This window comes from Pholis gunnellus, assembly GCF_910591455.1.
Source record: "Pholis gunnellus genome assembly, chromosome: 16".
NCBI classification, from domain to species: Eukaryota; Metazoa; Chordata; class Actinopteri; order Perciformes; family Pholidae; genus Pholis; species Pholis gunnellus.
The window spans coordinates 182,461-249,757 of record NC_136543.1 but is presented as its reverse complement, the minus strand read 5'-3'; the positions used below and the strand labels follow the sequence as shown (position 1 = coordinate 249,757).

At 42.1% G+C, this 67,297-nt stretch overlaps 1 protein-coding gene across 1 annotated transcript; it reads left to right on the top strand.

The window, feature by feature from the left end:
* Nucleotides 1-11,356: 11,356 nt before the first annotated feature.
* On the top strand, nt 11,357-62,727 carry arhgef2a (Rho guanine nucleotide exchange factor (GEF) 2a; the record flags this gene model as incomplete). The annotated part of the gene is made up of 23 exons (XM_079176200.1): nt 11,357-11,473; nt 23,283-23,445; nt 23,921-23,988; nt 24,929-24,992; nt 25,156-25,288; nt 26,651-26,760; nt 28,294-28,437; nt 28,679-28,929; nt 29,825-29,950; nt 34,531-34,648; nt 37,241-37,317; nt 37,719-37,890; nt 40,237-40,313; nt 40,487-40,659; nt 51,620-51,687; nt 52,428-52,616; nt 56,419-56,505; nt 56,974-57,023; nt 58,064-58,099; nt 58,203-58,253; nt 58,768-59,094; nt 61,600-61,762; nt 62,699-62,727. The coding sequence occupies exons 1-23, from the start codon at nt 11,411-11,413 to the stop codon at nt 62,725-62,727; spliced, it is 2,739 nt and encodes a 912-aa protein (XP_079032326.1). The 5' UTR covers nt 11,357-11,410.
* Between the last annotated feature and the right edge of the window lie 4,570 nt (nt 62,728-67,297).

The following is a 67,297-nucleotide window of genomic DNA, read 5'->3' as shown; positions in this document are numbered from 1 at the left end:
CTGAAGAGATATATCAAGACTGTGTACAGAACAGTTTCTGTTGTTGGTTGGTTTCCTAATGCAACGTTGAGGGCCATTTTAACTGATTTTATCTCTCGTTCCCAGCTTCCACCAAAGTGTGGGGCAGATGGAGGATTGAACTGGAAGTTCACTTGTGTGTGGGCTAATTGTTGCTTTAAGTCTGGTGCCATGGCCTCAAAGGCACCTTTCAGCTCTGCTTCTCCTCTGAAATTAGTCCCACAGTCGGAGAGTAGTTCGAAGGGTTTCCCTCTGCGTGAGACAAATCCTCTGAAGGCCATGAGGAATGTATCTGTATCCATACTGTTAAGCAGCTCAAGATGAATGCAACATGCTGTTAGGCATTTGAAGAGCATGCCCCACCTTTTCTCTGTGCGGCGGTCGACTTTCACAGTGAAGGGCCCAAAACAGTCCATGCCTGTGGACCAGAAGGGGGGCTTAAACAGTCTAAGAAAGGGCTGGAGGAAGGTCTGCCATTTTGGGAATGACAGGGTTGGCTCTCCATCTCTGACAGTCTTGACATTGGTGTTGATGCTGGCGAATGGCTTGACGACCAGGCAGAATCCAGTACCTGCGTCTGATTTCTCCTAAGACACGCTCAGGGCCTGGGTGGAGAAGTTTCTCATCGTAATCCTTGATAATGAGTTTGGTTATGGGATGTTTTGGGTCCAATATAATTGGATGGATGTTATCCTGGTTAAGGGTCTCCGCTCTTCGAAGTCGACCTCCCACTCTGATGAGACCACATCCGAGTTGTAGACGACCTCGGACACCGGTGCTCGGGGGGCCGGTGGACTGGGGAGACTGGGGGTCCGGGGGACGGAACTCTAGAGACTGGGGGTCCGGGGGACGGAACTCTAGAGACTGGGGGTCCGGGGGACGGAACTCTAGAGACTGGGGACTAGACGGTGAACAGAGCTCCAAACCCGGGATCTCGGGCGGGCGACCGGACTGCAGGACTTGCTTCCGACACTGGTGCTCTGACGGACGGCCGGACTGCAGGACTGGCTTCCGACACTGGTGCTCCGGCGGACGGCCGGGCTGCAGGACTTGCTTCCGACGCGGGGGCTCCGGCGGACGGCCGGGCTGCCGGACCTGCTTCCGACGCGGGGGCTCCGGTGGACGGCCGGGCTGGACGGGCTGAGGCTCGGGGAAGCAGGACTGGACGGGCTGAGGTTCCGAATGGAGCTCGGGGGAGCCGGAATGGGCAGACTGGGACTCCGACTGGAGCTCGGGGGAGCCGGACTGGACAGGCTGGGACTCCGACTGGAGCTCGGGGGAGCCGGACTGGACAGGCTGGGACTCCGACTGGAGCTCGGGGGAGCCGGACTGGACAGGCTGGGACTCCGACTGGAGCTCGGGGGAGCCGGACTGGACAGGCTGGGACTCCGACTGGAGCTCGGGGGAGCCGGACTGGACAGGCTGGGACTCCGACTGGAGCTCGGGGGAGCCGGACTGGACAGGCTGGGACTCCGACTGGAGCTCGGGGGAGCCGGACTGGACAGGCTGGGACTCCGACTGGAGCTCGGGGGAGCCGGACTGGACAGGCTGGGACTCCGACTGGAGCTCGGGGGAGCCGGACTGGACAGGCTGGGACTCCGACTGGAGCTCGGGGGAGCCGGGCTGGACAGGCTGGGGCTCGGAGGAGCCGGGCTGGACAGTCAGGGGCTCGGAGGAGCCGGGCTGGACAGGAAGGGGCTCCTCGGCGGCGGCAAGGATTGTGGGTCGCGGCTCCTCTGCGGTGGCAAGGATTGTGGGTCGCGGCTCCTCCGCGGCGGCAGGAGCTGAAGGTCGCTGCTCCTCGGCGGCGGCAGGAGCTGAAGGTCGCTGCTCCTCGGCGGTGGCAGGAGCTGAAGGTCGCTGCTCCTCGGGGACGGCGAGGCTCAGCCAAATGGCAAAGCCTGCTAAGAATAGGCTCAACTCATTGGCGGCGGCCAGGTCCGGGGACTGCTGCTGCGCTAAGGCGGCAGCCGGGACTGGAGATCGCTGCTGCGCCTCGGAGACGGCGGCGGCCGGGACTGGAGGTCGCTGCTGCTCCTCGGCAACGGCGGTGGCCGGGATTGGAGGTCGCTGCTGCTGCTCGGAGGTGGCGGCGACTGGAAATGGAGATCGCTGCTGCTCCTCGGAGACGGCGGCGGCCGGGACTGGAGGTCGCTGCTGCTCCTCGGAGATGGCGGCGGCCGGGACTGGAGGTCGCTGCTGCTCCTCGGAGGCGGCGGCCGGGACTGGAGGTCGCTGCTGCTCCTCGGAGGCGGCGGCGACTGGAACTGGAGGTCGCTGCTGCTCAGAGGCGGCGGCGACTGGAACTGGAGGTTGCTGCTGCTCGGAGGCGGCGGCGACTGGAACTGGAGGTCGCTGCTGCTCGGAGGCGGCGGCGACTAGAACTGGAGGTCGCTGCTGCTCGGAGGCGGCGACAACGGACTGCTGCGGAGCTGAGGCGGCAACGGCCGGGACTGGGAGAGGCTGCGGCGCTGAGGCGGCGGCGGCCGGGAACCGCTGCAGCGACGAGACGTCGGCGGCTGGGTCCGGGAGAGGCTGCGGCGCCGAGGCGGCGGCGGCCGGGTCCGGGAGAGGTTGCGCCGCCGAGGCGACAGCTGGAGTCGGTCGGACCGTCGACAGGACACGGGGAGCTGGAGTTAGCTGAGGCCTAGCGGGAGCGGGGGATCGCTGCGGCCCAGCGGGAGCGGGGGATCGCTGCGGCCCAGCGGGAGCGGGGGATCGCTGCGGCCCAGCAGGAGTCTGCCCCTTCCTCTGCCTCTGCCTCCTACGAGGGTTGACAGGGTAGTCCATCAGGTCACGGTTAGCCCTTTGAAGACTCGGAGGCCCTCCCAAGACCAGGCGGGTTCCCGCAAACTGTTCATGCCAATCAGGGGAAAAGCGCTCGAAACATTGGTCCCCTGACTCCCACAAGTCACAGTTTGCCTTCTGGACCCTCCGAGGCCCTCCAAAGGCAGGGCGGGTTCCCACGAACGGTAAAACCCACTCAGGGAGACGACCATCCCAACGGTGGCCTGCTGAGTCCATTTTTTGGTCAGTTCGTTCTGTCACGGGAGGTCAAGATGAGGACCCAATAGCAAGACCACAGGAGACAGAGTCTGGCAAAACAGATTTTATTTCACCAGTATTTAAAGGAGGATGTGTGGAGCCCGTGGTCCGACACTGGTAGCCAAATCGACGATGTGTGTCCCGTGGCACGACATCGGAGGGCAGGCAGATCGACGGTGTGAGATCCCGTGGTTCGACACCGGAGGCAGGCAGATCGACGGTGTGAGGTCCCGTGGTTCGACACCGGAGGCAGGCAGATCGACGGTGTGAGGTCCCGTGGTTCGACACCGGAGGCCAGGCAGAACAGCGAATATTCTACAACGTAGTGGAGAGGAAGGAAGTTAATCCAAGGAAACATCAACAGATAATTCACGGAACAGAGGTGAGACTACCGAGGCAGAAGACGAAACGGACTGACAACCCAGGCCTGCAGGGCCAGGGTTGATAAGCAGCCAGGCGGTGATCAGTGGAATCAGGATCAGCTGGTAACGATCCAGATTGTCCGCAGCTGGGTGCCAATCAGGGGTGTGGCCATGGAAATTGTCTGGAGGCAGGTCCAAGAAAACAAACACCGAGCACATGACGTACAATAACAAACAGGGGAATGACAGACACATGAGGAGAGGAGATTGGGGGAACACAGAGGTTAACACACAATGGTTCAGACAGGGATCCTGACAACCTTCCCATCAGTAGAACACCATCTTTCAAAACATCCCAATATACTAGAATATATTTTACCATTATGATACTTAATACATATTTTACCATTACACAGCTCTTTGGGGTCTCCATTTCCTGAGAGCCACAATTCGCTGGTTTCGTACTTTGCGTCTGGTGGGAGATGGTTTATTACAGCTGGATCATTATTAGCCCATTGTCTGATGTTAAACCCACCATCAGCAAGGAGAGGTCTCATTTTGTCAATGAGGGACTTGGCTTCATGAGAAGAAGGGAAACTTTGGAGGCAGTTATCAAAAATAAAAACAATGTTTGACAGATTGAAGGACCTCCTCATTTCCATTAGAGTGATCTTGGACATGTTTGTGGACTGCGTAGGTAGCACAGCATGGGCTACAGGTTGTCCCAAATGGCAAGACTTGCCATTCGTAGACACTAGGCTCCTGGTTTAGCTGCATCCCTCTCCATATAAAACGCAATAGGGGTTTGTCCTCGTTCAAAAGGCGTACCTGATGGAACATTCCTTTGATATCCCCACAGATGGCAATGGCGTGTTGGCGGAATCTGAGTAGAACCCCAAGGAGGGAAGGACCCAGTGTGGGTCCAGGCAGAAGACATTTGTTTAGGTTCTGTCCCATGTATTCAAAGGAGCAGTCAAACACAACTCTGTTTGTTGTTATGTTCGATAATGTGATGTGGGAAATACCAGGTTTCCTGCGGTTGAGCTACCTGCTCATTGGGAATCCTCTTAACATACCCAGACTGCACAAGCTTAATCAATTCCTCTTGGTATTTATCAGCCAGTTTGGGATCTATGGACAGGCGTCTTTCTGTAGCAAAGAGTCGGGGCAGGACAGCTTCCTTTGGAGCCTGAAGGGCAGGAGTGTCGGGAGCTCTTAGTAGTGGAGTAGCATAGTGCATTACACCATCTATATCTACCCTAACTGTCCTAGAATGGAGTAGAGCGAGAGCTATCTTGTCTTGTTTTGACCTTGTGGCTGTCTTTTCATTGACATAGGGCAACGTGTCAATCTGCCAGAATCTTTCAACATTACACAGCAATTCGCTTTTGAAGCAAGTAAGATTTAAGGCGATACTGTGCTGGGTTTTGAATAAGCTGGCTGGCCCTTGGAGGGCCCATCCTAGCCTAGTGTGTACTGCCAATGGGCCACCAGGGGGCCCTATGAGTATTGGCTCTGTGGCTGTGATGAGATGAGAGTAGTCCGAGCCAATGAGGACAAGAGGGCATGCACGATCGATAGACTGTAGTGGAATACCTCTGAGGTGTTGATACTGTTCTTGAAGCTGCTTTACGGGGTATTTGTGTTCTGACAGGCCAAGATTTTCTGCAGTGAATGCTTCCTTGATAACATGCCTTTCAGTGGCTGGTTGATAGGGGAAATTTCAAAGGACACAGATGCTCCATTTAATCGCACAATATCCTGTCTCACTGTGCGTAATGAGATCGTTTCAGGCCGAGGTGTGAGGCCCAAACGCTGAACAGCCTGGGGAAGCAGAATAGATCTATCTGCACCATCATCAAGGACTGCGTAGGTTTCAATGGTCCTCTCCCCATTGTGGAGACGTACGTTGATAACTTTCAACTTGACTTTATGGGAGCGATTGGGTTTGTCCATGTAGAGGAGCTCTGAGGGAGAGGAGGTGAACATCATAGTAGCTGATTTGTTTACATTGTCATCATGGAGGATGGTCAGGTGAAGCTCCTTACAGATGTTACATGGCCTCTTTAAGGTGCATTTGTCCATTTTGTGTATTCTCCCACATTTTCTGCATCTCTCCTTCTCTTTGAGCCATTCCGTAATGTCTCTCTTGGATAGTTTTTTTAATTCTGTGCATGCACCAAGGAAATGGTCTCTGACATTGCAGTAGGGACAGTAAGGCTGTGGCTTATTGAAATGTACCTTCCCTTCGGTGTAGGCTCTCGGTGTGCTATCTCTCTTAGATGTTCTTGATAAGTAGACAGAGGATACTTGTCTGAGAGGCTGCCGTTCCTTCCAGGTTTGTGGTCGTTCATGTTTGTGGACTTCGACAGCTCTCTCGGATATACGTTTAGCTCTTGACGTTGACTGTAGCCAGGTTGAAAGGTCGAGGAGGGAGTATGTTTGGTTTGCCTGCCCAGTCAGAATGCCACGATTAATACAGTGTTCGACAAATCCGTCTCTATACTGCACAGGGAGTTTACTGAGGAGTCTGTCAACATGAGAGCCACATCTTAGTTCAGACCCATTAGGGCCCTCCAGGGACAGCAGCATTCCCACCAGAGCATGGGCAGAAAGGGAAAAATCATCAAAGGCCTCTACATCACCTATGCGAATATTGGGGGAATTCAAAATTGCTCCAATCTCACTTTGGACCAGCAGCCTTGATTGACCATATTTTTCTTGAAGTGCTAGGAGAGCAGTGGAATATGGTCTTGCTTCATGCATGCTGGATCTAGCCAATTTGTTTGCTCCTGGGTGCTGGAGATGTTCTAGGAGGACCTGGTATTTATATTGCTCGGTTAGATGGGGATGATTGTCAAGGAGGTTATCCAGAGCCATTTTAAGGAGGGCAAAATCGCTCTCTCTGCTACTCTTAAACACAGGGAGTGAAGGTCTTGATATTCCATAGGCAGAGGCTATGAACAAATCGATGACATTGGGTGTTTGAGAATGTGGGTAAACAGGCTGTGGCTGCTGAAATGACATGGCTTGCATTGGAGGTAAACTACCAGTGAAAGTGGGCTGTGCGGAACCAGGCATGGATGATGTATAAATAGGGGCTTGGACATTGACCGGAGATGCAGGTACATGGTGAATAGACAGGGAAGAAGGTATTATCTTGGCAGATGTATGGTGACTTGGAGAGTGTATAGCCTGGGCAGACACATGGGGAATGGATAACGGTGCAGCTTGAGCAGTGGCTACAGAGCGCAAATAGTGATCCTGGACGGGCCCTAAGCTTTGCTGTGTCGTTTGAGGAATGGGAAGGGTCTGGGAGGCCCTAGGTCGTCCTCCGGGAAAGCCACGTTGAGGAAGCAGGGGAGTTAAAGCCGAATGAGAGTGAGAGTCAGCGTACATCAGGTTTGGGGGGGTTGGAGTGAATATCCTAGAGGTTGGCAGATTATAAAAGGAAGAGGTGGCTGCATTTCCATGATCAGATGAGGGAGTAGGCACAAAGGCTCCACCTTGGTCTTCATCTTCAGAGAGATTCTGTCTAATAAAACTGGAAACAAGCTGGGCTGACTCAAGCTCTTGTTTTTTAATACGAATGCGTCGGTTCATGTCAACCTGTCTAACAATTCGCTCTCTCTCCTTGTGTGCATCTTCTTGTCTTTGCTGAGCAGCTCTGGCTTTCTCGTCAATTGATTTACATTGCTCATCAAGCTCTTTATCCTCTTGTCTTTGTCTTCTAAGCTCCTCCAGCTGATCTCTCCTTTCCTTCTCCTCCAGAATGTTGGCTTGGAGAGCACTCAAATTAGAAGCATGGCTGCTCCTGGAACCTTTACTAACATGAGAGTGTGTGGTGCTATAAGTTCTCTTACTGTACGAGCTACGTGAACCATGGGTTTGTGTAGGTGTCTTATGCTGTGACATGTGACTACCGTAGTAGTCAGGGGGGCGCCTAGCACGCTTAGGTCTAGCCCCAGGGTCATGGCTGATTGGCTGTGTGAGGGGTTTAGCTCGTATATCATGAGATACTGATGGCAAAGGAACCTGGCTCTCTCTGTCGGGGGAAGGCAACAATCGTTCAGGTGAAAAGCCGGAGTCTGTCTCCCGTGCAGGTGCAGATGACCGAGGCGAAGTTGGGGACAACTCTGGAGCGGCCGCTTCAATGCCGAGGTGGGCCAAGTCCACCACACCCTGGCGCTCACCATCCATGTTCACAGCACAAGGAGCCCCAGCCTCATTGGTGGCCCCATCCATAAACACACTGCCATCAGTCTCCGAATCAGCCATTCTATGTTGGGGTGTGGAATGGGGCTCAGTTTCCGGCTCGAAGGACCATTTGCTGTAGATTTAATGTTCAAACTGGAGCCACACACCACCAGGAAACAAGTTTACAGTCACTTTGCCGTTTATTTTGACAGGGCATTAGAATATGTCTGAATCCCACGGTTCTACATAAAAGAAAGAAAAGAGATTACAACATATAATATGTTCTAATAATAAAGTCAGCCGTTAAATCATAACAGACAAGTTAAATCATATATAATCCGCTAATTATCTAAAATACATCGTAATATGGATCAAAGAAATAAAGTCCTACTTACATTGGAACCATTCCAAAAGACACATGGAAACAGGACATACACTCATTTCAGAATAAAGAGGAAGAAGGCCTCAGCTAGGCCTCTATTTGTCTTCTAGGTCCTCCCATAAGTGGTGTAGTGAATCACCACTTGGGGCCTCCTGTGCAGCATGCAGTTTCTAACAGTCATAGCAGACCTTATTCATCAATTTATAGTCATAGCTAACCTTATTCATTTGTTCATAGTCATAGCAGACCTTATTCATCAATTTATAGTCATAGCTGACCTTATTTATTAGTTCATATTCATAGCTGACCTTATTCATCAGTTCATACTCATAGCTGACCGTATTCATTCGTTCATACTCATAGCAGACCTTATTCATCAGTTCATACTCATAGCTGACCGTATTCATTCGTTCATACTCATAGCTGACCTTATTCATTTGTTCATACTCATAGCTGACCTTATTCATCAGTTCATAGTCATAGCTGACCGTATTCATTCATTCATAGTAATAGCTGACCTTATTTATTAGTTCATACTCATAGCAGACCTTATTCATCAGTTCATACTCATAGCTGACCGTATTCATTCGTTCATAGTCATAGCTGACCTTATTCATCAGTTCATACTCATAGCTGACCGTATTCATTCGTTCATAGTCATAGCTGACCTTATTCATCAGTTCATAGTCATAGCTGACCTTATTTATTAGTTCATACTCATAGCTGACCTTATTCATCAGTTCATACTCATAGCTGACCGTATTCATTCGTTCATAGTCGTAGCTGACCTTATTCATCAGATCATACTCATAGCTGACCTTACTCATCAGTTCATACTCATAGCTGACCGTATTCATTCGTTCATAGTCATAGCTGACCGTATTCATCAGTTCATACTCATAGCTGACCTTATTCATCAGTTCATAGCTGACCGTATTCATTCGTTCATAGTCGTAGCTGACCTTATTCATCAGTTCATAGTCGTAGCTGACCTTATTTATTAGTTCATACTCATAGCTGACCTTGTTCATCAGATCATACTCATAGCTGACCGTATTCATTCGTTCATACTCATAGCTGACCTTATTTATTAGTTCATACTCATAGCAGACCTTATTCATCAGTTCATACTCATAGCTGACCTTATTCATTTGTTCATACTCATAGCTGACCTTATTCATCAGTTCATATTCATAGCTGACCGTATTCATTCGTTCATAGTCATAGCTGACCTTATTTATTAGTTCATACTCATAGCTGACCGTATTCATTCGTTCATACTCATAGCAGACCTTATTCATCAGTTCATAGTCATAGCTGACCGTATTCATTCGTTCATAGTCATAGCTGACCTTATTCATCAGTTCATACTCATAGCTGACCGTATTCATTCATTCATAGTCATAGCTGACCTTATTTATTAGTTCATACTCATAGCAGACCTTATTCATCAGTTCATACTCATAGCTGACCGTATTCATTCGTTCATAGTCATAGCTGACCTTATTCATCAGTTCATACTCATAGCTGACCGTATTCATTCGTTCATAGTCATAGCTGACCGTATTCATCAGTTCATACTCATAGCTAACCTTATTCATCAGTTCATACTCATAGCTGACCGTATTCATTCGTTCATAGTCGTAGCTGACCTTATTCATCAGTTCATACTCATAGCTGACCTTATTTATTAGTTCATACTCATAGCTGACCTTATTCATCAGTTCATACTCATAGCTGACCGTATTCATCCGTTCATAGTCATAGCTGACCTTATTTATTAGTTCATACTCATAGCTGACCTTATTCATCAGATCATACTCATAGCAGACCTTATTCATCAGTTCATATTCATAGCAGAGCTCATTAGTTCCTTGCCACCTCTAAACTTATTTATTTAAAAAGAAAAATGGCGGCGCATGTACATGCTAACGCTAAGGTAGATAGGATAGATAGTTCCCATAATGCTTAATTTTGTGTCTTTTCATGTGTATTACTGTAGCACTTATGGCATAAGATGCTTATCAAACTTCAGAAAGGGATTCTGAAGGAATCTGAGGATTGGATTCATTCGAGGGGAACGAGTCATGAGATGATCACCGCTCTTGGCCGACCCCCCAGCAAAACCTACCAGACCAAGCGGTATTGAAAGCAGAGGCGAGGGGAGGAGAGCCGCGATGTAAGCCAGCTCAGCTAGGACCTAAGACTATTCCAACACCGACTCCTGGATGATATCAGGTCACAGGGAAATGTAGGCTAACCCAGCAACGGGAGGTCCCACGTCTTTACAAAGACATGGCTCCATCGTCGCATCCTGGATCAAGTTGCACACACAGGACAGAGCTCAGGACTCCGGTTGGACGAGAGGAGGTGGACTCTCTTTACATCAATGATGCTTGGTGTCCAAACAAAGTCAAAGTTGATGGACAGTTTTTCTCTAATGCTGAATTTTGAATGTTGATTTTTGGTCCATATTGCCCAGATAGTTGTTTTATTGCTGCTGTTTACATTCCTCTTGATGCAAATTTAAAAAATGCACGGGAATGCACTACTGTTTTGGTTTGTTGTGTCTTTGTTGTGTAGCAAATGGGCTACAACTGCATTGTGTTGTGCATCCCTGTGTCGCATAATGACAATAAATTGACTTTGAATCATTGAATCAAATTTCTGGTCCTAATCAATGCTTCTCAGTGGCTCCCCACATGTCAATGTTGAGCCTGCGGTTCAAAGCTAACGGTACTAACAGCACTAACAGTGCAGTGCAGAGCTAATGCACTAACATGCACTACAAGCACAACTCGTCGGCTATGTGAACAAAGAGAGGAGAAGCAATTAAGTCTCTCATGACTTAAATGTGTGCCTGTTACCAGTTCTTAAAAACTGCAATCAATCCCCTCAATAGTAATGACTGAACAACAGACCACCTGTCAGGTCCCACATGTTTGTAACTAACCTTCTGACCTACCAAATAAAGGAGTTGAATACGTTTGGATGAATGTGTTGCAATTTTAGCTTTTGTCTTGTTATAGCACATCTTGCTCTCAGACAAAAGAAATGTGTACTATTTAACTTAAAACTTTTCTTTTCTCAGTATGAAATGCTGCTGTAAAATATTAGCATTTTGTAAATGGTTTGATATTGGGATGTAATAAAGAGCAGATAATCGTCTATACCAGGCATTCGCACACAGCTGAACACTGCGTGTGCATGTGTGTGAGGGGGCGGTGATGATTCAGAAGTCAGATTTCTCACAGGAACAGTCACTTCACTAGAAGCAGAAGCACATTGCAGTTGGCCAGTGAGGGAAGATTTTTTTGAGCTTTTTCCCCCTCTTTGGTAGGGATCTGAGGGATCCAGAGAAGTATACGAACGCTTATATTGGATATTTTATTTTCAGATTGTCAAAATGTCCAGAGTTGCCAATCTGTCGAAGCTGCGACAAGAGAGGATGAGGGAGATCAACCTGCGGGTGAGTTGGCATTATGTTCATCATTCAGTGTAACATTAAAGACATTACCATCAGATTGATTTTAGGTCCCGCCAACCACACAGTGTTTAAATAGGACAGATAATTAGAGATTACTACTAAATGGTACTTTGTAGATTTTTTATTTTCCTGTCTCTGTTTTTGTCACTTCCCCCTTCTGTCTATATCAGTGTCATTGCCTGTTTTTGCACTCAGTCATAATACATTTCCTCAATTTGACACAGGGCCTGCTCTCTACGACAGGAGCACAGGCCTCTCAGACCACAGGCCCTGATATCACTGCATTTCTTCTCTAGATATACAGGAGAAGTCTACATATTTGTGAATGTAGGTGGTGGTGTGTATGTATGTTTGCTTGTAGACAGTGTGCTTTCTCACTGGATATTTGACTATAGCAACTGTTGCCATAGAAATGGCCGTGGGTGTGTGTTGTAATATTACTGCTTTCTTTGAGAATGTTGCAGGCCTCAAAAATGTGTATAAATAAATATATAAAAAAGTAGTCAGTGCTGGATTTACTGTGGCACTAGTTTTAAAAGCACAGATGTGCATTCACATTTGAAAGCTGTGCATTAGAGATGGTCACACACACACGACAAAACAAAAAAACTGATCATGTGATGTGCCTGATTTACCAACGTCTCCCAATTTACAGCCACCAGCTGCACACCATCTCCACCCTCCACCTGCTGCACCCGGTCCTTCTCTCTCTCTACTAATACGTGTAATATGAAAATCAACAGTACTGAACTGTAGCTGAAATTAATGTTGGATGATGATATCATTTGTAGTCTGAGCTTAATAAATAAATAAAAAGACAAAATCCACTGCTTAACTATTCCTAATGAGCCCTGCCTGTAAGTCCAAGACTGTATTGAGCTTCTGCTTTAAGATGGATATACATAGTAGATAATATCAACAAACTATTGCTATAAAAGCTTCACAGGGAATAGAAGGGGCGAAAGAAAAAAAAAATTCAGCGAAGAAAAGGACAAATGTTATTTTTTGTAAGTTTATAGCTTTGTCCATTTAGAAAAAAATATATAGATATGAACTTCTTGCGACAAAAGGGGTACGTTGTAGATTATAGCCATATTCACTGAGCTTTCATTCTGTTTAGTGTAGCAAGCTAGCTACATAGCTTAGTCCTGCGTTACAAAAGTATGGTTAAAACTACGAAAGAGCCAAAGCTGCAATGGCTAAGCGTCAGGGAGAAGGTAGGGCTGCACGATTTTAGCCAAAATCATAATCACCATTATTTTGGTCAATATTGAGATTCACGATTATTTATCACGATTATTCATTAATTTTAGGGACAACATCCAGTGTTGGACCTTAGCCGCGTCGGCGGGGGGTGCTACCGACTGTTGCCATGCTGTGTACAGTCCTCGGCGGGGGGGGGCATCTTCACCACATCCGCTGGTGGGAGTGTGCGCGGATCGTGGCAGAACTCCGCCATGCGCGATACAGAGCGCATGCATTGAAAACGCGCGACCATGTAGAGACAGACATGACATGACGGAAGTGCTTGATTTGATATGTAGCAGAGCACGCATTTTAAACGTCAATATCGCGACGATCATGTTCATTTAATTGTGGCAGCCAAAATCGTGATCGCGATAAAATTCGATTAATTGTGCAGCCCTAGGAGAAGGTGTCAAAAAGAACAAGCGGATTTACCAGGACTGCTATATCAATCTTGGCTTTATGAAACACCAGACTACTAAACACCCTGAGATGGTAGGTTTCCTACAAAACAGGAACTTGTGATGGCAATCAGGCCCCAGATCATAAGAAACCGTTTTGCAAGGACTGGAAGTAACCAGAAGTTGGTAACTGTTGCATCATTTCAGTGTTCTTTCCTTATTATGCAAGCCAGAAAGCCACACATCTGAGAAACGATGACCAAACAGGCTTGCAATGAAATGGAAGGTGTGGACCTCAGGTGGCTGACAAATGTAAGACTGTACCCAACAACACAGAGAGACAAAACCATCCAGTCAACAAACAAATCTTTGGGTTAGCTGCTCAAGGCCAAGGCACACTAGACCCCCCAGACAGATACCAAGGTATGCTGGCTGTCACAGTGTGTTTCCTTGAACTTCCCAATCAGATAAGGAAGTTCTCAACCCTTCACATTCATACACTACTGAAATGACAGATGAGTTTATCATTAACACGTCATACCAGGCGAAGACATACAGTACATCCTGTGGTTGACTTGGGAGTACAGAAAGAATAAACAGGTGAAGGAGGAAGGGAAGTACCTCGGTGCTGAGGATGAGCTCATGGATATCAAATCAAGTTCTCTCTAAAAGAGATTATATGCTGAATTTGGATAGATGCAGGTTTGGCTTGTGTATAATTGCAACATTTTTGGCTGTCTAAATGTTTTATTCAGCGTTAGGTTGCACTTAGCTCCAACCTCTCGTGTCACTTAGGTTGCAAAAAGCCAAGATGGCAACGGACAAAATGCTGAAATCAAAGGCTTCAAAACTAGTCCACAAACCAATGGATGACATCACAGTGACTACATCCACATCATATATGCAGTCTATGTAGCAGATTCATCTTGCCATCCACTACACTCACTGTCACTCTTCTCAGCGATTCCCTAACAATGACATGTTTGGCTATTACCAAAATCACACCTACCATCCCATCACTGGCTCAAGAAATGCAGGCTCAGAGCTCTCATTAGATGCCAACCTATATGATTAAATATGTATGATGGTGAAATAAATAATAATAATAATATGAATGATGATGATTATGATAACAACAACAATAATATTAATAATAATGGCCTATATACGTATTATTGTAAAACAAGCTCTAAAATTATATAACCTCGAAAAATAATATAATTAATTCAAAATGTCAACAAAATTGGAAGTTTTACATCAACTGGCTGCAGACAGTTAAGGACCCTATTTAGGTTAATTGTACAGTTATTTATTGTTCTATGCTGTATCCATGAAAATACTTCAAAATAAGGACTTTTTCCCTTTATAATGGGCCAGTTATGGAGGGAGGTGGGGATTATCAGTTTTCTGAGTTTTAGGCTTTGCAATGAATTATAGCACTACATTGATTTAATTTATGTACTTAGCCAAGGCTAAATAGACCTAATGTATCATTTTAATTATAGAACATATTTAGAAGTTTTTCATCTTCATCAACACAGGGTGTCACACACCTGTGTGCAATAATAACAGTAATCCATTTGATTATATATAATCAGTCCAACACAAAATCAAAAAGTACTACAACTAGAATTTTTAGAACATTGAAAACCAAAGTATATGGGTATTCATTAATTAGAGTTGTTCATGGATTCTGGTCCAAATCTCAACATTTTAGTGCAAAGTATTTTAACTATACATATTGAGTTGTAAATGTACATAGCGACTGCCCTCTACTGGTTGAAACCACGCTATTGAAATAAAATTTCAATAGCGTGGCCTGCTGCCTGCCAAAACCCACATACAACACACAATCACAGTTGCATTTCAACAAGAAACCACATCTGTTAAAGATTGGTCAACATACAGTTGGCCACAAAGGTTTTATTTTCGGCTTGGTTTGTCTGTTGGTTTGTAACTGTTACATGCATTACAGTATGTTTCACATTCATTGACAGTGCAAAATAGGGCATTTGTGCTGCAATCATTTAGTTTTGGAAAAATAGAAAAAACAAGTTCCCAATTGTTCAACTCTGAAAACAACTCAAATACAGCTAAGCAGTAAAATCAAACACATCTTCTTTAACATTGGCTACCGACCGAGGACCATTTGGTCCTTCAGCGAGACAGTTTAGCAAAGAGAGTGTCATAGAATGCACTTTTCAGAAACGAATATAAAGAATGCTACACACATGCTATATACCAGATTAAACAGCAACATCTGGGCAATACTACCATGTAAGTCATTTTTTACACACTCCAAACACAATTATACACAACTAATGCAAGCAACTAGAAGATGTACCACAATATCACGTATTTGTCGCCATGACTCAGCAAAGTACCACTCCTGAGAAAGCTACGAACAAAAAAGCTAACGGCTACACGGCCGAGGAATATACCAGAAAGCATGAGAATTCGACAGAGAATCCAGAGATATCTTCAGAATTTTTCTCCGTAAAACCAGTACAGAGCTGTGAGCAAACAAACGCCAGAACAACAAACCGCTTCACCGAAAATAAATCACAGCCAGCACCTCACCTTTAGTTGAATCACGAAAAGACCGGCATAATTCCCCGTTTGCCAGCTAAACATTGCTGCTACGGATGTCCTGTGTCTTTGTGATCTGTTTCCTGGAGAAAGGGGGGTCAACCTGACTTGTGGGACCCCGGGGGGAGGGGGGGAGGACTTTTGGCGAATGGAATTTTACGCACGGGGTGTGCAGCGTTTTTTTATTTTTGCTGGCTAAAGACTGTCAATCAACACCGGGCTTCTACTTCCGCATTCCTGAGACTCTGACGTGTCTAAAGAGGTGTCATTTTCTAAAATTGACCAATCATAGGCTTCCTGAGCTCCCAACACACACAAGAAGACTGGAGCTCAGACGAGAATCATCCATGGTTTACAGCCTTAGAGAGGATTCTGGCTCTCAAAATGATGCCAAACTGCTGTATTAGGTTAGATTGAACACTATTAGTGATAAAACAAGTGAAATATATAGTTATATAGTATATCAAATTAGAATAGAACAGCTGCAACAGCTGGTTCCAAAATGAGAATTTGGCTTGACCTCGTGTGACCTCTCCGTACTGAAACCTCTATAACTTTGGCCTGCTTCACTTTATCAAAGCCACATTTTTTTTGGAGACTACTGTCATGTTGTACTATGATTTGGGTGAGTTTATAGGCTAGCCAGGGCCTCATTTCAAGAACAAAATAACAATAAAAGTGCTTTTTTTTCAGGTGAACCTGAACATTTTCAATTTGAGCTGTGTGCCATCTTCATTTCGTATTAACCAGTAACATATACAATGATATTTAGACATCTGATCAAATCTCACAAGCGTTTCTGTTATTAGAACATTACAATTATTAAAATAGACCTTGTAGTTACAGAACTAGTCTTTTTGGTATGGGTATGCAATTTTTGAGCAGAGGCCTAAAAATAGGGCTAGGTTTTAAAGAGTTAGAGTCATGTTATTTCCACATTACAACTTAAAGCTCATGAATACACCGAAGTTGAAAAAGTTTTGTCAACATCCACAAATAATTCTTTGGCACTTCCACCGTTTAGCCCTCATCCAACATATTTAACATACGAGGAAATACCTACTGAATTAACAGAATAAACTACTATAACTACTGCAAGAAAAAATAGCTGTAAGAAACAACCACCAGCAAGATGTTAATTGATTTCTTCTCAAAACATTATTAGTAATGTAATAAATGTCATCTGAAGAAAAAAACTAAACAGATTATCATTATTTTAGCCTGTTCTATTCTATCTATTTAAAATGCATAGGCTGCAAATGGGTGGATTTGACTGGGGACCACAGGGCTCTAATACATAGTATGGTATTTAAAAAACAACAACTAGAAAACAAAAACACCATATAGATGTAAAAAAAAATTAAATGTGTGTTCGGAATATATGAAGCTGGGGGTGTGAGTCAAGCAATATTTATGAGATGAAAGTTTGGGTAGTCACAGGCTACCTACATTTACTTCCAGCCCTGCTAGTAGAGAATTAGCAAAGAGTGGACAACGAATTGGTGGATTGCGTGTAGTGATTGAGTAGTTAGATTGTATTGTTAGCAGAGATTTTTGGTGTAAATTTCATAGTTAGTTGCGTGTTTTATATTTAGCAGGTGACTTAGTGATTTCGGACAATTGTTGGGTTTGGAATTTTTGTATTTGTAAGGTAAGTTAGGTTAGCTTTGGCTTGTTGTTTAACTTTGTGTGTTTTTCAGATAGTTGTTTGATTTACCATGGGTTAGTTAAATTTAGTATTTTTAACATTAGCTAGTGGCCAGAACAGGTCGGCAGTGTTTCATTCCCAGCTGCAAAAACACCTCCAGACTGCACAGCTTCCATCTGCACCGGCAGACTGCGATCTACCTCTTAGGGCTGGAGTTGCTATAGCTTCTCCAGTGTCATAGAGGTGAATATGGGTTTTACTAAAGTGTACATGCTGGAAAGCGATACAGTGCCATTCATTGCTCTCCATGTGCCGACAAAAACACGACCGCTGTCGCAGGAACTCCACTGCCTTTTGAGGTGAGTGCACAAATAGTTTGTTGTAATACACCTTGTAAGGACAGTGACATGACCGCCAAGCTAATGTTATATGGCAAGGTTAGCTCACGATGCTTAACTTCGACTACCGTTACTGCAGTTTAAATCAATATACGCACCCTAGCCCGTAAATATTCCAATAGTCCATAATGTCTCTTTATTTTGCAAACTAAGCTACTAATGTGAGTCGCCAAGGATCTTGGCCTTCGCGCATGCGCAACGTAACCTGTTAACGGCGTAACGTAAACATTTACACGAAAGTACAGGCATTTCGCCATGTATTTATGAATGACTTAGTTTTATGTCCGTGTACTTTATACTTTTGTAATATGTGAAGTTCTCAATAAAGTTCTTGAAATAAAAAAAATCAGCATTTCCCCCTGCACCCCACCTGTAATACCACTGCGCCCCACAGTTTGAGAAATACTGGTTTAAAGTAACAGCAAAAAAATACATTTAAAAACATAATTTTAAGCAGTAAGAAGGTTTCCTTCCATAACTGATCATCACCACAGCATACAAAAGTAACCAGACCAAAGTAACGCTGCAGCCAGTCTGTGACTGTAAGACATGACTCTGACATGTTACACTGCAACACATGAATGAATGTTGAATGAATCATGATGAATATATAACATGAATATATGATAAGATAATATACAGACTTTTTTCTTTATTGTCAAGTCTGCCCGGGTTACAGATGAAATAATAAGGCTAAAATATTGTTACAAACACCATAAGAATAGATCTGCAACACATTAACGTAATGTAATTATCGTCAGATCTATTGTGCTCTAGATGAAGCAATGATATTATACATCTGTTAATTTACACTTTCACACAATCTTTTTTGCATGTGTCTGTGTTGATTTTAATCTGAATTATGACTTTAACTTCTTCGTAATTGTGTAATATTAATTTACGATCGATTTACCAAGCATTAATTGGTCAGTATACGAGTTGATCTCTTATCTCAAACACAACCTGCTCCGGACCAGGTTAGGAGTTTAGCACTATTGCAATCTATCCCTGTAAGAAGTGAACAACCGTCGTGGAACTGAAAACCCACAGTTAACCCTGAATTAACCTCGCTAACCCCAAATCCTGCTTCGTGGTACAGGCCTCTGGTCTCCTTCCATGTGCCAAAAGTGCCCCCCCTGCTACACACAGTGACACAATGTCTTCTACTGTGTGTTGTCGGACCTCATCGCCATCTCTGCCCTTTCTATGTCTGCTCCCCAAGGGCCAGCCTCCTGTGTAGGGAGGGTATGGCAGAAGAGAAGGCAGGAGCAGGATATCACAGCTTTCTAGCTGTTGGACAACAACTAGTCACTAATCCCTGAACACAGCTTTTAGGGGAGGGAAGACACAGCTGCTTGTTGACAGTATGAATAGACAGGACTCTGAAACTGTGTTATTCTCTCCAGTTCTGCAGCGTCCCTCCCCTGTTCATGGGAGTCAAAGAGGTGAATTTATCCTCCCAGGTGGAGATAGATTACCTCTCAGTAGAGATTTGGGGCCTTTTTACAGAAACAGATGTGTCTATCGTCCCCATTCAAGACAGACAGAAAGGGTTTTACTCTGCATACTTCCTGGTTCCAGAGAAGACGGGGGACTTCAGACCCATTTTGTATCTCTGCATCCTAAACCAGTTTATTTCCCACAAGACGCTCTGTATGCTAACCATCAGGCAGTTGCTGGATCTTGATTAGCCGGGCAATTGGTTCACCACCATCGACTTAAAGGACGCATATGTTCATGTTAAGGCGTCTCCATAACACAGGAAATTCTTGTGTTTTGCCTTTTAGGGGATAGCCTCTGAGTACAACAGGCTGCCTTTTATCAATTCAATGCCCCCCACAACTTCAGAAGATGTGTAGACCTGGCACTGCAGCCACTGCTTGACCATGGTATCAGGTTCTTCTTTTATCTCGATGACCTCATCGTCATGGCCAAGTCCAGTGAATGGCCTACATTTCACACGGCCCGATTGATCTCACACCTCACCATTGAGTGAGAAGGCACTCGATGGTGAGGACAACAAGCAGCGAAGTTCCACCTTGTTGTCCAACCTTGTTGAAGACGGCGGAGAACCTGTAGTTGTGGGCCTCACAACACTTGTTATCTCTGAAGGCCCACCACATTCCATGACTGGAGAACAGGGGGTGCTGACCTCATGTCAAGAGGCTGATCTACTTCACCCCGAGATGGTGAAGTAGATTTTTACCCTGATAGGGAAAGCAGAAGTTGATCTGTTCGCCAGGGTTCCAGCACTATTGCAAGGAAAGGAGGCTAGATCCCCTGTCTGGTGCAGTTAGGTCTGTTCTCTCCTCTCCTCAGTGTTTGATGAAAAGAGGGCTGACTCATGCTACTGTTAAAGTGTATGCAGCAGCCATTTCTCCCTGCCATGAGAATTTTGGTGACAGACCGGTCTTTGGCCACCCAAGGGGTCAACGCCCTGTGATGTGTGCCTTCTACCTGCAGTGACTGACATTGGTCCTTGGTGAAGGGTCCCTTTGAGCCTCTGGAGCAGTCCTCTTTGAAGTCGTTATCATTGAGACAATTTTGCTGCTTGCACTGACCTCAGCTTAGAGAGTATGTGAAATAACCAGTGCAACCCAGTTGCTTGTTGTTCTGTGGTGACCGTAGTGGGCCTAACCCACAAATCAAATCCCTCTTTCGTTCCCAAGAACTCAAGGATTTCTTTCAATTCCAGGGTTATACAGCTGTATGCTTTTTGTCTTCCATTCCATGCAGGCGGCAGGGAGGCTTTATCTGGTCAGTTTTTGTGTTGGCATGTTATATTGAACACTCACCCACCACAGACACAATAAACAGCTGTTTGTGTGCCTCGGGGATGGTTTGGCTGGATAACGTCCTATCCAAGATCTCAAGACTATAGAGAGGCGGGGTAAGACCTCCTGCTACGGTCTGACACACTCTACACGTAGCTTGGCAGTGACGGAGGATTTGTTTGGTGGGTTGAGTGTCGAGGACATATGTACAACAGCATCATGGTCAACAACTTGTCCGTTCATACGGTGACATCTCTTGGACATGGGGGGCTTCTTTTCAGGTACTGTGCTCGCTGGAACAACACGTGAAAAGAGTGGGTGTGCGTCAGTTGTGTTGCATGTATTCAGGTAGGCACGTCCTGATTGGCCAGCTGCACTCATCCAAATTTTCAGTGGCCGAACACATGCTCATGATTGGAGGAGAGTATACCCATAGAGGACTCCACCCATGCTTCTAGAACTTACAATATTGTAAACGTTATTACTTTGCACAGCAGCTAGATTCTCGCAATGTTACAAGATAACGCCAGAATCGCAGGATCACATATCACATCAAAATCCATCTTGTCAGGCTTCAAGTTATGGGTTTGTGTCCGGCAAGCTACTGACCGGACCATTCAGCGTCCAGTGAAGAGCTACTGGCAGCAGATATGGTTTAGGTGTGTGTGTGACGACACAGAGGCCAAATCCCAATCTCCCCCCTTACGGACTCACGGACTTTGAGGAGCGCTCCCGTGAAGTCCGTGAGGGTTTAGGGATGTCCCACTCTCAAATCATCCAGTGTTTGAGGATCTCTGGCAGACATTTTGAGCCCTTTATGAACCTTTTCCGTAAGTCAGCTTTGCCTAAGTGAATTACCCACAAATCATTGCAATGTGATGTTAAACATGGGGTAACCAGTGGACGCATGGAGATAAACAAAGAGGACGGCTCAGTGTGTTCAGCCTGGAGTATTACATTCACACAGAAATATTAAGGGTTCATGATGGAACAAAAAATAAACATGAAATCAGAGAATATGTATTCATTTATTCATCACATATTTGATTTTGTCATTGAAGCTGTTTTGACAAAAACGACTAAATAGATTAAATAAAATTACTTCTCATCTTGTGAGGAAAGAGCCTGGAAGACGTTTAAATCAGGGAGTACAAAGTACAAAATAAATACACACAAGTACATTATATTATTTGTCGTTTTCATGGTAACGTGATATGTTGCAGCAAAGTACTGTCCCATTCATATTTACACCATCTCAAGCCCTCACAGTCTCTCATACTCAATCACTCACCAGGTGACGTCAGTGAGTCCTTGAGGGTTCAGGGTTTGAGGCTTTAGCGGGGACATTGGGATTTGGCCAGAGAGGTGCCTGTTCGTTCCAAACAATAATGGCGGCACCTAAAGAGGTTAGCTTGATGCTAGAATAGCATCATGTTACATCAGAATGGGACAGTATTATTTTATTGAAAGAAGAGCAAAGAACGACACTGAAGGCTTTTCTCTATGAAAAGATCTTTTCTCTCTTCTCCTGACGGGCTTCGGTAACATAAGAACTATACACGACAAATCTGCGCCCGGTCATCATCTTACATGAGCTACGTCTCCATATATTTGCAAGAGATTGGTTTTTAGAAGCCCATCCAAAAAATGCTTTCACACTAGAAAAGAAAAGATCCATGAGACCGCCTATTTTCTTGGGACCAAGGTTCCACTGTTAGATTTGGATCATGGTCCCGGGGAGGTTTCACACATTTTTTGTTCAGCACTTACTGTCAGCACTTACTGAAAAGTCAGTAAGCCCAAACCAAACAAGATAGGTGTGAAAGGGCCCTCAATGGATTTTGTTGGATTTGGTGCTGTTGTTTCTGAAACTATGAAAGTAGAAGTGCTAAATGTTTTACTTTTTGCTCCATGTCCTTGTCCCATCAACATTTAGAGGCCATTCAAAGCCAGGATGTGGAAATGTTTTCTGTTATTTGTCCACTCTGACTCTGACTTCTATGTAATCACCATTAGAGCTTCTTCTTTTCTGAGAGGCAGCCTTCAGCTGAGAGGCACAAATAGACAAAACAAATAAAGACAGGAAAATGTGTATGTGGAACCCCTGACTTCATTGTAGGGAGCCCTGGGGTTCATACAGAACAGATCTTATTAAAAACTTTGTGAACCCCCTGAGCGGGGCACCGACCCTAGGTTGGGAGCCACTGCTCTGAAGCACAGTAAAACAAAGTGTACCTAATTGCTAACCAGAGAGGTTGGTCATTGACCAGCAGTTTACTAAACTCGCAAATCAACAGGAACGTAAAGCAAAACTTCAATTTCCCCAAAAGTCCTTATATCATGTTTAAGGATAGCTTTAAGGCAGGCAGCAAGGCTGACAGTGGTGAATTTTGAGTGTGCAGACAGCTTCTGTTTCTGACCTTTCAGCTCCTGTCTGTGTGCTTGACATGCTCACCTGTGACGCAATATCTCTGTACCTGTAACCCTAACCCTAACCCTTAACAGCCCTCCAGTGAACGTCAACAAAGCTCAGTTGCTCATGATGAACTGTGCCCTCACCCCAGGGTAGTGTGACAGAGCCATAGTGTAGCAGTAATGCTGTTTTTATAACAGCCTCCTCTTTTCTTTGTCCATCAGTCTAGACACATGTAAAAACTTGATGCTGACAGAGGTTAGAGGTCTCTTAACACATTTACAGGAAGTCTTTTTCACATTGAGTCTCTGTTTCTTTTTCAGAATAAAGAGAGAGAGCGCATGAGGGAGCGAGAGAAGGCGGCAAGGGAGAGGGAGGCACGTTACAGCAATGGTCACCTCTTCGTGTCATTGACCGTGTCAGGAACCACACTCTGTTCAGCATGCAACAAGAGTATTACTGCCAAGGAGGCACTCAGCTGCCCTAGTAAGTATATAGTTAGTGCACATATACAGTGAGAGGTGGGTGAACCTACAATAAAGGTTCAGTCACTTCCAACCTTAGTAAGACTGTGAAGGTATCTATGACTTACATTCCCAAATAACAAATCTGCATTGGTCTGCGGGAATCTGTGTTGGGAGGAGGTTGGGCTGGTGGATGGGTAAAAAAAACAAAGGACTTTTACCCAAGAGATGCTGTCTGTGTCCTGTTTGAACCAAGTAGTTTGGTTTCATGAACATAACTAAGCATTTTTGTTTGGTTTTGTTTCTATTTTGCAGTCATTTTAAGCCAAACCCTGAAGTCTTTTACTGAACCTAACCAGGTAGTTTTGTAGCGTTGTTTAGTTTAGTTTAATTTACAACTTTACTTTATCAAACTGCGACCTTAATGTGGAAGAAAATATGTTTATGAGAGAGGAGGTATAAGATGTTTGTCCTCTTAATGTCTCTATTTTTTCCAGCATGCAATGTTACTATCCACAACCGCTGTCGAGACACTTTGCCAAACTGCGCCAAAATGAAACAGAGGGTAAGACAGGCTACATCACAAATCATCAGAACTCTATTTATTGATGAGGGTTTCTTCTATTATTATTTACACACATTTATAGAGTCATGACATTTTTCTTCCAAAGCCCCTTTACTATTTTGGGCTGTCAATCAAAAACGATGCACTGAGACAACTCAAACCAAAAGGTGAAGCAAAAAAAGAAGGTTATGGGACTGAAAGAAGAAACCCCTCCAGAGCTGCAGCTTAAAAACATTAGAGGGGCATAGATGCGTGTAAATATACAACATAGAAACCTTTCACAGTATATCAAAGAAAGAGGATAAACCACAAGAGTAGAATTATATGAACAGCAAGTTGTCACTCATAGACAACACTAAAAGACATATGTATACATATGCCGACTGTCTTTACACTTATGACGTGGTGCGTTTTTGGACTCAATGTTATAGGAACCATTCAAGGTTGAAATGCTGGCACACATTGTTTTACACCAGTCAGCAGCTAAGACCGCCAGGCTTAAATGTTTAAGTATGAGTACTATCACATTCTCAGGTCGGAATCCTCATGCGTACATTAAATCAGGTACAGTTTGCATTAGGAGATAAAGCTGATAGAAGGGGGACAGGCCAGCAGGTCTGTTCAAAACATTTCCTCCAGTTAATTGTGGATGCTAAACAAATTGATGACAGTTTTTTAGAAACGATAGAAATGTGATTGAGAGTTGGAGAGAGTAGTGCTGGTGTTGTCAGAGTTTCTTGTATTTGAAAACAGAAACTGTAGCTTAGTGTCGAGATGATTTCCAATGCAATGGCTAAATATTTAGCTGACAATGTTGATGCAACGTAGGATTTCAGAACGAGACTTCTTCTAGTGAGACACAAACATATTTATACATACTTTATATGGAATGTTATTGTACATACAATAACATACAGATTTGTGTCCTTTGCTAATACAGCAGCAGAAGATGGCCCTAATGCGGAATAACTCAGCTGTACAGAATGTCACGCTGCGCACAAAAAGTGAGAGCTTTTCTTATACACACATATATTCAGTCTCCTTTACCTACCTGAAATAGTTCTCTTTCAGCCAGTTCTCTTTTTTTCCTCCTTCTGCCCTACTCCTGTTTGCTTGTCACTCTCCCTTGTGTTGTTCTCCCTACCTGCAACTGTTTTTACTCCACAGCTCCAGGAATGCGCGAGCGTCCAAGTTCAGCCATCTACCCTTCAGACAGCTTCCGACAGTCCCTGTTGGGATCCCGCCGTGGACGCTCCAGCCTATCCCTGTCCAAGAGTGTCTCCACCAACAACATTGCAGGGTGAGCCTCACTTTCATTGGCCAACAGCTACAACATAATGTAAGGCACACTTAAACTAAGGCACAGGCAGCTACCCAATGATATGATCCAGCCTCGCCCCACTGTAGCACGTGTGCACAAGCACAGTAATATTGGATCTTGATCCTGTGAATTGGCTCGGTACATCTTTAGTTTCATTTTCATTGTAGGATTTACAGTCGATCATCGTTCATCAGTATATTATACCTGTGAGGCTTATCCTGGTTTGGATTATATTATGTTTGCATGAAACAAGTAAGCTGGATATTCATATCTGTGTATTCATGATTCCTACACATTCTTGTGGTCAGCCCCCATAGAAATGTTCCAATATAAAGGCAGTCTGTAGACCCCTCTCAGCATTTGAGCAGTGCACTTTGTTTAACAAGTACATGTTTGTATTGCAGGTGACAGACTTTTAAATGTAAAGAAATTAATTACAAGATAATTCTTAAACCCAATTAGTGATGCTAGATTTTGTTTCAGCCATAGACTGTAAATAAGATGTGGATGTCTTGAAGTCACCCATTGGTTTGTGGACTGCGGTTTTGAAGCCTTAAGTTCAGTTGGCTGTCGCCATCTTGGATTTTGGCCATTGCCATCTTATTTTTTGCAACCAGTGAACATCATGCTGCAGTGAAGAAGACTTAAAACTAGCGACTGAGACCATGAACTCATGTCAACAATGTTTACGGAGGTAATAAATCAAGAGAGAAGTAGAGTTATTTTCTCATAGACTTCCATACATCTATTTTTTTACCAGAGGAGTTGATAGCCAGTCGATAGAATGCAAGTTTAAGGCACTTCAACAATGGCTTCACTTCTCAGAACCAGAGGTTGCCGCCTGATTGCAGCATATTGTCAGACCCTGTGGTGACCAGAAGAAATTTTAATCTTCATTTCTGTTCATTTTCTGCGAGCATGTTCCAATTGACCTTACTCACAGCAGACATTTGGACTTGTCATAGCAGGAAAGGCACAGGTGATACTGATAACACTAACATGGCTCATGTTCAATTCAAGTGTTCCAATGGAAGTGACAGTGAACAAGCATGCAAAATACCAGGGACCTGAAATCAAAGCAGCTAAATAGAATTGAGCCATCATTAATTTGAATATTTGAATGCTGTACTTTTCCCAGTGTGACAAGTCAAAATGTCTTCTGTTGAAAATACCTATTCACTTGCCATGTACTGAACACTTGGCACCCCTTGCCACCTTTTCCATTCTTTCAGGATCAGAGAGAACTTCTTGTCACATGTGCAGTCTCAAATACTTTCTGCAAACTTCAGTATCAAAATATACCACCAATCAATCAAACATGTCCGTGTGTATGTATTGTAGGACCTTGAATGACGACTCCCCCCTCGGGCTGCGCAGGATCCTTTCCCAGTCTACAGACTCCCTCAGCTTCAGGACCAGAGCTATGTCAGTGGAGTCTCTCAATGATGACGGTATCACTACATTCAACCTATACATTATAGTAAAATGGCTGGGAAATTGGGGGGAGATGTGGAGTGGCTAGTTGGTAAGGTGTATAGTGTATAGACGTTTTAATTATTATCTGTACACCTTCACTGAAATGATTTAGTAAAAGTACCATAAATAAATTGAGTAAGGTGGAGGTGAGGTATGTGAGGCCGTAATAGCAAGAAGTTCAACAGGAGGTGAAACTGAGATTGGGATTAAAATGAGTACATTAGGTGGTGATGAATGAGGTGATTTGGCAGAATTAGGTCACCTAGGTGATGAAAATCGAGGTAAAGTACTTTGAGTATGTAATTAATCAGTGGTAATGAGTGTTGTTAGGTAAGACTGGGAATGATTAGTTGGTAAGGTGTGCAGTGTGGCAGAGGAAGTAAGAGCAGGGGTTGAGACTAGGTGACCAGGGTTCAAAACCATGCCCAAGGCCCTCTCCAGTGATATGAGACAACCCTGTCTTCTACAAGATTATGTTCCTATACAACTAAACAGATTCTCAAGTGACCCTTTGATCATGGATCTCGAAGCAGGGTCTTGCCCCATAGACTCTGTCTGCAATCATTTCAGTCGTTCAGGATGGTTTAGTGGATATGGAGCTAGTCATGGTTAAAAGTGTGTAGTAGTGACATGAGTTACTTGAGATATAAGTTTCTAAAATGTTACATTTCTACAAAAAAACCTGTGAAGCTAGCATTAGCAGAGTACATTAGCACTTCAATGACTAGCTTTAGTAATTCTATGCTAAAATAGCTACTAAAGGTTTACTCAGGGGTTAAATTGGGGCAGGTCTGTCTCAGGCTCAAGCACACACGCTCTTCACTGTCGCCAGATCATTTTGCTGGGGCAAAGCCCCACATGTTTTGAGTGTAGCCTTGAATATCTCTGCCAGCTAGCAGGCTCTGACATGTCAACGAATACGCCCAACATGTCAAACCAAAGATCTGATTGGTTGAACACTATGACAATCAACAATATTGTCCCCATTCACTTAAACTGCACATGGATTCACTGGTGAGTCTGCAGGCCTGGGGCCTCTCTTCTTACTAGAGACACAGAGGTGAAATCTGATTGGATAAAAGCTCTACTTAAAACAAGCTGCACTGGAAGCAGAGCAACTGAGGAAGACAGTAGCTGTGCAATGAGAAAATAAGATAATGGGAAAAATATTTTTATAAATGATGATACATGTAGTGTATTTAAGAAAAATTATTAAATTATAAAATAGCTATAACTTTGTGATTCTGTCTAGGCCAGCAGAGAAGGCTTTGCAGGCCCTGACGGCCCACCACTGCTTAAAAGATACTTGAGTTCATGTACTTAGTCACATTCCAAAAGGGGATAATACATTGTAATTTCAGTTGGACTTGCAGCATGATCTGCTGACCTTGGTTCTTCTTACGAACAAGTGAAGGATCAAGAAGTATTTTCACTCCTTGAAAGTCTAGAGCTGTAAAATCATTTTTTCAGCCTGTGATCTATGATGTTAATGAGTTTCTCTTATTTAGGAGACATCTACTATACTGCAGTATTGGAGGATCTGGAACTGGAGGGCCAAGACTTTAAGGCTGACTCATGGAGCATGGCTGTGGATAGCAGCTACTTGCAGATACACCGCAAAAATGTCACCAAGAGGCAGGATGTCATCTATGGTGACAGTTGCAGTTGATTTTGCTTTCATTTTTTTAACCCAGACATTTGATGTATTGCTGTAGCTAGATGAAAAGTACTACATGTACATAGATGGTATTTACTGTAGCTAGACATAATACAATAATGTCAAGTTTAATTTCGTTCTGTACTGCATGACTGCTACATGATACAGGACCTTGAAGTGTGTGTGTGTGTGTGTGTGTTTGTGTGTGTGTGTGTATGTATGTGTGTCCCTCTCAGAGCTGATTCAGACAGAGCTGCACCACATGCGAACGCTGCATATCATGGAGAGGGTGTTCCGGCAAGGCATGCTGGAGGAGCTTCAGCTGGACCTGTGCACCGTGTATGCCATGTTCCCCTGCCTGGACCAGCTGACCAGGATACACTCCCATTTCCTGGCACAGCTTCTCCTACGGCGCAACAGCAGCCTGCACTCTGGATCCAGCCGCAACTTCACCATTCACCAGCTGGGGGACATACTACTAGAGCAGGTGGCTGCCATGCATTTTCACAACCATTCAGAGTGACACAGAACTCAAACCAAAATGTAACTGTATTTGGTCATTACATTAAGTAGTTTTGTGTAATTCTATTTTGGCAGAAGTGTTTAACTACAATCGAGACTATCGTGTCATAACAGTAATGAATGAGTCCAACATGAGTTGAACGCATGTTAACAAAGACAACATCTGTATATCATTTCTTTCTTAGTAATAGATATTTAATGACAGGAACTGTCTTCATGTTATTTTATTCGTTATATTGAAGTTTTTATTTGCAATTAATTGCTCATATAACCACAAAACCGTTTTAGTTTTTTTTAATCATGATTTTTGTGCTATTGCTATTCACTCTTGTTGTTATTTTTCATAAAAATATTTGCTGAAAGGGCGGTGATGCAGCATATTACCAATCACAAACATTGTCAAGTCTGTGAGAAGAGCGGTGCATTTTACAAACCAATAGAAAACTATAATAGGGGGAAATACGAAGAAGACATAAACAAATAATTCAGGCTGAAAGTAACACTAATGACTAATGCAGGAAGGACAGCTGGCAAGAAATCGCCGACTATGTGAATGTGAAAAGTAAGAATATAACTTAATTAATAAATAATATAACTGATTTATAATATAACTGCTTCATATAGAGCATGATAGATCTGACTATCATTACATGTACAGTAGATCAATCTAATCTAACCTTCCACGTACCAAACTTTGATTGGTCAGTAGGCATTGCTTTTATACAGTTGATCTCTTATCTCTTGACCCTGAAGTTACCTCGCTAAGCCAAAATCCTGCTTCATAGCACAGGCCCTAGGTCTGAACAGTGACTTTACACTCATGTTCACAGACAAATTAACTTGTGCATGTTGTCTGCCAGTTCTCAGGCCAGTGTGCAGATGAGATGCGGAAGACCTACGCTGAGTTCTGTAGCCGCCACTTGAAGGCTGTCAAGTTGTACAAGGAACTGCTGGCCAGAGACAAGAAGTTACAGTGCTTCATACGGGTGAGACAGGCACAGAAACATTAAAAACACATCAAAATAGACAGCATTATAAATGAGAAAAAAATTGACATCATACTGAGTGAATTAAGAGTTTATACGCAGGATGTGAATTGTATTGGTTCATTTCAGCACCTAATTAGGTTTTTCAGAAAGACATCTGTTCAACAAGCATGAAAATGTAAACGAAAATGAATCCTAATTCAATATGCTCTTTCCGCAGTCTCTCATCCAGCATCTGACAATGGCGCTAATTTAGTGTGTCTATATGAAGCTTCGACGCCAAGTAGTCTCAGACCAACTGACGTAGTATAAAGAGTGAGATAGTCCACACAGCTAATGATAGCTAAGATGGTGCCGCGGACGGCTGCCTCGGTGTGTTGGTGCGCATTGTTTTGTGTTGCTTTTGTTGTAAATACTGTTTTCTGCTGCGATACCCGGAGCTCTTTCACCAGAAACGAGCTCATAAACATCAGGGGAACAACTCCAGCGGACTTACTTCCAACTTTTCTGTTAACTTCTGTGGAATTACTGGACATTCTCGTCAAAGGTGCGCTCACCTTAACCCATGCAGTGAAATGCCGTAGGAGAGGGAAACGTGCCGGCGCACTTGTTCGTCTCCGCACATGTGGATTTCACATGGACTTTGTGGACTTCAGCTCTGCTTTCAACACCATCATCCTGTCTCTGCTGCACGACAAGCTCTCTCAGCTACACGTGCCCGACTCCGCCTGCAAGTGGATCTCAGACTTCCTGTCTGACAGGAAGCAGCACGTGAAGCTGGGAAAACACGTCTCAGCCTCTCGGACCATCAGCACCGGTTCCCCTCAAGGCTGCATGTTTTCTCTTCTGCTCTTCTCCCTGTACACCAACAGCTGCACCTCCAGTCACCAGTCCGTCAAGCTGCTGAAGTTTACGGATGACACCACCCTCATTGGACTCATCTCTAGTGGAGATGAATCCGCCTACAGGTGGGAGACTGACCATATGGTGACCTGGTGCGGTCTGAACAATTTGGTGCTAAACGCTCTAAAGACAGTGGAGATGGTTCTGGATTTCAGGAAGAATGTAGCCCCACCAGCCCCTATCACCCTGTGTGACTCCCCATTTGATGCTGTGGAGTCCTTCCGCTTCCTGGGCTCCATCATAACCCAGGATCTCAAGTGGGAGCTGAACATCAGCTCCATCACCAAGAAGGCTCAGCAGAGGATGTACTTCCTGAGGCAGCTGAAGAAATTCAACCTGCCAAAGACAATGATGGTGCACTTCTACACAGCCATGAGTCCATCCTCTGCTCCTCCATCACGGTCTGGTACACTGCAGCCACAGCCAAGGACAAGGGCAGGCTGCAACGCATCATTCGCTCTGCCGAGAGGGTGATTGGCTGCAATCTGCCATCCCTCCAAGACTTGTTCGCTTCAAGGACCCTGAAGCGAGCAAGAAAGATTGTAGCCGACCCCTCTCACCCTGGACACAACCTGTTCGTGCCCCTTCCATCTGGCAGGAGGCTGAGGTCCATCAGGACCAAGACCTCACACCACATGAACAGTTTCTTCCCGTCGGCAGTCGGGCTCATTAACAGAGCCCGGGTCCCCCACTGACTGACTCTGTCATCCCCAGGACAATTTCCTACCGGTCACTCCCCTGCACATCCCTTCATATTTAAATACACTTGTCACTTTCACATTACACTTACATTACACTTTTTATAGTACTGTTATCTGTTTGTCTGTGCACTTTATTTTATATTCTTCTATATTCTATCGTCAATTTTAATATGTCTCTATTTCTTGCACTGTGTTGATTGTTGTTGATTGTTTAATGTTATTGTCTAATGTTATGCACCACCCGCCATGACAAATTCCTTGTATGTGAAACATACATTGGCAATATACGGTTCTGATTGTGACAGGGTGGACAGGAGGGGAAGTGGATTAGTCAAACAAACACATTTATTATCTAGGAGACCGCTACTCCTGTTTCTGTGTGAAACTAAAAGTGAAGTTGATATTTTGTCACGTCAGTTGTTAGTCAAGTGACTTGCGAGAGTAGTTCGTCAAGTTAACGTCAACCACAGTCTTTACATAGAGTGTCATAGTTTGCAGCTTGAAGCCACTGACCAAGCATCGTTATTTGACGCATTGGTTTGAGAATGTGTTGCGGCCCTTGAAAAATGTAACATTATTTTATATTTTTCTAAATGTTGGGCCTGCCTATTTTTTATAGACTGTATACAAGAAGTCAGCCCATTCTCAGTATCAGGGCCAAATACTGTTGCTTTGTCCCACCCCCTGGCATCTGATACCGATGCACAAGGCACCCTTGATCGTCCGTGTGAGACGAACGAGTCGAGGTCAACAAACATGAATAATTATACTATATCATACTTTGATGTGTTAGAAAGGGACGTCAAGGGTCCAGACCAAGTGTCAGAATGTATACCAGTTGGTATGAGAACATGTGATGTCACCCATAGGTGAGTTGACAACGGTTTTGAAGCCTTGAGTTTGGTACTTTGACCATCGCCATCTTGGTTTTCGGAACCAGGACTGATATAAGATGGTGGAGTTATTAACAACCAAGCACTGATCAAGACCATTTACAATTCATTTTCATTAGTTGAAAGAGTTAAAATTGTCAGAAGAAAACAGGGACAACTCCCAGGACATGGTAGCAACCTGTCAATCACTGTGTAGCCCCGCCCTAAAGCATCCCCTGCTTTATGGTCTGTTTGACTCTAAATGGACCATCATTTACTAAATGAACATCATGCTGTATTGAAGAAGATTAGACATTGAGACCATAAACTCATGTTTACAATGTTTACTGAGGTAATAAATCAAGAGAGAAGTAGTCATTTTCTCATAGACTTCTATATTAACTGAGTGAAATACGAGAGAATGCAGGTTTAAGACACTTCTTCACCTGCTTTTTTCGTGGTTTGTCCCAGCTGGTTTTTGGCGGTCTCTTGCCCAATTTTTAGTAGAATTGGAGATGAATTTAGACTGTTCATATTTTTAGGGTAATTTTCGCTAACACTGGCAAACTCATACCGTAACGGAAAATCAAAATCAGCTTCTGAAGATGATGGTTGTAGTAAAAAACACTTGCTATCGTGTGGTGTCAGAGGCATTCGATTTCAAAGATAATCCATAATCATAAGTACATTTCTAATAAGACAAGCTGTTTGTCTCAGAAGGTATATTTAACAATCCATTCTTCAACATGCCAATTCAAAATTAAAGTCGTTACACATTTCTTTTCCTAGTGGGGTTCCATTTATGTACAGCAGCTCTAAACACCTTTTGGCTGGTTCATCATTGGGGATGGAGGCTATCCATGCATGGCCACACCCATCAACGTGATGAACCCATACGAGGAGCCGGAACAAAACCCAGTTCAGAGAAGGTAGAACCGGCATCAAGCCAAGGCCAGATGTGTGGTAGTCAGGTCAATTGAAATGATGACCCAGTGAAGCAGTATCTTCCTCAAGAGCATAAACTGCTGAGCAGCAGATAGGGAATACAAGCAGCAAAGTGGTACAATCTTCTTCTTTTTTTTAAAGTAAAAACAATAAATGAAAAACAATGAATGAAAATCTTTATAAAGCATTCATATAGCACTCAAGTTAATTTAAGTTTAACTTGAATTAACATTATGCAGTTACATAAAACATCTGTGCCTTCACAACATATCCTTATAAAAGGGGACTTAGTGGAACTAGATGTGGTGGAGGGGACCATCCATGGCAAGGCAGCCATGACTGGAGACAATTTAAGGAACAGGCAGGAAGCAAAGGTTTCTCCTCCTGGTGCATTTCTACATAGTTTGTGTACCTGTAATAATGGGTCTTGTTTTATTAGTACATTCTGATTCTCTCTCTATAGTAAAGTACCAGTAAATTCAGGTTAACTGGAATATGTCAACAGTTTGTGTAATCAGTAAGTTCCAGTTCTCTTCCTATTTAGTAAGTTCAGGTTTAACTGGTGTCTGTGAACAGTTCTTGTTATATTAGTAAGTTCATGTTCTCGTTCTATTCATTAAGTTCAGGTTGAACTAGTTTCTGCCATCAGTTATTGTTTCATTAGTAAGTTCTTGTTCTCGTTCTATTCAGTAAGTTAAGTGACGCCCTACTATTGGCTTATAAGGGGGGCGACTGTGGCTCAGTAGTAGAGTAGGGTCGTCAGAGGATCGGCTCCGCTAGTCCATGTCGATGTGTCTTTGGGCAAGACACTTGACCCCAAATTGCTCCCATAGATGTGACTTTGGTGTGTGAATGTTGGATGTATGTTAGATAGTCGTGATGGGCAGGTGGTACCTTGCATGGTTGCCCCTGTCATCAGTGTGTGAATGGGTGTGAATGGGTGAATGATGACATGTAGCGTTACAGCGCTTTGAGTGGTCGGAAGACTAGAAAAGTGCTGTACAAGGACAGTCCATTTACCATTTATAATTTATAAGTAGTTTTCCAGTACATTTGCCTTATTTTATGTATGTGGTCTTATCCTCAAGGTTGCCTTTCAAACTAAATGAAAAAAGTCAGCCATGTCAGTGTGTGTGTCTCTCTCTCTGTCACTGGGCAGCGGGTGAGTCGCGGACCCCTGCTACGTTGCCATGGTGTTCAGGAGTGCATCTTGTTGGTGACTCAGCGGATCTCCAAGTATCCTGTCCTTGTTCAGCGCATTCTGGATAATACCACCGGTGAATAATCCCAATCATAACAGGTTTATAATCTATGACAAAGTCAAATCAGGCAACAGTAGGCATGTGGTCCGTGCACAAAGTAGAATTCATTTGCCATTGTGCACATTATATAATGAACAATGTCAGTTTAGGAGTATTACCTAATGTCATTGGTCTACTTGTGTTCATAATGTCTTCTGCTACGTGTGAGTTTGTTGTTCGATAGCCGATGCTGCCGAAACGCCATTAATGCTTGGCATGTGATATTGTTGCATTGAATAAACACGTGCAATGCAATTAAGCGCGCCAAAATATCAGTTTGTTCCATTATCAAAATGTATTAATGAAAAGGAAGTTGAGAGTCGGAAACAGAGACAGCTCGCCTTCAGAGTAAAGGTTGTGCATTTTCAACAGGTTTGCTTCAGCGATCAAATTAAGGAGAGCTAAATGAAATAAATAAATGACTGTTATAAAGTCATATTTCGGCCACGTTCCCACAACTTATCGTGAACAAACTGGGCGCAAACACTGAATTATTTGTATATAATGATTCATTATATTATCAATTTATTTATTTAAATAAAGGTTTCTTAAACTGTTGGGGTGAATAATAAAAGCTATCGTCTTGAGACGTGTGATGAACTTTGATTTTATTTCTGGCTCTGTTGTCATGACAATGATGCCACTAAGCTACCCCATGTCAAATCCTTCAGGTTTATTTACTGTTTGCACTTTTAACTATTCTACATGAAATAAAATAAATGATAAATAAATAATGTTGCAGGATTATCCTCTGGGCTGTGTACAGAGTGCTTCAACATGACGCTCCGCCGCATAAAAGTCACTGTGAAGCACATCATGACCGAACACATCAGTGCCAACACATACTGGATTAGCGTTTTCACTTTGGCAGTCTCAAACATGTTTCTGCTCACAACACGGGCCTGTATTACAATACTTAATAAGAATAGTAATATATAAAACATACTTTCACTCTTTAAATTGCTTTACTTTGAACAAATTACAGACGTTTTCTACCTGTGTCTGCTGCCCGTTGGCATCATGGTAACGTGGATTTCAGGCCAGCCAATCAGCTCCTTCCAATCTTCTCATTTGTCGTCTATTATAAAGTAGTACAAATCATTATTATTGCAGCTTCCTTGTTAAATGACATTTGATTGATTCAGTGTAGGCTACACTGCACAGATGAAAAGCAAAATTAAGTTGTGCAATATCTTTATGAGAGAAATATTAGATCTGCTGGTTCTATTCTATTCTATTCTCAGTATTTGTCATCAAATGCATGTGTCAAAGCTTGTCAAAGCACGAGTTTCATGCTATATAGTCATTTATAATGGTCAATACACTGTAATTAATAAACAGGTTCTGGGTTTTATTAACAACATTTATTCAGATAATTGAAGAAAAAGTAGTTATAGCACAACTATATTTAGCTTTTCATGTTTGCAGTGTCTCTGTGCAGCCTACACAATCAATCAGATCAATCAAATTTGATTTAACAAGGAAGCTGTACTAATAAGTTATAAATTAGTACTACTTTACAATAGATGACAAAAGAGATTTTAGATGCGAAAGAGCTGATTGGCTGGCCTAAAATCCATGTTACCATGATGCCAACGGGCAGCAGACAGGTAGAAAACCTGTAATTTGTTCAAAGTTCAGCATTTTGAAGAGTGAAAGTATGTTTTGTATGTTATTACTATTGTTAATAAGTACTGTAATACAGACCTCTGTTGTGAGCAGAAATATGTGCACCCTGTTGCAGACTGCCGTATTGAAAATGCTATTTATTTATTTATTTTCTGCCACTTTCAATTGTGGGAAAGTGGCAGAAATATGACTTTATGACAGTTATATATTATGTTCATTATTTATAATATTTGTTTATTTATTTAATTTAGCTCTCCTCAAATCGATTGCTGAAGCAAACACGTTTGAAAACGCACAGCTTTTACTTTGAAGGCGAGCTGTCTCTGTTTCCAACTCTCAACTTCCTTTACTCAATTTTCATTATTAAAGTTGGATAATGGAACAAGCTGACGTTGTGCGCTGAATTTCATTGCACGTGTTCTTTCAATGCGACAATAACACAGGCAAAGCATAAACCACGTTTCGGCAGCATCGGCTATCGAACAACAAAATCACACATAGCAGAAGACATTTACATGAACACAAGTAGACCAATGAGATTAGGTAATACCCATTAACTGACATTGTTCATTATACAACGTGAACAATGACAAATTAATGCACGAACCACTGAGAAGCAATTTGGGAAGCCATTTGCCTACTGCAAGACTGTGAACTTGTATCCTCTTGTCCTCACAAGAGGATACAAGTTGCTGTTGTTTCACTAGACTATATACTGTATGTATATATAGTGCTGCTGCACTAAGTAACCAACGTGTACCGATCAACATTATTCTAAAAGCAATAGTAGATTCATGGAGGAGAACATTTTGTCTGTCTATGATGAATTTAAGGATTGACATTGATGAATGTCAACAGTGGCTTAATATGAAACTTTCTGCACTGTAACTTAGGTTGTTGTACCTCCACAGTAATGTTGCTTGTTTATTTCTCTTCCAGATGATGAAGAAGAAGCCTCCTCTCTGGCCCAGGCTCTCTCCATGGTCAGAGAGCTTCTTAGTTCAATAGACCAACAGGTATCAAAGTATTTTCTTGGCCAGAATATCAGACAATTTCATTGTGTTTTCCAGCTAATAAGTCCCAGCTGTAGTCATCTGTTTGCAAAAAAATATTCAGGCGGAAATAAAAAAGTTCTAGTACAGTGTGTTCAAACTTCTATTACTCAATGCCAGTAGCACTTACAGTGACCAAAGCCATGCATGTACTCCCAATGGTTCAAGAACAGCTTTCAATTTACTTTGGGTATGCCTTGGATTGGCGTTTTAGGCGAATTCTACTGGAGTGGTAACAGGCATGACTAATGTAGCACTGTTTTTTTGTTGTTGCATGGTTTCCTACTATATTCAATTGAAATGTAATTGACGTTCATTAATACTCTGTTCTCCAAATGGAAGATGACTTTTATCCCGGTTGGCAGATGGAGGACCTGGAGAAAACACAGCGTCTGCAAGAGATCCAGGCCAAGCTGGACCCACGGGCTGAGACCAAAGTAAGAGATGGTGGAATTTTCAAAACTGGAGAGTTGTTTCGCCGGAGACTTGTCCATGATGGGACCCTTTTCTGGAAAACCCCAGGATCCCGACTCAAAGGTACGCAACACTGTGAAAACCTTAGTCTGTGTGTAAAGTAAGTAGTATGTAGTAAGGTAGTAAAGTAGAAGTATTTAGTATGTAGCACTGCACAGAAGGATGTCTTGTAGGCTCAATCTGGCTCACAGGCTCCCCAAAACAAGGGCTTACTGTATTATCATGGCTACCTCCCTGAGCTACTACTGCAACAACTGCATGTAATAGCTGCTAACTTGCCAAATTAATATGGTTGATATGGTCGCTAACACACAGTGAGGAACACAGTATAATTACAGAAAGATATTAAAGCTACAGTTAGTTACTATAATGAAATTTACTTTTTGTCCCGCATATCATCTTTACAAAGCAAGTTTACAAATGGAGATTGATGACTCATAGTAGGTTTACAAGTTTACATTAAGTCTCATAGGCAAGACCATTAAACAAAAAAATAATAAAACATGTGGAGAGTAAGCAAGTCAGCTAAAATTGTAAGTCTATCGTGAAATAATCACAAGTTCAGTTTATTAATATAAAAGTAGTTCTAAGACAGATGACACTTTAAAGTTGTATTTATATTAGTGCTGGGCAACGATTACAATTTTTAATCGTGATTAATCGCATGATTTTTCTGCGATTAATCCGCAAAGTTCAATAATAAATTAAAAAGTAGTGTATTGCGCACTTTTATTTTAAAAGTACTGTATGAACAAAAGTGCAATAACATTTGGTTTGCAAACACTTTAAACAGATCAGGTTATTTTTAACAGCAGTATTCTCTTTACACAGTAGCAGTTATAATACAGTTATAATTCTGATAATAGATATTCAGCCGGTGTTCACAACTTTATCTTCATAGATGCAATTTGAAATATACACCTTGAAGACTGTACACCTATCTACGTCATGTTTTTTTCTTTTTATTTGTTATGTTTGTTAAATTCTCAGTAGCGATAACTAAATGAAATGCTTATTATACATATTCCAACAAAACAACTTTAAAAACTCTAAAAAAAATAATTGATATGAATCATTTATTTTTAGCTTTTTTTGGTATTTTGGTCAGACACTATGCAACGCTGATTACTGTAATATGTGTGGTATTTGCTATAAATGTACGTTGTGCATAGAGGGTGATAAGAAGCTGTACCAGGAGGGACTTAGGACCCAGGGGAATGTAGGTGAAGCATGGAACCTGTAGTCTGTACCTTGGCAGTAACCTGCAGCATGTGGAAGTTATGCTAATAAAGAGTTGCAGTTAAGAGCAGTTTGTTCCCTTGTGCTTATGTTTATTTAAAAACACGACAATATGTATTTTGATATTGTCACGATCCTGTAACAAGACGATCGCTCGTGCATGTGTGTGTGCGTGTGAGAGTGAGTGAGTGAGTGAGGAGGGACCGACGGTTCCGGACCGGGCGTGTCACCCGGTGGGCGGGGGGGGCAACAGCAGAAAGAAGTGACGCCACACAAACACAGCTGTTCACCGCTCGCTGCCAGGTTCTTATGTTAAAAATGTCTGCATAATAACAATTAAAAAAAATTGTTAACACGCGATAAAATAATTGTCGGCGTTAATTAGTTAATTAATTCATGCGTTAATAACGCGTTAACTTGCCCAGCACTAATTTATATATATATATATATATTTATATATACATATATCATATACAGTAGAAAGTACTTTATGGTTTGAGGTTTAACAAGATGATTTTGTATGGCGTGATGATCACGTTAACTCAATTTCATTTATATATATATATATAGCCCAATATCACAAATTCACCTCAGGGGGCATTACAATCCGTACAGAATATGACACCCTCTGTCCTGAAACCCTCGATTCAACTCAGGGAAAACTCCCCAAAATCCTTTAACAGGGAAAAATAGATGTGTGTGCAGAATAACCGATCGGATGGCCGATCCACACCTCATCCTTTTCCTGTTCCAATGGTAGGGACCTTGGACAGAGGATGTCGTATGTGTACAGATTGTATAGCCCTCTGAGACAAATTTGTGATTTTGGGCGAAACAAATACATTTAATTGAATTGAATTTTACTAAGGTCAGTAATGAAAGAGGACAGACTACACAAATACACAAGCACTCCACAGAGTGATGGAGCTTTTTTCTTTATGCCTTAAATCTATTAAAGAGAACAGTACCTGACCTAGGAGACAACTCAATGCTACTGAATAAGGTGGAATTTACTGAGAACAGTTTTAGCACAGACTTGGGGATAGGTATGGGTAAGCCATTCTGCTTCAGGTTTACATTTGTTAAAATGTGTGTACTTGATGGAAAAAAACAAGAACTTGAATGTGTTTCTGCATGTGCTCGTATGTTGTGTGTCTTTGTGTTGCGTAGATACACAGGTCTTATTGATGACAGACATCCTGGTGTTTCTGCAGGAGAAAGACCAGAGATACATCTTTCCATGTCTCGTAAGAAAATGTATTCACTTACAAATACAAAGACACACTAACATTTAAAATAGCAATGGATCAATTGTATGATTGTAATGACTGGAAAGACAAGTGTTCATACTGACTTTCTCCCAACTTTCCTTTGTGTCTTTATTACTTTTCTTCAAACAAAACTATCCTGTGTGATCCAGGACAAATCTCCAGTACTTTCCCTTCAGAACCTGATAGTGAGGGATATAGCCAATCAGGAGAGAGGCATGTTCCTCATCAGTGACTTTTCTCCTCCTGAGATGTACGAGTTCCATGCTGCCTCCAAGGAGGACAAGAATGTCTGGATACGCTACATCCAGCGCACCGTCAGCAAGTGGGTAAATGCACCAACACAAAGACATAACACTTTTCAAAAAAAAATCTGTTGAATTGAATAAACTGAATTCTTACTTGCTAAACTTAACTATTATGATCTTAAAAAAATATTTTTTTATATTCACTTATTACAATCACTATCTGTTAAACTAATATGACATCTTAATTGATTATATATACAGCAGTGGCGGGCCGTGCATTTTATACCTGGGCCTTCAGTGCTGTCCTACTACAGTTGAACAACCTCCTAATAACCTCATTATGACGCCACAGCTACGGTTATTATTTGTTTTTAGGGGTGTAACAATACACGTATTCGTATTAAGCTGTTCGGTACGAGGCTTACGAACTGAACAATACTTTTGAATAATACTAGTGCGTTTGGAAAATGCAGAAGCTTAAATTGTGGGAAATATAATGTTCTTTCGGTGGAGCCACTGCCCTCAACCTGGCAACCCACCCAACATGCTGTCTGTCACGCCCACCACAGAAGAAAAACATTGTACTCTGGTGATGCACATGTGTTCTGGGAGGCACACTATGCTAAATTAGCTTAGCAGGAAACAACAGCAGCACACACGCTGAAAACTCTCCTCGCAGCGTTTAGCTGTTTCCTACTGATTCAAACAGGGCTAAAGCAAAGGATACTTCGTCATTAATGGACAATGCATAGTCAAAATATAAAAAGAACAAACTCACAAGAACTAGTCACATATATTTATATGACAACAAAGCATGACAAATCAATCCAGCAACTCAGCGGTGCTAAAACACATATTCATCCACACACTAAAGAGCACAAGCCATTCAAATATTATTCACATCAGAGGGAACAATATTAACCATATCATAAAAATGACACCATAGACAAATTAACACAGTAAAAACACAAAAGCAGTTCACTTACCAAAGCTGCTGTTCACTTAAAGACAAAGTCCATCCTACTTTCTTTGATTACAAAGAATTTATTACCGCGGTTGTTCAGAACAATAGTGCGGTTCAGTTCCAGCCAGAGGTCCTCCTGTGAACGTGTTCGTTGAGTTGTAGATCCACTCGGGTTTCAGCAAACAAAAGTTTTCAAAAGCACCATAGCTTGTAAGTGTCCTGTCATGCTATGGTGTCTTGTTGCTGCCTTGGTTAGCAAATCCAGCTTAGCAACACACCAAGACCAGTTGCTCAGTTGCAAATAAAACGCATTCTTAGCCATAAAATGTGCAACGTTTCTCTGACGCTGTCAGCCAGGAATACCGTTCGTACAAATCCTTTTCCTGGCTGGGTCAGGGCTGCTAGCTGTGGGGTTGGCCGACCCTTTCTTACGATGTCCATTTTTTCCTGAAATGTCCTTTCGTTGCCAGTAACTCCCAAATCGGTTTCTCCTCCTCCTTCAGCCATTGAGTGTTAAAAAAACAAAGCACCGAGCAAACCGCTAAAAATGTCATGTCAATGTCATAACTTCTTACATATCTTTCAACTTGAACTCTTAATACTACTACTAAGTTCTGCCAGCTAGCTTCAGCTTCACAACAGTGATACTAGCCCACTGACTAATCACACCGCACGTTAATGCTGAGCTGCACGTTAATGCTGACGTACTTGTAGTCTACCTCGGTAGCTCTGACATGTCAAAGAATACTACACCCAACATGTCAAACAAAGAATCTGATTGGTTGAAGACTATGACAATCAACAAAATCATCCCCATTTACTAAAACTGCAAAAGGCTTCCTAGTGGGCTTCGGGCCTCTCTTCTTACCTAGAGAACTAGGGGCAAAATCAGATTGGATAAAAGCTCTACTTAAAACAAGCTGCACTGGACACTTCCGGTTCAGCGAATGGCGGAGTAGGCAGCTCGTCGGAAGGGCTCTGTCGCTATTTGACATTTATTCGGCATTTGCTGTACTATTTACCCGTCTGAGACTTGGAGAACCTGCTTCTAAAACCTATACCTGCTCGGGTGTACACTGTATTCAGGTAAAAAAAAAACCCGAGAGCGAGGAAAGACAAGATGGCGGCCTAGCATCAGACCTAGCCAGCGGCGACACCACACATGGCGACGGTAATAACCCAGCGGTATCCCTCGCTGATATACAGAAACTACTTGCCGGTATGGAGGAGCGAATAATCACAAATCTGACAGCACAAATTTCAGCCAACCATGCCACTATTACCAGACACGACCAGACAATTCAAGCCATTGAGATGTCAATGAACGACTTTCAGGGGAGAATACCAAAACTGGAGTCCACAGTCTGCAACTTTATGAAGGAGAATGAACTACTGAAGTTTAAGGTTGACGACCTCGAGAACAGATCGGGCATACCCAGTTGAGCGGAGGACACCCGCCCAACTTCATTCATTGAATCCTTCATAGAAGAATTATTCGGCGCTGACGCTTTCCCCCGTAGTTTAGCTGTGGACAGAGCAGACAGGGTGGCTATCCAGAGGAGACCTCGTCCCTTCATAGCCTGCATTCACCATTTCCAGAAGAAGCAGCATATAATGCAGCTGGCACGCGAGAAAGGTCCCCTGTCCTACAGGGGCTTGGAAATTCACATTTATGCCGACTAGAGCGCTGAAGTGGCCAGAAAGAGAGCTACTTTTTCCTGTGTCAAGACCGCACTGAGGAAAGCAGGGCACCAATTCAGCCTGCTCTTCCTGGCTAAGCTTCGAGTGATCGTCGATGGAACCAGGCACGAGTTCAACACTCCGAGTGAAGCTACCGCCTTCCTGGAGAAGAGACAACCGGCAGTATGAGACCTCTTGGCAACCATAAAGTTAACAATGAAGAAATGACTCTGGAGACACTACCTTTTTATAGCTTAGGTTTGTGAGGGCTAACCAGTGAGTGAATATTGTTGCTGGCTAAGCTGACACGTTGTATAAAGAGTAAACCTTATGAATACTATATTGCTATGTTGATCGTGTTCACATAACACTGGACATCCACAGACACTTCCCCCAACTTTACGAAATGTTAAATTGTCCTAACCATTACGGTAATCATATGTTATTACATGACAACCTTCTCTCCCCTCTGTTGAACTTTAAAATGGTGAATACCTTATGACCAGTAACGTTAAAGCCGCATGTTAGGTCAGTTGAAAGAGTCACGTTTTCGATCAACTCTGTGTTATTAAGACTGGCGTGGATTAGAGGGACATTATATCCATTACATTACATTACATTAGTCATTTAGCAGACGCTTTTATCCAAAGTGACTTACAATAAGTGTATTCAACATAGTTTTCAAGAGAACTACTAATCACGAGAAGTCATAAGTGCATCTCCTTTTTTAAACAAGCATCTAAGAGCATAAACCAGAGCAAACGTACAGTGCAGAAACAAACGAATAAAATAACTGCAACAAACTAATACGAATACAATAAGTGCTAAGTGGAAGGCTCAGGGTAGTACTTCTTGAAGAGGTGAGTTTTCAGCCTGAGCTGAAAGATGGGCAGTGACTCTGCTGTCCTGACGTCAGTGGGGAGTTCATTCCACCATTATGGGGCCAGGACAGAGAACAGCCGTGACTGGGTCGATCGGCCGCAGGGACCTCTGAGCGACGGGGCAACCAATCGCCCCGAGGCAGCAGAGCGAAGTGATCGGGCGGGGGTGTAGGGCTGACCATGGCCTGGAGATAGGAAGGAGCTGTTCCTTTCACTGCCCTGTAGGCTAGCACCAGAATCTTAAACTGGATGTGAGCTCTTACAGGGAGCCAGTGTAGAGAACGGAGAAGGGAAGTTGTGTGGCAGAACTTGGGGCGATTGAACACCAGGCGAGCTGCAGCTTTCTGGACAAGCTCCAGCGGTCTGATGGCCGACGCCGGGGCTCCGACAAGTAGAGAGTTACAGTAGTCCAGGCGGGAGATGACAAGAGCCTGGATGAGCACCTGCGCCGTCTCCTCAGTGAGGAAGGGGCGAATCCTCCTGATGTTGTAGAGCAGGAATCTGCAGGAGCGATGAGATGTTTGCTGAGAACGACAGTTGGTCATCCAGGGTCACACCCAGGTTCCTCGCAGTCCGAGTTGGCGTCACCACGGTTTCATCAATGGTGATGGACAGGTCTCGGTGCGGGCAACCCTTTCCCGGGAGGAACAGTAGCTCGGTTTTGGCCAGGTTGAGCTTGAGGTGGTGTGTCGTCATCCACTTTGAGATGTCAGCCAAGCACGCAGCGATGCGTTTCTCCACTTGAGTGTCACCAGGAGGAAATGACAAGACCAGCTGGGTGTCATCGGCATAACAATGGTAGGAGAAGTCATGCGAGCGAATAACAGAGCCCAGAGATGTTGTGTAGAGCGAGAAGAGAAGGGGGCCCAGGACTGAACCTTGTGGAACCCCTGTAGTCAGCAAGTGTGGTTCCGACACGGCCCCCCTCCATGTCACCTGGTAGGATCGACCAGTCAGGTAGGATGCAAACAGGGAGAGTGCAGAGCCTGAGACGCCCATCCCCTTGAGGGTCTGTGGGAGGATCTGGTGGTTCAGAGTGTCAAACGCCGCAGACAGGTCCAGGAGAATCAGGACAGAGGAGAGAGAGTTAGCTCTCGCGGCGTGAAGCAATTCCGTCACCGCAAGGAGGGCTGTCTCAGTCGAGCGACCCACTTTGAACAACATTACTACTTTGCAGTTAAATATTTAACATTTATTCCAACATGAAAAAAGCAGTAAATAACACTTCAAAAACACGTCAGGACATCTTATTTTAGTCACCCTCACAGGCAATTCAGTGTAATATAATAATATATATATATATCATATAATAATATATATATCATATAATAATATTCACTATAATATAAAACACACACACACACACACACACACACACACATATATATATATCATTATTTATTTGTTGGAATGCTTTTAAGCATTCCAAGTATTGTTATCCTCTTCTTTATTCTTCTTATTATATTTCTTCCGTAGCATGCTTCTGCTCCTTCATATTTTAAGCTACAGAAACCGTTCGAATATCAAAATGGTCAGCTCTTTAAGGACCTTTATGCTATGACTTTTAATATTTCTAATCTTTAAACTTTTTGAATTATTAAGCTTTTTGCAACTTTTTTTTGAATGGGTTTCTATGGAGAATATTTTCAAATATTTCAAATAATTCAAATAATTCTTCAACTTTCAAATCCTTCAACTTCCTCATACTTTCAGCTACAGACACCATTTCAACTTTAAAATACAGAGAAAATCTTAAGCTATTATTGTATGTTATAATCTTTTTAATATCTTTTATACTTTTTGAACTGTCCCATTTTAACTTTTATGATTTTATAATGGGTGTGTATTGCGCAGCTTAGAGTGCGTGATGTCACCGCTAGAGTGAAGAGCAGCTTCAGATTCTTGTAAAAAAAATATTTGTCTTTTGCCTTCGACTCCACAATTTACACTCTTCATATATATTTTTTAGTTCATACAGTAGCTAATCCTGTCTTCTCGTTAAAAAGTGATTGTGGAATCCCACAGATTTACACATTTGGCAGAAAATGACTTAATTGAGAGGAAAAACCAACTTTCTGCTCCATAGAGACCAATGTTAAATCTGACCACTCATTTCTTAAAGAAAGCAGACAGTACCAGTTTTGTATATTGCGCCGGAGCTCACATTTTTAACACCACCAACATAAAAAACACATCATCGCGTTCGGCAGAGTCTTATCTTTCTCACGGTATCCATATTTTATTGATTAGTCTCATGGTTTTGGTATAAAGGGCATATGTTCGACAGGTAGTTTTGTTGAAAATCGCTGTTCACTCTAATCTCTCACACAGGTGCTGCAATCACCAACCAGTGCACCCAAACACACAGGTGTTTCTATGAGCTCGTTAGTGATGTTTATAAACATACAGAGGCACTGAGACACACACGCACACATGACTTGGAGATATGCGTAATGCTGCTCAGCCAATCAAATATGGGTATGAGGTGTTTCCCTGTCTGTTCTCCATGAACAGGCTGCTGGCACACAGGTGTTTCTAATTAGGGATGTTTATAAACACAGACTCACAGACACGTGCACTCACTCCTCTCTCTATCTATCTCTGTTTGTCTCTCATTCAGGTCTTGGATACTTTTAGAGGACTCCCCCGCCCCCCCCCCCGCCCCCCCCCCCCCCCCCCCCCCCCCCACAGACACACACACACATACACACACACACCGTTTTAAAATAAAAGCCCCACAGAATGAATTCTAACTGAAATGCTTGTGATGAAGCCTGTCACTTAATAACCTGTCTGTGTTTATCTAGCATTATTATTCTGTCTCCTCTTCCCTACCCCCACACTGTGTTTATCTATTTATTAAGCCTCTCACTCACTCAGTACATAAAACTGTCTGTCTGCCTGTCTCACTCACTCAGTCAGTATATATAACTGTCTGTCTGCCTGTCTCACTCACTCAGTCCATCTAACGGTCTGAGTCTGTGTCTGTCTGTCTGTCGGTCTGTCTTACTCACTCAGTCCATGTAACTGTCTGTCTGCCTGTCTGTTCTCCATGAACAGGCTGCTGGCACACAGGTGTTCGTGATTAAGGTAATCAGCAATGTTGATAAACACACAGACACACGCACACATACACTTCTCTCTCTCTGTCTCTCTGTGTCTCTCATTCAGTCATTCAGGTCTTGGATACTTTTAGAGGACCCCTCACACACACACTTATTCTAATGCTACTAATACTTCTACTACTTATAATACTTCTACTAGAACTACAACTTCTACTACTACTAAAACAAATATCGCTACTGCTGACATTTTTTAAGCCACAGAAACCATTCAAATATTAAAATGTTCAGCTCTTTCAGGAGAGGAGTGATATGACTTTTCATATTTGTAAGCTTTAAACTTTGAATTATTCAGCTTTTTGCAATCTTTTTTTAATTGGATATCTGGAGAAAATCTTCAAATCCTCTTAAACTTCTTCAACTTTCAAAGCCTTCTTCTTTCTCATACTTTCAGCTACAGATGCCATAGTTAAACATTTCAACTAGAAGGGTTTTCAGCAGTGCAGTTTAAATGCTTTCAGGCTACAACATTTTTCAGACAGGTAGTCTCCCATTTCTGTATTTTCAGCCATTTGTAATCTTTAAACTTTTTGAATTATTAAGCTTTTTGCAATTTTTTTTAAATTGGATATCTATTTTCAGCAATGTTTTTGCAATTAATTTCAGCTTTTAGCATTCCAACGCATTTTCAGAAGGAAATGCATTTTCTAGTTATAACTAAATATCCATTTCTCAGACAGGTGCTTCATGTCCCTCACTCCCTAACTGTCCGTGCTGGATCTGTCCCCGTTGTTTTAAAAAGCTAAATAAGTTATTAGCATGACTGCGTCCAGCTAGCCAAACCTGTCTGGTACAGCTAGTAGAGAAGCTTCATGTACTGCTTCCCTTTCCCGCTGTCTGCTGTCTGATTGTGAGGTCAGATTGATCTGGGATCAGCTCTTTCACCTGCAGTTTCTCCGCCAAAGTTCTCCTCTCAAACGGGTCTTGGAGGAGCAGTGCTGGCGCTGGCGCTCGCCTGTAGTAGGGGTAGTCAGGAGCTTCGTGCGAAATACTTTTGACTCATTTGGCCGGGCTCAGCCTTAGAGATAGTGTAAGGAGCTTGGACATCAGGAGGGAACTTGGAGTCGAGCCGCTCCTCCTTCGCGTCGAAAGGAGTCAGCTGAGGTGGTTCGGGCATCTAATTAGGACGCCTCCCACTGGAGGTTTTCCGGCCACATCCAACAGAGAGGAGACCCTGGGAGACCCAGAACACGCTGGAGGGATTATATCTCCCAGCTGGCCTGGGAATGCCTCGGGATCCCCCAGTATGAGCTGGAAAATGTTGCGGGCAAGAGGGAAGTCTGGGTCAGCCTGCTTGGCCGGCTGCCACCGCGACCCGACCCCGGATAAGCGGAGGAAAATGGATGGATGGATGGATGGAATTGCCAAAGTGTTCATTTTGTATTTTCTAACAGTCTGCAGGGTCCAAGTTCGAAATCTTAATTGACCAAAGGTTCATCATAAATATTTGATCTGATGAGGAAAATAAGTCCCCGGGGTCTTAGTGTGTTTCCATTGATATGACAAAATGAAGACCGTATTGTTTATTCAAGAAAGAATATAATGTGAAAAACCTTTTGGTATAATTTGTCTAAAGGTAAGTTTAGTTATAAAAATGGTATTATCCTCAGAGAGATCATTTGTTGTACAGCACAAACAGAGACACATCACAAAAGGTGCAGTTGGTTAGATTTAAACAAAGTGGCATTAATGTCTTCATACAGTGGTATGAATGTACTTAACAACATTAGCATTAATACAAATCCAAAAATAAATAAAATGTGTTTTCCGCCCGGTTGGTCCTACTTTTGGACCCGAGCGAGACCCATTTGGGGTTAAAAGCGAGATTTTTAACCGAAGAGAGCGTCGTAGAAAGCAAAGTTCATAAAGAAATTTAAAAAAGAAATTACATTTTTTTTTTTTTTTTATTGAAAAAAGTCTCCTTAATGTAATCACGTTAACCATTTTACACACTGCAAACACCATTATAAACTATTCTACTAACTAACTAAGAAGATTCGCCACAATATCATGCATTTTACGCCACAGCCGGCAAGACAACAACTCAGAGAATGCTTCGTTAATCTCGGGCATAGCGTCTAACCCGGCATATCACACTGCGACCAACATTAGCATTCCACACAGAGTTCAACGGTATCATCCAAATTACTCTTCGTCAAAGCGTTCAGGAGTTACAGCTAACAAGCCACAGAAAGCACAACTCCCACACTGCGAAAATATTATAACTGTATCATACCTTGAGACGGTTTTGAGGGCCGAAACGGTGAAATCCGCAATTATTCCTTATTAGTAAGGTGTTCGTCTGCTAAGTAGGTACGTCTGGAACTTAAAATGGCATTTCTCCGTTCATCTGAGCCAAAATGGTGGTCAGAATGCCAGTGGCGAATCATACAGGGGGCTTGGGGCTTGACCGCTGCACGGTTTTGGAGTTTTATTGACTGAAAATTCTGTCAATCACTTCATGGAACACACGAGTGTGTTCGTTTTGAGCACCTGGTTGTAACGAGTGGTGTCATGACAAGATCCGCCCAGCAGAGCCTGAGCAAGGGCTCCAGACAAACAGACAGAGACATCCAGGAGAGATATGACTGGTCAAAATGGGTCAAAATGGGACAAAATGGGTCAGAATTATGCCAAAATGATGCCAAACAGCTCTGTTAGGATAGATTGTACAATACGAGTGATAAATAAAGTGAAATATAGTGAAATATATAATTATAAAGTATATAAAAGTACAATGGAACAGCTATAAATTCTGGTTCGAAAATGAGAATTTGGCATGTTTTTTTTTAGATAAACACCTATAACTGGGGTTTGCTTCACTTTATTTACACCAAATCTTTTTGTGAGGCACCTGCACCATTTGTGCTATGAACTGGGAATGTTTTAGGCTAGCCAGGGCCTCATTTAATAAATTACAGTGCTTTTTCTTCAGACGAACTTGGGAATTTTCCCTGTTTGCTGTGTTTGCTGTGTTTAGCTACTATTAACCAGTAACATATACACAATATTTACTCATCTCATCAAATCTCACAATCCCTAGTGTTATTCAAGCATCAACATTTTTTAAATATACTTTGTAGTTACAGAATTGTAGTCTCTTTTGTATGGGTTACAATTTTCGAGAAAAGGCCTAAAAAATGGCTTAGGGTCCAAAAGGTTTTAAGCAGTCACTGTGTTCTTAGAGCTGAGCGTTGACAAAAATAAAGGTAATATCACTCCCTCCAGTAAATACACGACGCCTTGGTTCTCTCAACTGATGGATTTATTCTTCCTCCTACTTCTCCGTCCACCGTCGAACTGTTTAAATCACATTTAGACATACAAAACAATCAGACGTTTACATTACATAAAAACACAGTTTGCGCGCGAATGTGCGCAATGGCGAATGTACATAAATAACGTACCTCACTGGCTGCACACAACTGAGAGGGAAATGAGTCCACTTGAAACACGAAAGATGATCCCTTGAAACTTGAACTGAAAACTTAGTTGACTTACTTTACTTTGTTTACTGACTGACTTACTGACTGACTGACTTATGACGCTTCGCGCCCTTCTGCTGTCACTGTGCCACGGTCAAACACGTCCCGGTACAACACAGCACGCAACACTAGTTCCCCCCCTTTTATACAAAACAAAAAACCCATTCGCATTAAAAACAAACCTTACAAATAACAACATGTAAACAAACATACTAAACAATGACATAAATAACCTTATGGCAGTTAAAGGTAATATTTAGCAAAGCTTCTCAAACAAAGAAAAATTAACAATGCCAGGAATAACAACCATCTACTGGTTAGGGTTTTGCTTTTTTTTACATAGTAACGTTACTACTGTTCATTTGTCTATCGTGGTGTTTTTATGAATAGTATTTGAATGGCTCGTGCTCTTACGTGGTGGAATGCGTGGATCCGCAGCAGGTTTGCTGGATTGATGCATCATAATGAGGTTATTAGGAGGTAATTCAACTGTAGTAGGACAGCACAGAAGGCCCAGGTATAAAATGCACGGCCCGCCACTGCCCACAACCCATAGTCCGCACCAACTCTAAAACCACACCATCGTTACAACACATGCAGACTGTATCCTCATAACTCCCACAAAATCCTTATTATTGTTGTTTTTTAGTCTGAGCAATGTCCATATGAGTTAACTGTTACATTGTATGGTAGGTTGTATATGACACTTCAGCAAGATATGATCTATGGTTGTATATCATTGTTGTTGTACCAATGCCTCTAGTATCAGTATCAAATATGTAACAGTACATCTTAATACCCTAACAATTGGTTTGTTTTTCTGTAACATTTCTGAAGATATATTTACTATGTCCATCACATCATTGATAACAGGATCTGTGTGATCTGTGCTTTTGTGTGCTCAGGTGCCCATCACGAGAGGAGTTCCCCCTCATAGAGACTGAACACAAGGCCCATCTTAGGAGACTCAAAGGTCAGGAAACATAAATGACATGATCAAAGCAGTGACTGCTACTAGCAGTTTAGCATTTTACATGTAGATCAAAAAAATATGTCAATTAAATAGTTGTTACACCTGTAAGATAACATACGACAACCTATGTCCCCATTTCTGTTTTGAATGATTCTGTTTTGCAGCTCTCTCTCCTCCGCAAGGGCTGAACCAGGCTTCAATGAAAGCAAAGTGTATTTTAGGAGTTCATCTAGCTTTAGAGATACACACATATTCTATTTTTTTATAGTGTAGACGGTGCCCAAATACCCCAATATCCACCCAACACTGTAGAAGTATTGAGAACACAATGAAAAGGTTGGGATTGGGGGTATAATCTAAGTGAGTGTATGGTTAATAGAAAGCTCATGAACCAAACCACACACATCAGCAAAAACATCCACAGACTCCCACACACTGGGATGACAGGTGTGTTTGCTCTCTACGTTAAAGACATTTTTCACCAGTGTGATGCGAAAAGGTGGTGGAGAAATACAGGTAATTCACATGCAGATGCTATCTGTGTCATTTTCAATGAAAATCTGCGTTTGCTGTGAAAAATGTATGCACACAAAGTTGATGGCTGGAGAGTTGTTGCAGTTGGTGTCTATTCGCCATATTCATTAGATGTGAGACTTGTTTAAAATAAGCAGGCTTTGTGGTCATGTGTTGTTTTAGATTTGTGGATGCACGATTGATTAATCCTCAGAAACCCTCCACAGCTGACCTCCAGCAGAAGGACCGGGAAATGCTGGAGCTCCTGCAGGAGAGGGTGACTCTATTCTGTGAGCTGGCAGAGGTGACAACTGGTCAGGAGGCCCTACAACCTCCCATCACTCGCTACTTGTTCAGGGCAGACACACCCCAAGCGCCCCGTGCAGAGAAACTCCTACTGGATGCCACAGCTGAGGGTAACACACTAAGTTTCATGCCAACTATAAATAATTGTTAATAATTTGTTAGTTGGGAAGACCAGCTGGTAATACAGGTTAACATGCATAACTTTAGTGTTGTCTGATTTGACAGAACAGGTCAACTTTTTCACAATTTAAATGAACATTTTTTATCCCCAACCTTAAACTGAATTGTTTTAGAACCTCTTGCACCCGAGAACGCCCAAAGGGTCTCAATTCTGCTCTGAGGCTCTGTTCCAAATGTCGTAGAATGGACTTTTCATACAAAAATATTATTAATGCTTCATACCAAATTAACGAAGAGATTCTGTTCAACACTATCCTGCAAGCCAGTGTACACACTCCAAACACAATTCTACACAAACTCAAATAAGCAACTAAAAGAATGTCCACAATATCACTCTTTTTTCGCCATGGCTGAGCCGACCACACACTCCAGTAGGCGCTAATAAGAAGAAGCTAAATGCTAACACGGAAAACCGAAATAGCAGAAAACACGCCAATAACACACTGAATCCAAAGATATCTTCACTATTTATCTAAGTGAAACCATCACAGAGCTGTGAGCAAACAAGCACCAGAACAACACACCAGCTTCACCACTAATATTTCATAAACTCCTTACTCCTTTTGTGCTGTTTTGATGTAAACAAAGGCATATTTCCCCGGGTCCTACTGTTCTATCAACATCCTGTGGCGGCTCTGAACTGTTTCCTGAAGAAATTGGGATCAATCTAACTTAGGGTAACTAACATTTGACCTATTTCAGTTTTGGCCAATGGGTTTGACCCATGGGGGCGGATCACGGTTTTCGATTATTTTATTGGCTTAAAATTCTGTCAAACAACTCGAAGATCGTATCATACACTCCTCACACTCTTCCGGTTCAAATCTTATGTCACATGCGCAAATCAGCCAATCACAGGCTTTAGTAAGGTTCAAATACATCACGTAAAACTCAAATTCTGACGAAAATGAGCCATATTTTACAGGTTTTTATATAGCCAAAGCTTTCAAAATGATGCCAAACTGCTGTATTAGATAGATTGAACACTATTAGTGATAAGAGAAGTGAAATATATCGTTATATAGTATATAAAAGTCCAATAAAACAGCTATTTGTGCTACTTCCAAAATCAGAATTGACGTTGGTTGACCTCAGCTGACCTTGATTTCTCAGGCATACTTCACTTTATCAAAGCCAATTTTTTTTTTAAAAGGACTGCTGACGTGTTGTGATATGATTTGGGAGACTTTAGGCCAGCTTCTGCATCATTTAAAATCATTAAAAGTGCTTTTTAGGTTAAAGAAAAAAGTCGAACCTGAAAATTTTCAATTTGAGCTGTGTGTAACATTCGTCCAGCATTTACCAGTAACATATACAATGATATGTACACATCTTAACAAAGCTCACATTTATTTGTGTTATTATGCCATTGAAATTATTCAAATAGACCTTGTAGTTAGTGAGATAAGCCCCTTTGCCTAAGGGTAGGACATTTTAGAGCACAGGGCTAAAAATAGGCCTTGGGTTCAAGAGGTTAAATTCCTAGGAGTCATAGATGACAAAAAATTGCCAATACCAATTCAAATGTATCTTTAGAAAGAAAATGATGTCAGTTGGAATAGTCCATTTATTGATAAATCATTCCTGTACTTTTTTATTAGAACTTAATTTGTCCTCCATGCTTGGGCCGCCATATGTCCCATTTAACAATGAAAACTGCCCTATCAAATGTATGTAAATGTATTCATAATTGAGCATTATTTTGCTTGAAACAAGCTAATTGGGATGCCAGAACAGTAAGGTATTTCCACTGTATAACATTTCTTAAACTAATTCACAAAATTCATAAAATAACACGAAAAGGGCTCAAAATCAATATTATTGATTAAATAACTTAAAATAAGATTACCGCTATTTCTTTCTAGATAAAAATGCTCCTCACAGGCCAGACCGGACTACTATCTGACACAAGTGAGTTTGAATCTATGACATATGAGTCAGAGAGCTTGTGGTTAACCATTGAGCCATCCGGTCAAGTGGTTCTAGACAAATCATCAAGTATGTTACAGATTGCCATGCATTTTGGTAGAGATGTTAATGGTCACCAGAGGATAAAGCCTCATGACTTAGTTGATCCTCTGACTGATCCTCTAGTGCAGGGATTCCCAAAGTGAGCTGCCTCTAGGGGGTGCGCAAGAGGAAAATTTGTTAGTTGTGGTCTAATGGTGTAACAATTTATATTAAATATAATTTAAAAAAATGTAAGTGGGATTTTTCACAAAATAAAAGCATGAATTAAAAAAATTCCCTTTGTAAGATTTAAATTTAAAATTTAAAACGTACACTTTAATAAATAAATGCACTTTAGCTCCTGCCGCCAGACTGTCTGCTACACACTAGCTAGCCTAGCTTGTGCAGCTAACGTCAGCTAACAGCTAACGTCATTCATTCAGCAACATTCATGCAAATATGCTAAACTGGCTGAAATCGGGGAAACTGTCTGTGGGACATCTGAAGCTATCAGTCATAAAAGAGGAGAGGGACAGAGAGAGAGGGAGGAATCGGAGGCGAGAGAAACGGAGAGACGGAGGAGACCAAAAAGGAGGAAGGGATAGCACAGACAGATCGGGAGCACATCGGCCCATCGCGGAGTCAAGGTGAAAAAAGAGGAAATGAGAGTGAGCATCAGACTGGGAAGAAAAAGAGGAAATATGATGAAGATGATCTGGGTCTGGCTTCACTTGGATTGGCAATGATTGCCCAAAGCCACAGTGCGTGGTGTGCAGTGAGGTTCTGGCTAACAGCTGTCTGAAGCCCTCTTATTTACGTCACCACCTGAACACCAAGCATGCCAGTGCAAGTCAAAAGCCCCTTACATGTGTTGTATCGAAATTGGAGGAGTTACAAAACAGCCAAAAACAACTGCAGTCTCATTCATGTGTTGGGTCTACAAAAAACGCACTACGGGCTTCATATCTGGTCAGTTACAGAATAGAAGAAAGGGGCTACCTCACACAATCTCAGAAGACGTGTGCTGGCCAGCTGCCATAAATAGGCTCTGTTGCTTTTTTTTTTTTAAGCTGTGGGGGATTGGGGGTGCGTGAACCCGGTCAGGATGGAGAAGGGGGTGCATGGCCTAAAAAGTTTGGGAACCGCTGCTCTAGTGCCACTAACAGGTCAAAGTTTTTCTTATCCAGAGGAATATTGCGACATCTATTTGATGGATTGTGACAATATCTGGTTCGAATAATGAACAGTTTCCTCCTAATGAGCAATTAGTATTATAATATTTGTAGAATGGGATTCCAATGGTGGCTGCTTAGGACTATTTTCAGCTGGTGCATCCAAAACATGTTAAACACACTTGCGCCATGCACTTTTGACCATGCACTATAGATGGTGAAAGTAAAGAACTTAGTTTTGTTTAATTGTTGTTTAACAATGGGCACAATATCACCTTTGATGACACATTTTTCCAATACTGGTATTATTTCAAAGTTAGTCCTTTTTTTGTCTATACTTTGTCTTATCACATCTGTAAGCATTGTACATGAACAGTGTGTGCAACTATGGTTGGTATTATTTGCATGTTGGGTCCAGTGAGTATTCTTCCATTATAGTAACAAGATGTAAACAAGTTATCACCACGGGGTGGGTTGTGGGATCATGTCTCCCAATATAAGCATTGTGAACGTTTGTGAAAAGAAGGATAATTTCTCACAATATTTTGTCTTACTTAGAGAAAATATAAAAGATTATATTTGTGAGTTATACAGGTGTGTGTTTCCTCAGTTGACAGGTTGAGTGAACTCCTTCTGGGGTCCAGGGTGGACATCCCTCTTCCATGCCTTCACAACCACATGGAGGTGGTAGAAACCAGTGAGTCACTGAAGGCTCCCATCATTCATCATCAGTCATCATTGCTGTCCAGCAACACAAAATGATAACAATCAATAATATTTTAGAGGAACATACAATAAATATAAAACAGACACAAATGAAGTGAGTCAAACTCTTCTTCATCACATTATCATTGGCAAAAGGGCTCCTTTAGTTTGCTTTACTAAAGACAGTAACATGAGAGCAGGAGCAGGTTAAAAACTGACATTACAACTAGTCTCACTACAACATTGAATAATATTATAATTGTAAATAGCTGACTCAAAGAGTTTAGATAGATTGATGTATCTATGTATTCGATCAATGATCATCAAGATTGAATTTAGATTTAAGGAAGATACAAAAAAAATCCTTGTCCATCTTTGTTTGTTTGTTATTAAATAGTCAGACATTCATTATCTGAACTGTCTGTAATACTGAGTGGCTGCTGTTCTTGTCTCTGCTCAGGTGATCAGGATCTGTTGGTCAATGGAGCCCATGATTTCTTAGCATCAAAGGTGAGCTGGGGGCCAAGAAATGAATGGGTCGAATGCTTTGTCATTATTTCTAAATTCTTAAATCTTCCTCTTACATCCGACTGGTTTTGTTGGAGCATCAGACTATCTTTGCAGCACTCACCAGAGTTTATTACTGCATGCAGTCAATATCAAATGCAACTATTGTGGCCCGTCTGGTCCACTGTTCTCCTGCTCTCCCAGATTTGGGGGTGGGGGTTTGAGTCATGTCTGAGTAGACCACTTGCTGAACCATATGTATGGCTTTTGTTTACATAGTTTGCACTTTGCTTTCTTCATACTAATCTACAAAAAATCCTTCAATAAGTAGCATGGCTAAATTACCCAGAGTTCTCTTCATTTCAACTGTTTTTGGTAATTTGATTAATCACAAATAGATGTGAGAATTTCTAACGCTAATACAATATCAAGTAGTTCCTGCATTATTAGTTTAACTTGAAGAAGGACCTTTGTCAAAATCAAGTCGCAAGACCTTAAATATTGAAGTTCAATAAGTCGATGCTGAAACAATATATGGTTCAGCCTTAGCGCCCACAAGACACTCAAGAACACACATGCAGGTATTTTTCTTAGGAAATGAGAGTACATTTAGCATATCATTCCCATGAAACACTGGGATCCCATTTACCAGTCTTCTTCCAGACTCTCCAATTCATTACAAAAAATGTTTGTGATCAAGTCATCAAGGTGCTGTTTTAATTGGGATGAAAGGAGCAAATATCACTTGTAACCAGCTCATAAAACACCCTGCTATAACTGGATTCTACGGTCTAACCGAGTTTCTAACTGCACCCCAAATAGATCCATCCATCCATTGAATTTCTAAATCCACTTATCCAGTGCTGAGTTGGAGGGTTGAAATCTATGCACTTTCACATTGGGCATGAACATATATCCAACAATTCCCTATGGCATCATATCGGTTCAACTGATGTATACCATTAATAGCTTATCATTGTTTTATGTTGAAATGTAATGTAATTGTGGTGATACTCTCCTCTGTTTGTGGGATATATTAAAAGGATTGCATGAGGAGTCAAGACAAGTCACCGCCTGCAGTAAGTAAGGGGGTGAAGGTTCCTCAGAGTGTGTTTGTGTGTGTGTGTGTGTGTGTGTGTGTGAGGGAGCGATAATAATAAGTATGCTGCCTGTTTTTGACAGAAGATCTATCAAAGGCTGGTGAATCTCAGTGTTTACCTCCATGCACTCCAGGTTAGTAGGTTTTTGTGTCTTTCTTCTTTAACATGCTTGAGTCCTATTTAACAGTTTATTGCACATGTTATGCTAAATACCATGTTTCTTTTAACAAAAAAGTTTGTTACTCAAACAATTAATTATTAATCCACATTTGGTGCTCTAGTGAGTATTATGATGTTGGATTGAGTCAAAATAAACTTCAGTGTGTGTGTTCATGGTAATGAAGGAACATGTGCAACAGTGTGGCCCACTGATGTGTTTCTATGGATATGTTGACAATAAGAAACAGAATATTAGCATCCTTATCCATTAAAGAGTAAATACACAACAAATCTTTAGAAGTACACTGTTCATTGTAAACAATTTACAATAACAAACTTGAAACATTGTATGTGTGAATAATAGTCTATCATACCGAGGAAGGGAATTTCATGTAAGTCTCCAACAGAAAAACTCTTTGGTTTCAGCTTGTTTGTCCATCTTTAGCATGTAAAATATTGAAAACTGAATTCTCTATCATATCCTGCAGGGTGCTGTCATCAAACAAGACTCCATTCTAGAGTTATTGCTGCAGCCACAGGATAACGTGGCACCAGCTGCAGGAGCAGCGTGGCGCCCTCTCTGGCGAGATGTTGGAAATCGGGAGGCCAATGCAGTTTCAAGCATCGGGGAGCTGGCTCTTTTGCAGAGACAACACAGCCTGCTGCAAGAGGAGCTGCTGAGGCTGCGGGATGCCGAGAGCCGGTTCAAGGACAGTGAGAGAGCCCGGGCAAAGCTGGAGAGGCACGTCCGACACATGAAGGTCTGCAGCGGGGCTGCATCTGCCTCCCAGCAGCTAGGGGAGGAGGTTGCTCAAGTGAGAACATTTGTATTGCAATTCCACAAAGTTAGGAGACTCACAAAACAGATTTTTAAAGTCAGAACCAGGTTTATTGCCTCAGTTGATTTTCTTATACAACAAATTGGGCATGGTGTTTAGTGCATAACAATAAACATAATATGAGGAAATAAAATAATAGAAAAAAAAATATGATATATGCATTTAAAATTAAACAGGTGTACAGTTTGTGCAGGGATGTGCAACGTTTTAACCAGGGAATGGGCAAATGTTCCACAGTATGAAGCAGTGGCGGCTGGTGGAACATGTTCTAGGTAGGGCTATGCCTCATCCAATCAATTTCAGCAAACATCCCAGAATGATTTAATGCAAAAACATTAAGGTATCAAACACGCATTACTACTTTGCAGTTAAATATTTAACATTTATTCCAACATGAAAAAAGCAGTAAATAACACTTTGACAAACACGTCAGGACATCTTATTTTAGTCACCCTCACATGTATAATATAATAATATATATATCATATAATAATATAATAACATATATATCATATAATAATATTCACTTTAATATAAAACACACACACACACACACACACACACACACACACACACACACACACACACATAATTATTTATTTATAACTATAGATCCATTTCTTAGACAGGTGCTTCATGTCCCTCACTCCCTACCCTGGTGTTCTCATGTTTCCTTACCTCCTCATCCCTCACTCCCTACCCTGGTGTTCTCATGTTTCCTTACCTCCTCATCCCTCACTCCCTACCCTGGTATTCTCATGTTTCCTTACCTCCTCATCCCTCACTCCCTACCCTGGTGTTCTCATGTTTCCTTACCTCCTCCTCCCTCACTCACTAACTGTCCGTGCTGGATCTGTCCCCGGTGTTTTAAAAAGCTAAATAAGTTATTAGCATGACTGCATCCAGCTAGCCAAACCTGTCTGGTACAGCTAGTAGAGAAGCTTCATGTACTGCTTCCCTTTCCCGCTAGTCTGCTGTGTGATTGTGAGGTCAGGCTGATCTGGGATCAGCTCGTTCACTGCAGTTTCTCCTCAAAGATTTCCTCTCAAACGGGTCTTGGAGGAGCAGTGCTCGTGCTGGCGCTTGCCTGTAGAGACTAGTCCATAAGGGAACGCGCAGCTGAATCTATTTGAGGACGCTGATTGGCTAGATTGTATGTCACTCATTTATATCTTTAATCAGCATTAAAGCATCATTGGCTAAACTGCTTCATAGCCCCGCCTCTTTTGGGCAGTTTCTCCAGCGCCCCAGCCAGCTGAGACGTGCACACGCGGAGAGGACGTGCAAGAAAAGCATATATTTACTGCAGATATCATATTGTACACATATTACTGGCTGATTCCATATTTCAAAAACACAAATATTGACAATTTGTATAGTTTATTATTATTATTATTCATTTTATTTTATTTCACGTGGCTCAAGGTGGGGCGGCGCCCTAGCGCCCTCTATTGACCAGCCGCCACTGGTATGAAGTATAATGTACAGAGATAATAATCCAAACGATGTGCATTAATGTAATGCATAGAGACCAATCTCTGAACCCATCGGCTATCGGTCTCTGGCGGATTAGCCTCTGGCTACGAGGGGCAATGTTTGCAGGGTTCCGGTGTAGCCATCAGATATCTGGGCCAAGACTTCCTTTTCTGTAAGCTGCTCATTGTTAACAGTCCAATTAGCAATTTGAGATGCAAGACTGGAGTTGGAGTTGTGAGACGGCGCGTACGACCGGATTATTTCACAAGTAGCCAGATTACAAGTGATTTTAAACCAGTAATAATCTAAATCATCGTCGGATGATAGCCGATGGGTTCCAGATTGCTTTTTGGCCAACGTGTTGCTCGGGTTGACCTGCAGTCAACCAAAACCTGCTCCAACGTGGTTGGTCAATAGTGTCTGTGTGGTGGGAAAATAGTCAGTGTCAGGGGGGTGGTTAGGAGGTGGTTGAGGTGTTTAAGCTGTTCAAGGTAGAAGGAGAGACGGAGTCTCGTCCGGCTGCTTTGTGGAGATTCTGTTTCTTTAACAGCCTGTTTACGTCGCTCCTCAGGATGGAGAGAGTAGTCATTGAAGTGGGGAATCCTACCTTTTAGTCCCTTGTATCAGTCAAGTTCCAAAAACACTAGAACCTACACTTCCCAAAATGCTGCTCAGTAGCATATCTTTTTGTAGACACATCCTGCCTGTCAAACTTTACACCCCCAGTTCGAATACGAGCTTTCAGTTTAACATTTTTCGTCTCAGTCACAAACTGAGAGAACCCCAATGACATCATAGTGATGTCATCAGGGATATTATTCTGTCAGACAAATTCCTCACACAGGACCTTATACAACCATGTAGAGTGAACTGAGTTTGATGTGTGCTCCTTTTAAATCAGTGCTTTTCAAACGAATGATAAAAGTCATCAGCAGGTTTACAGTACACTCCATGTGCCCCATGTTCACTGGCTTTTCTATGGACTCTCTCCTCTTGCTATTGTAGCCTGCCTCTCTGCAACCAGGAAGGGTTGTCTCAACCGGAGCTGACACCCTGTGGGCCAGTCAGGAACCTGCCCACCAATCAGATGGCCTCCAGGATGGCAGTGATTTGGAGGTAGACATGACGTCCGATGATGATGATGGGACGGAATCTGAAAGCTCCAAGGGTCAGATTCGAGACATAACACATAATGACTGTAAATGTTACATGTATCCTTTTTGTATCATGGTGTATTATAGGCAGGTATGGAAAGAGTACTAGAATATTTTAGGTCAGTTAAAATAAACTGAGTAAATGTTTCTGTTACATTTTTAAAGGAATTAATTGAAGAACATATTAGGCCACAAAAAAAGTGCATCAACATGTTAATATTCACACCAACCAACAATACACTTCTTTCTATAGACGTGTGCGTCCTGTGCAACTGATTATCAAGTATCGATATACAACCATCTTCCTCAGCCCAAGAAGAATGAACCAGATTAGAGAAAGAAGTAAAAAACAGCTATGGACAACAAGCATTATTAGGCTACATGAATTAAATAACCTTTCACTTTAAAGAATAATAATAATTTGAATAAAGCATCAAGGCAGTAAAGACGATATAAACTCACATTAAAGCAGGAAGAGACACTGCACCGTTTTTCACACCAACAAGGAAACTTAAGGAGAGATTCCTGTGCCGAGTTCTCGTTAACGTTTACAGAGGAGCAATAAAAAGCCTCCTGACATGCTGTCCACGGCCCGGGGCAGGAAAGAGTTACAGTAACACAAACAGGGAATGCTGAATAATAATGAATACATGCTTGGTTCACTCTCCAGTCAATATAAATAAGGGCCTGCCAATTTTTGGAGTTTACAGTGAGTTTTTAGATACTATAAATGAATATTCAGTTATTAGTGCCAGAGAACAATAAAACCAAAAAGCTGTGTGAGCTTTGAACATTTTTCAATAGTCTCTCCCACATGATGTCATATAATAGCAGAATATTGGTTCGTAACTTGAAATGTGATTTTAGAAACAAGAGACCAATGAAATATCATTTTCTCTTAGTTTTAAAGGAACTGAGGGCTGAATTTTGATTTGTTCTCTCTTTTTCAGACCTTCGAGGTATTCCAGAGGAGATCTGATTCCCGCCATGTTTTACAGTGCTAATGAGCTTATAGCTAGAGTTGACTATGATAGAAACAGATTGATTCCAACAATGAGCATGTCTATCTTTTCTGCAAGTCTTAATGTTTATTTAGCTGCTTTGCTTTTCAGTAGATGGCTTGTGACAGTGAGTTTTTTTTATTTTCAGTTATGCTTTGGATTGTTTGATTTATTACCATCAGTTGGGTTGTTACTGTTTTCACATTTTTTTGTTGTGTGCAAAACTGAAATCAAAGGACTGTGAAACAGGTAGAGGTCATTATCGAGATGATAGAGAAAAAAACCCTTTCTATTCAATGCTGCCAGAAAGACCCTTAAGACTGAAATACAGAACCACCACAAATGTAAAGCAATCCAATACATTTGCCCTTAACTTAACAATAACTTCTGCTTTTACAATGCTTATCTTATTAAGGTTTGTCTTTGTCAGATCTTAAAGCAAGGCAAGGCAAGTTTATTTCTATGGCAGATTTCAACAACAAGGTGATTCAAAGTGCTTCACATAAAAGCATTAAAAGCATCAAAACATAAGGCAAAAGAAAAGGAGATTTAAAAACAATTAAGAACATACATTGAAGCATTAAAAACAGTCATTAAAACACTAAAAAGCAGCATAAGAAATAAAATACAGTAGTAAAATGCAGAAATTGATTAATATCCTTGAATGTGGTTCAATTAAAGGCAGCAGCAAACAATCTGGATTTAAAGGAGCTGAGGGTCTCAGCAGACCTGCAGCTTTCTGGACTTTGTTCCAGATATGTGGAGCAGAACAAGTGAACGCTGCTTCTCCATGTTTAGTTCTGACTCTGGGAACAGAAAGTAGACCAGTCCCAGACCACCTAAGGGGTCGGGATGGTTCATAAGGTAGCAGCAGATCACAGATGTATTTTGGCCCTAAACCATTCAGTGCTTTATAAACCAACAGCAGCATTTTAAAGTCAATTCTTTGTTGGACAGGAAGCCAGTGCAAAGACCTCAGAACTGGAGTGATGTAGAAGTTGTAACTTCTAAAAATAACGTCTGTGTCAGTCACTCATGAAACCTTTTACCACTGCTGAGGTCTGGCATGACTATGGCCTTATCACAGTAACGCAGCTCATGGCATCACAATGTAAAAGAAATAGATACACATGAACTAATGTCATTGCCACTCTGTGGATCCAGGAAGGCTTTGATGCCCTCTCCTCAGATTTAAGGCTTAAAGAGTATATAATGTTCACAATCACTATGTATCGACTGATACATTTAAAAAGGTGTGATAATGCTGGGAATTATCAGCTGAATCTGCAGCTCTTCTCAGCTTCTCAATTCCAACGAAATGTATTTTTTTCCGGGTTACAGCTGCAGTTTAAACACTGTAAATTCAAACAAAACGAATACGCAACAAAACATTTGTTTAGTTCCGTAAAACATCATAGTTTGGCTTCAAATGACTGCTTTTGTTTTTGTTTTGAAGTTACGGATGTAAATTAAAATGACTGAACGTTGGCTTTTGGACACAAACAGCAGTCTGTTAGTCCTTCCACCCGATCTCATCCCTGTGTGGACTAAACTATTGGTCATACGTCAAAATCAAATTCTGTGAGAAAAGGAGTTTTTAATAATATTTAGAGATAATCCTGCCACGTTATCTTTACTTCATGGTCAGGAAGAGTATGACAGACAAACTGGATGTCCTGAGATCACCATCCCATCCAAACTAAACAACAAAATGTAATTTATGATCAAAAGCAGCTTATAGGTTATGATTTATAGGTCTGTTATCTCATCTGCTTCGCTGACGTTAAGCTTCTGGTTGAAAGGAGACATCATTGGTTGTTGGTAGGAGACAGTCGGTGGTTGTCCTATCATCTAACCCAACTTCCTCAGTAAAATGTGTCATCTTAATACTCACACCTGCTGTATGTCGAAATGATTCACTTAAATAACTACATGTACATTAAGACTGCTGTGAATTTAGGTTTATCCGAGCACACTTAAATACTTGGCTCTGTCAGAGTATTTCTCAATTCATTTGTTGGTAAAAAGTATGCAAAATGTATGTTGACAATGTGATTCATGAGTCCAGCGTTTCACAAACTTTTAGGTCTGCATAGATGTCAGTCCTAAAACCTGGATGGATGGATGATGCATTTGTTCACAGAAATAGCAGAGGATCCTCCATCAGCTTCAGTTGAAATGAGTGTTACAGCCAGAAATCGTGCAGCTTTCTGGAACACTTTTCTACGAACTTCTAGAGGTTTTACATTTAAATGATTTAAAGATAGTCAGTAGTCTGCTTGGCTTGGTTGTTTTGCATGTTTTCCAATCTAACCTCTACCTTTTCTTACTACTGCAATAGAAAATAGCTTTTAGCTTTACTGTGTCTTTATTCTTAACAGTTTTTATTGTATCTTAATACCGACTGATTGCAGTCTAGTAACACAAAGAAGGAGCAGGTAAACTGTAATATTATCTTCAGAATATAGCTTTTCAGTGGATTTTAAATGTAAGAAGTGGTTTGAACACCATGTTTAGTTTTGCAAATGTTTCTGTGGCTGCAAAATGATACTGCAAAAACTCTCCACAGTTCTCCTCGTATTAGAATGTTGCAACTGCATGTCTACTTTTCTGCTAAATGTATTTTAGGCGTCGATCTCTTAGAGTGACATCTCTCTCCCTAAAAAGGCAGGATGAGTACAATATTAGATGGCAAATACTGTTCAAAGCCAACATAGTGACATGGATAAAGTATTATGAAGTCAGCAGATGCTTTAGCAGGCTGAACTGAAAACAAGGGCTGTACTTACTTTTGTACAACCTTCATTTATGTAAATTGTATTACTACATGAAAAAATAAAATCATGTCATACAAAGTGAATCTGTATTGAAGGATGTATTTCCTAGCTGGAGACGAGTAAAAGAAGACTGATGACGATTCCATTTATATAGTTCTGTTGATTGATTCACCTAATGTCTAATGATGTGCCCAGACAGAAATTACAATATTGTTGATACACAATACTATAATCAAATTGCAATAGTGCAGTGGTTGGCACTGTTACTTCTTGGTTGGAACTGTGGTGTATTTTCCTTTACACAGTAAACAGAATAAGTGCATGAACTCTGCCCTTTCGTTAGGAGCAGAGATATGGAATAATGGGGGCCATGTAGAAGCCATGTCCTCAATTTATGCGCCCTGTGACATGTCCAGATGTTTCATATTATCGGAGCAGGGTCCGAGGAGAAGAGGGGGCCCATGTCCGAGACATGTTTATTAGGGGTCCTGGAGCGGCCAACATGTTACGCTCCTTCTGAGTTATCTTCCTAACCTCTGGGGGTGGTCATCAGCTGGATATAAGCAGGCGAGGATTCTCCGCACTTCAGAGCCTTTTTGAATTGACTGAGGACTCTCCGGCCGTGTTGACCGTCCGTATGACATGTGTTGCTTGTTGTAATAAACTTCATTATACTATCAAGAACAGTGTCCGCGGAGCTTCATTCGATCATCACTTCAACATCACTGTCGATTGAAATACACGACAGAACCTTTCCGTGTGCTTACATGTTGGGTTACCTGGTGACTGTAGATGCCTGAAGGTGTGACAGTTGTGTGTCAGCAGCCTCTGAGGCCCCGCAAAGTATTCATGGGCATACATAAGATAAGATAAGATAATCCTTTATAGTCCCGCAGTGGGGACATTTACAGGATCACAGCAGCAAAGTGGACAGTGCAACAAGATACAACGTAAAAAACAAGAGCAACAGTAATATAAATATTAAACAGTAAAGAATATCAATTAAGTTAAACAATAATTCACAATAAATTTAAAAAATAAAATAAAATAATGGATGGATGTAAAATTACAATGACAATATAATGGCAACAGATATTGTGAACATAAATGAAGACCTCCAGCAATGTGCTGGGTTGAACACACTGGGCTCTTGTTCGTGAATCTGATAGCGTTTTATTTTGGAAGGGGGGGTTACCGCTGTCATCCCGGTCACCTGCCACTGTCAGTAACTCTCTGTCTCTTCAGCGTTAGCGAACGTTGGCTAGCTATATTTTCATTTTCCAGTCTTTCCTTCAACATTGTGGGTTTAAACTTTAGTCAAGTTGCAGTATCACTTTGTTTGGACTGAGTTGGGGATCTTTACAGACTTATCTGCCCATGTTTGGTTGTTTAGGGTGGGGCTACCTTTTGATTGACAGGTCGCTCCCGCTACCAGAGTTAAATGCGGCGTCTCTACGTCACTCGCACGCAGTCTCAAGTCACTTCTGTTCACTGGTTGCAAAAAGTCAAGATATTGACGGCTGTAGTCCAAGATGGCAATGGCCAAAACTTCGAACTCGAGGCAGTCCACGAACCAATGGGTGACATCACGATGGCTACCTCCACTTCTTATATACAGTGTATACTTTCAACACTTGTCTCGAGTTCACAAGTCAGACGTTTGGACCATTTTGCCGAAGCCAGCAGTCTGAGCCGTTTCCAGGAGATTCTGTGGCGGACCCTGTGCCTGACGTAAGAATAAACCCTTCTGAGGGAACGCTCACATGGTTGG